The sequence below is a fragment of the Homalodisca vitripennis genome, unplaced genomic scaffold (genome assembly GCF_021130785.1).
Source record: "Homalodisca vitripennis isolate AUS2020 unplaced genomic scaffold, UT_GWSS_2.1 ScUCBcl_1973;HRSCAF=6263, whole genome shotgun sequence".
NCBI lineage: Eukaryota > Metazoa > Arthropoda > Insecta > Hemiptera > Cicadellidae > Homalodisca > Homalodisca vitripennis.
The window spans coordinates 36,009-104,708 of record NW_025778105.1 but is presented as its reverse complement, the minus strand read 5'-3'; the positions used below and the strand labels follow the sequence as shown (position 1 = coordinate 104,708).

The 68,700-nt window shown below is 34.8% G+C and overlaps 1 protein-coding gene across 1 annotated transcript; it reads left to right on the top strand.

The window, feature by feature from the left end:
• Positions 1 to 7,991: 7,991 nt before the first annotated feature.
• On the top strand, positions 7,992 to 51,225 carry LOC124371780 (protein shuttle craft-like; the record flags this gene model as incomplete). The annotated part of the gene is given in 14 exon segments (XM_046830123.1): positions 7,992 to 8,076; positions 15,420 to 15,585; positions 15,878 to 16,186; positions 17,273 to 17,401; positions 17,403 to 17,438; positions 18,063 to 18,191; positions 18,193 to 18,217; positions 23,434 to 23,633; positions 23,746 to 23,970; positions 26,168 to 26,343; positions 27,392 to 27,590; positions 35,924 to 36,076; positions 49,435 to 49,544; positions 50,181 to 51,225. Coding segments are annotated over 14 exon segments (2,051 nt in total), but the record flags the coding sequence as incomplete, so codon positions are not given.
• Positions 51,226 to 68,700: the final 17,475 nt, after the last annotated feature.

The following is a 68,700-nucleotide window of genomic DNA, read 5'->3' as shown; positions in this document are numbered from 1 at the left end:
AAAAATACAACTTACTCTTTTAATGAGAAAAGATATTATTTCTCTGGGGGGGCAGTTTCTTTTCTTTTTTTTTCTTTTGATAACAAGTAAGGAAACACCAACCAATCCAGCCTAACTACCGGGGCCGATATCACTGATATAAACTTTGTTCTAAAGTTATGGAAAAAAATTATTTTTGAGCAGATTCCTACAACACTTGTTCAAACAGCAAACTCCTTACATCTCAGCAACACAGATTTCAGATTTGGGGGGAGATCGGACAAACAACAAGCTCACTTATTAGCTTGTTGAATATTCCTAATTGACCAACACTGTGAAAGAAGGCAAGACAGTTACTGCTATCATGCTTGGAACTACATTCTTAAGGCCTGATCGACTGTCTTAGCACCCACATATACTTTTAGACATAATTTGACTAATCTTTGAGGTAAAAGAATTGCCATTGACTGGATAAAATATTTACCTATACAGAACGAAGAACCAAATTGTTGGAAATAAACCACACCAGCAACGTACTAACACAACAGATAAAGTCACTAGCCACAGGACCATTTATCACAATGTACCACACAAGATGTGTTATAGAGCCCATTTTTGTTTATTCTTATATACAAATGGACTTCTTTAGACTACATGCAAAAATACAGCCCATACACTGCATGTATGCTTGGACGATATGGTTCATCCTTCTGGGTTCAAATAAGAAACACTTCCAAACATGGCTAATAGAGTACAAGCCAAGGTAAAATGATCTTGTTGTAAATGAGAATTTAAAACGACTTGTTCAGCTTGTTCTACGAAGGCACATAGAGAAACAAGAGGATAGGACTACCAAGTCTGGAGGAAACTATCACTTCAAATGTGCCTGGGTATATGTAACGTGTCTATAGTAGGGTTATCTTCTATAAAACCAATTACCAAAACTATTTTTGTTTTAGTTATAAAAGCGATCAATTGTGTTCTGAGAACTAATAACAACCTTTATTTTAAAGAATGCACACGTTCCAATGGAATTCAATTAATTAAACTCAGTATGAATATTATAGTAATTCTTAATAAAAATTTAAAATCAATAATACAGCAACGCCAAGCTAAATGTTTTTTTTTACTTTTTAATTTATATCTCAATTCTTTCATATTTTTTAACCCATCAAATGTTCACAAGTTCCAGTCTTTAAAAACTAAACAAATCAATCAATCATTCAAATAATTGTGTCCTTCAAGTTCTCAGTGGCTAATGTTTCAACCACAAAAATCTCAAATAAAAAACAAATTTTTTAAAAATCTTCATTAAATCTTCTAAAATTAAAATAATCTTCTTCTAATATAAAATAAAAACAAATAATAAAACTGACTTCTTCTCAAAATAAAATAATCTAACCAAACTAATAAAGGTTATATTAATAATTTATATTTATGAACAAACACAATGTCCAACACAGTTAAACTCAATAAATCTGGTAATCAATTTCAAACTACTTATTTTTCTGTAAATTTCTCCAATTTTCAAAATTATTGGAAATTCAATCTAGGAATTATTACGCTTGGCTTTGGAATGTTTTAAATTTAGGGAACATTTGTGTTAAAAATATTTTTTGAATCTCAGGAAGGATTAAAAATAAAATTTTCCTTTTTTTCAGTAGAGCTAATTCATGATTATAACCAAATTTGTACAGGAAAATGATCATCACAAGTAATTTTCATATTTCAATATTAAAATTCTAACCTTCACAGTAGCCTAGCACTTCTTCCATGGAAGACTTCACACAAGTAACCAAAATGACCTAATTATATATTATCCTTAATTTGGAAACACAACTTCTAATTCTTGAATAGAATTTTTAAAATCTTACTAAAACTCAACCCTCTCTTGACGAAAATTCAATACGGCAAGAGTGAGGGTCTATCACTTAAACACGAACTACACTCTCTGAGCCACACAGCAAAAGAATTCCCCTGAAAACGCTGGTTGATTTAAGCCACCAGGAAGGATCTAGGAAGTCCCTCCCACCATCTAATCAAGCTAAATTGGCCCAATCAAAATTGAGCAACACAATGTCTGAGTTGAATGGGTACCTATCCAACCCAGAACCTGGTAACCTAGTGCACTCAATAAACCTACCATACAAAAAGGAAGCTTCTAGCATTCCTCGAACCCGAAATGACAAGAAAAATTCTAGCATCTGCACTGGAAGGCTCACAAATCTTTACAATTTCTATTACTATATTAATTCACAATTCTTTTAATAAAATATATAAAGATTCCTATAAAGATGATTAAAATAATATAGGAATGGCGATCCTATTAGTATAATAATTGATAACGTCTTGCCATGGAACTAGCCAGATTGGATTGTTTGTTTAAAAATATTTGTTTATTGGCACGATGGAAAGATTTGAAAGGATAAACAGGATTTTGGACATTTTGCTGTTCCTTATAGGTTTATAAAAGGGTTATAAGCACACAAAAGGGTTGTACCCTTTTAAAACCTTATAACGGAAAACCATATAGATTGCCTTTGTGAAACATAAGCTACAGCACCAGCATTTGTACTGTAATTTCCGCAGAATTAAAAAGTAATTAGTGATACAGAAATGGCAAAAGAGTTCGCTTACTACACTCCTCTCTTGAATCTAACCTTCAGGTATGGGATGTATGGTATGGGGGGCACTACAGCAGGCACATTTGCAGTAGCTCTTTTATAACCACCAGAAAAGGAGCAATCCAGGGTGTCTAAGGAGTCTCCAGCCTAAAGAATCTTGTTGTCAACTCTTCTTACCAGAGTTGGAAAGAATACTCACTGCTAGTGGAATCTTCAACATCCTGGAATCCTGGAAAGCAGTCTTCTTTCTCACATATCTCAAGTCCAACCTCGAAGGCAAGGCCATAGTAACTGGCTGTTACATTTTGTTCACACTGTAGTTTGCATATAGACATCATTAGTGTAATACTTCAAAAACTTGTGTTTTTTGTTACTCAATACCAGTTTGTCTCTTCTATACTAATAACAGTTTAACAAACAGATGGCACTTAGAAATTTACTTTACAAATTACCTTTGGTAAGTAATTTTATTAATTCTGAAAAAGAAGGCAAAGATAATAGAAAATTTGATTCTTACTATTTATAAATCAAGTTTCATACAGAAACCTTCAAGTACATTAAAGTTCAGTTTATTCTTGAGGATTAACGCCACTGGAGTGATAGGTCTCTTACGTAATGCTCATGCACAAAATCCTCTGGAAGAAGGGACGATGGGACAATTCATCGCAAACTTGATTTTGCCAATCTTGTAAGAATGAAAGTTCTAGAAGCTAAATTTTTTTTTTCAAATAGTTTCTGTTTTTTTTCACACCCTTTGGTTTTTTTTCAATTTCATTATTGTTGAGATCTTCGTATATGGAAAAAAAAGGCCAGACGAAGAGAAGTCATTTTATTTCAGCCTCCTGATTTGATTAACACTTAGCTAACACTCAGCCAACAAAATATATTACTATACAAAATTTTTGATGAATTGCCCCATTTTGTTAAACACTATATAATGTACTAATATTTTTTTGTACAGTTTTAATAACATTGAGTTATAAAACTCAAGTAGAATAGTAGAACAAAGTATAAAGTACTGACCACACCATGTCACGTAAAACATTCTTCTACTGAAATTTCATGCAAAATATTAAGTCTAATGTTTTTCTCGAATATATCTTATTGTGTGCAGTGTGGGTTCGGTTGATGCTTAGTTCCAATCCCAGGGGAGGGAAGGGACATTACACAACCTTCACAACCTTATTTCATTGTCCCATGTAGAATAAGCTTCATTAATAAATAAGCTATAAGATTTTTAAGTTTATGAATTTCAAATTTGTTTTTGAGATATAGGCCTTAATGGAAAATAAAAGACAGTAGAGTTTATACTCAGCCCTTGAATTGTATAGCAAAGTTTAAAACATATTTCAAGTCTATAACTCAATTACTTTCTCAACTTGTCTTGATGCAATGTGTTAAGTTTTTGCTAGGATGCTCAGCCAATGTGGCACAATTAATTGCTTTCTTAATACTGTGCAAAATAATAAGTCAGAAGAATGTTTCGTTTAGTGATCTGAAGATATTAATTTGTACATAAGTACTGATCTTAGCACCTCACATTTTGCCCAATACATGTCATGATGTGATTATGTGCTTACCACAGGTTATTGCATTATCATATGCAAGGATAACATCACAGCCCAAGGATGAAAAAGACAAATTATTTTCATTTTTTAGAGAAATATTGTATCGTTTTAGTATTAGAAAAACATAACTTTTAAATATTTATTGCACTCTAAACATAGGTATGACAGTAATTATGGTTTATTGTAAGGAGTAAACTAGAATAATATACAGCAACCTGCTAACTTGTCTGTTGATAAATATAATCACGATAATATAATAACTAATATTAGATTTCGATATATATAACTGCCATATTAATAAGGGTGATTTTGTATATATATGGTTTCACACCATTATAAACTGTGTCGAAGCTTGTTTATTAATACGTTTCAGCAGTGCAGCTTCTACGTCCCAGGAATCATTTCAAGAGTGGCGGCCAAGGGCTCCTCCAGACAAAAATCTCGTCTCGAAGTTCGGGATAGTAAAAGTTTTTCTCTCGTGCCTCACCAAATCGTTAAGTCCTTATATCTAACAAAGCTTACTATTTTCCTAAAAATTCAAGGCCTTCTTTTTCTTTCTTTTTATATATAATTAATGTATATATGTGGATATATTTATATATATTATATCTATTATATATATAATATATACATGTTATATGACATTTGATTTCAATTTATTCTGATTTCTTACACTACTACACATTTTGTTTAATAACAAGAAATAGTATTTTTAACTTGATTTTATAATTATATAATGTTTTGCATTCTATAGTTAGTCAGCAAACTTAGTCTGCTGGAGAAATAAATGCTTCTCGGTATTGAATTCCTTTTTTTTGGGACTAATGACAAGTTATATAGGGTCCAGGGTAAGGGGAAGGTAAGGGGAATGATGAAAACAATTGCCTTCTTTAGCAATTTAAGATATAGACTTAACAACATGTTCATTTAAAGCTTCAACATCCCATATTAAAATATTTACATGTTATCTTTAGGCACACAAATGTATCATTTACCACTCGAACCAGCGGTACCTGTCCCCTTAAGATCTCCACAGCTCAAGGTTTGTACTATCCCCCGTAGGAGAACGATTCTCAAGTCCAAAGGAGAGGTAAGATACCAAAGCTTCATTTATATTTTAATTTCTGTGTTGTTATTAATAATGTTATTCCCTGTTATTTATTTAAATAGATGTGTAACATTAGTATTAACCCTTTAAGCAGTTCATGAAAAAATATAGGACCTTGATCTTTTAGAATAAAAGTTACAATTTTTTTAAATTTTCCATCGTGTGGTAAAGTTTATAATTGTATTTTCATTTCTGTATGTACAAAAATAGGAAGTTATTTTACGGTTTAAATAATAATTCGTTTTTTTAGCCTTTTTTTTGGTATTTCCTAGGATAATTTTATACTTTTGAGGGAATTATATCTTAGAATAGCAGTGTAGTTCGTCCACTAATATTTTTATAATTTATTCAGGTATGTATGGGGAATTGAAACCACTCGGTTTTATAGATAACACGGATTTACTTGTATTACAAAACTCAATAAATAAAATTAGAAAAAAATACAAAAGTAGACAAAGAGTGTTTTTTATTTAGTGGTCGGGCTGGCTTGTGTGTCCACAACTGACATTCCACCAGCGTTCTCCCGCAAGCCACTGTTTATTCGCACCGTGGTGGACTATTGAACATTACTTATCGCTCTGGCAATAGTGTAGGGACAGCCTTGCAGGGTCTTGGAGAATTATGTTTTCTTGCTTTGTGAATAAACATCACTATATGGACCGTAGTAACTAAAGTATTAAAAAGTTTGGGGTTTGACCAAGTTAATTGATCAGGAAGAATTACCAAATCTTTCAAATTCCGATATCGTTTGTATAGGCCAATTTCAACATCGAATAATGGTAAAAAAACACTTAATAAATACTGGAAAATGCTGTATTTAATATATCGAATAATTTACTTTTAATAAAGGATAAGGACACAACAGAAACAAATTAGACGGGGAATAAACCGACAAAATACATATGCGTTGTACCGGTCGGGACTTACTCACTAAACAACTGGCTCTTAGATGACCTTTGACGGGAGCAGGAAGAGCTCCCGTCAATTGACTTTGTGAGGAATGGCGCGGGGCCACGCCCCGCTAGGACAGTGATTTGGCCAATTGTTTAGAAGCAAAACTGCCACTCCACATTGTAACAGAATTCGCGGGGCAGAGGCAAATACCCGTCTGTATGTCCGCCTGTCGACTAGGACCATATATCAGAAAATATATTTCAAATACAATAGCAGTAGTCAAGAAAATAAAGAATGCCAAAAACGCCGGATCCCACGGCAAATAACGTTTTGAGCTATGTAGTGGGCCTCCGCGGTCGATCCGCGTCAAATAAGCGCTGGAAAGGTTAAAAAAAATGTCACCTGAAACAATGTTGAATGTTTTTTAGGCACAAAATTTATTTTACATTTGTTATTAAACTTGTTAATGTGAGAAAAAATAAAGTTTTTGGTACTAATATTGTATAATATTCCACAAAAGTCATCAATAAATATTCATTTATATGTTGAAAACGATATATTGTAGTTTCTTTGGAAATTTAAGAAATTTGATGATGTTTTTTAATTTAATTTTTGATCTTTGCTATTTTTATGTTAATAATACATAAACAAAGCTCCTGACCTTAAGTGTTAGTAACATTTTAAATAACATTTTCCTTAGTTAGTTTATCAAGTGGCCCAAGAAATAAAGTTGATCATGTGTTTAAAATTCACTTAATAATAGAAATCTTAAATTTCTATGTATACAAAAATAATTTGCAGAAGCTATTTCGTTGAGAACATAAAATGCACAAATTGTTCATATACCATACAAGGTATACCATTACAAGGTATCATCCAAAATAATATATTGCTGTTTTATTTGTTTAAAGAAAAAATAATGGTGATTTGTATAAAAAACATTTGATTTCCAAAGAGTTGCTCATTAAACTAATTTTCTACGGAGGGGTGACATGCTTAATTTATTTGGATTATAAAGAAAAAGAATATCGGATATAAAACAAGCAGAGAATTATAGTAATAAATTAACAGATTTACAGATATAAAAAGGAATTTATTTTTGTTACACATATTTGTTAAAAGAAAGCTCAGTTTTCTTATTTTGGTATTATAGATAGTATTTAAATTTATAAAATTATAGAAGAGTTCTTGTTAAGTTTAAAAAAAAGTCAATTAGTATTGTATTATTTTGTTTAGTTTTGGTGGTATATTTGCTTCTGGAAAGTACGATGATGCAAGGACATTTTAAAGGCCATCTATTTCTGATGGTTTTAGTCTTTTAAAAAATTAGAAACTTCCTTCACTCTCTGTAAAAACTCATTTCTGGACAAAAAATGAAGATAGTATGTGCAAGGAAGAAAAATAAACTCATATTCTGCTTAAAGATCAATGTATTATTTTCTACTAAACATAAGGATTCAATTGTTTTCCAGTAATTTTGAAAAATTAGGGCGCTGGCGTGGTACCACCTTCATTTTTATTTCTCATTATAAAAAGAATCAGTTAAAGAGCTCCTACTCTTGCGAGGGTTAACGAGGGTTAAAAGAATCTCTGATGACCTGTCTGATGAGAGATCCCTAATGAGGCTTAACAGGGAGCTTACAAGGATAGAATGAAGCACTGGAAGTTCGCAATCATGGTGGGAGGGAGTACTTTAATGGATTAGAGTTAGAGATTGTAAGATACACGTGAATTAAATTATATTTTTAAGAAACAATTACGACCTGTTCTTGCTGGAGAAAGCTTGTAAATGTATCTGTTGTGGTTATGTTGTTGTAGTGGATGATGCAGCATCGCCAGCCGAGATAGCGAAGGGAGATAGACAGACACTGCTGAAGAATAGAGGCACAACTGGAGTGTCTTTGTATGTTGTGAGACTTGTGAGCTATGTACGTCAGTCTGATCAAACCTGGTGTTGTCCTCAACTGCTATCATGTACTACTTCACTTACGTTGTATCATTAAATGGGCCACAATACTTCTAAGAGCTGGTAATGTTTCTTATTTTGTAATTGTTTTTTAGTTCATGAATTAAATAATTTTTTCCTACCCTCAATAATAATAGGACTATATTAAACTGGTTTCATGCAGTGTAGAACTAGATGTTAGGACTAAAAGGGTCTGTGTTTAAAACAAAATCTCAGGTTCAAAACATAAGACGAGGTTTTTCATATTTTCTTAAATTAAATGAGTTAGCCAATGGCACAGTGTAGCCGTTATTGCAAGATAATCAAATCAAGCAAAGTTGAACGTGAACTACTGCTTGGAAGGGGTGACCTGCTGAGTGATCTGCTGCCCTTGCAAGGCAGCTCGGTTAGCCCGCCTGCAACAACAATTGGTGGGTGGTTCGGATGTCAACTTTTAAAACCATTGGTCCCCAGATTAAAGGGTTAGAGAGGGCTTATTAATCCTCTCCTCACCTGGTAAAGTAAGACATTCTTTGGCTTTTTTAGTTAATTTGAATTGAGTTGTTTTAACTGGAAACTCAGGAAATTATATTCATTCAGTATGAGCTGACACGTGATAAAAACATGAAAGTTAGCAAATCAAAGTTGTAACATTTGGTGGCAACCTTATTAAGTTAGTTTTTGTCAAGTTAAATTTCAATGTTGCATCCAGTTCTCACAGGATTTTTATATACTCTACAGTATATTGATACTATGGAAAATCAAGGGTTTTAAAAGGTAACTATTTTTGTTTTATCATCCAACTGTAGATTGTTTCTTGGAAGAGGTTATACAACTGAATTATTAAAAAATGAATATTTTCATGACGTGGAATATATATTCACTATAATGTAAGAGGAATATTTAGTTCAAATTGTTTATAGTTTTCCATAGACATTGAAGTACTTAACTAACTCAGTGTGAGTATAGTTTTATTTGTATTATTACTAAGTAAAAAAGCTAGGTATTTTTTTATTTATCACAACAATAAAAACTGAAAAAAATATTTGCTGATTACGTATTTAAAAAAAAACAATTTGATAAAATTTTTTTGGTACTATATTAGTTATTTTGTGACCTATTAGAGACTGTTAGTTAGTAGCATTATTCTTTATCTGTAAATGTGATGTGCTAAACTTGTAGAGAACGGATGGCGATGATTGGCGATGCCGCTGCTTGCCAGGAATGTGACAGTGTCCATCCCTAAGGGACTACTATTGCTTCTGTGCAGTGGCAAGATGATGAATCCAGAGTAGGAGTCGTCGTACAGACACCACAGCACATTCGTTGTGGCGAAGTATGCAATAGGTCTAAGGTGTTTGGCTAGTGAATACTACAGTTGTGTCCACCGCCTTTGTACTTTGCTGTGTCACCCGGGCCCCCTGCCCTCCCTGCGTCGCCCTTGTCCACATAGGTAAGAATGTGATTGAAACAAGTGCACTAAAAAATCACTAGTGACAACAACCCTCCACCTCTACCCTATGATTAGCTTCGTTAATTCTTCAGTTTAGTATTGTGGTGATACTTATTTTATCATATTTTAGCTTTGAGTAAGGATTTGCCATAGAATTTTTATAGAGATTACTGGGTTTTAAGGGCAACAAAGGGAAATTTTTGCAAAAAACTTAAAATTTTAATTTTTAATATTAATCCTACAATAATGCGTTATATCATGTACATTTTTTGTTGAAATCATACTTAAGAACAAAAAAACTGTCTTATGTTAGTAACTTATATTCACTCACCATGTAATAAATTGCCAATTCTAAAACTCACTCTCTCTCTGTAAACTTTTTCTATTATTATTAAGTGGGTTTCTCCCTGCGGGGAAACTTTATAAACTTCCAGGAATACTTATATATTCACTATATATATATTATATCTTATTATATTTAGTATATATATATTATATATATTAATAATACTGGCAAATTACTGGCTGAGAATAACTAAAATTTTATGGCGTCCCAGCAGAAGTGATTACTGGTGAACCTGATCGAAGGAATTGAATGTATCAAGGCAAAACATTTTTGTAACTTGCTCTGTAATCTGTATTTTTAAAAGGCTCTTACGTCTCAAATTGTTTATATCAGCAATTTAGCTTATGTTGTAAGGCTTAATGTTTAATTGAATGAATTAATTTTGACTGTTATAGAAAACAAGATAAATGCCAAATTAATGAATGTGAGAAATTATTCAGCATTCAGCTGTCTCTTTTTAATTAGTTCTTGAGGAACATTTCCTTAATTTACATCTTTAGGAGGGTTTTCTCTTGTTTTCTTGTTTTCTTAATTTAGGAAAAAAAAGAAAATTAGACTGACAATAGAGCCAATTACAAGGATTTTAGTTTGTCAAATATATTAATATTCAAAGTATATTTTGTCAAGTGTGCTAGAAATGTCTTTTTACCAAATAAAATCAATTGATAAATAAAAGAGGGTTCGTAATACACTTGAATCTATGAGTTACAATCATCTAGTAGCTCTATCCCCACCAATTGACTGATGTGTGCTTTCAGATGAAAGTGATGAATGGGACTAAGTTAGTTATTCTTAAATAGTCTTGAACGTTTAATTAATGACCAATAACCTAAATCCATATAATGTTAGTTGAGTTGATTAGGAAAATTTATTAATATAGGTTTATGTTGATGGTTAATTTTACTAATACCAAAATATTGAGTATTATGGCTGCTAGCTGATAAGGTAGGTAATTAAAAATAGCTTATTAACCCTTTCAGGTCGCAAATTTTTTTATCCTTGATTTCAGCCAGGTCGCGACTCTGTTTTTAGTGATTTTAGCATGCATACATTTCTAGTTGTTTAAACAACTGTAGATGTTTAATTTGCCAAACAAAAATATATTCTTTTTGTTAGGACTGTTAAAATTATTAAAATATAAAATGAAATACAGTTTTTTATCACAAACTGGTAATTTTTTTATTGTTAAAAAATATATATCTAAAATTCAAATATGTATATACAAAATTTTTACATAACTTGATATTAGTTTATCAATTACCTTCTCTAAAAAATTAAAACAATATAACCTATTTATAAACTTTTTATGAATGTTTTATGATAGTTTCTCTTACCTTTTATGAAGATCTTTTGAAGGTTGAATACATACGCATTTGTATAATAAAAAACTATTTATAACACTAAATATGTCACTTTATCGAATTCATTTGGCAAGAACACACAACCAAAAAATTTTTTTGGTACTAAATAATTTACACTATGGAAACAATTAGATTACATATTTACAATAAAAGGCTATTAAGTTTCTAAACTGTGAAAAATCAAATTTTCTATAATTATTTATATGTTTTGAGAGTGTGATACTTCTCAAAACCACTCTGTAGGACACAAACTTGGTTTCTGGGGTGCAGGTGGGCGCAATAAAACATTGTCTCTTTCCTCTTAATTTTTCTGTTTGCTGCTGCACACTTTACAGTCTCTTTTTTCTTATTTTCAAAGCTTCTTAGGAAGTGCTGTTTTACCATCAAGACGTTCAGGGTTGTCGGTGGTGGACTTGCGCTTGCGATGTTGCTGAGCTCCGAACACGTTTCCAACAAGCTCAGTTACTAACAAACTCCCTAAACTTTCGGTGTTCATAATTTTGTTTGGAAGATTTTATTCAACTGTTCCATAGTATATAGAAGGTAACTGTTAACAACTGAGAACCTCTAGAAGCCAGAAAAATAATTTTCTCCACCACTTTACGTTTTTTCTCATAAATTTGTATGATGAAAGGTAGTGGTCAATGAGATCAACACCTCCCATGAATTTATTATATTTCACAAATAACTGTTGGCTTCTCAATGTCTGTTGTAGCACCATTTTTTCCTTTTCCTTTTGACAATTGTTTTATCATTGTTATATAAAGTACTAAGCATTAAGGACATCACGTTTATCACGCCAAGCGGAAAAGTAAAACATCTTTATTGTGTCGAAATGCTTTTGTTTTGTGTTTGTTGCAATTTTTAAATTTTTTTTTCTTTATACCATCAGGTAACCCTTTTCTGTTTTGGTTAATTGTGCCAGTCAGATGTATATTTAGATTTTTTAATTCTAAAGCCAATTCTAAGCCAGTGTAATACCGATCTGTTAAACAAATGAAAGCCACAACCAAACCAGGATGGTTTTCACTCAACTTTGTAGCAAGGTGTACCACAATTCTGGCAGTAAATTGGTAAATCAGGTGTCGAATGAGAGATTCTGTGTGGTTGTTTTCCAAAAATAAGGTTCAAAGTTATACACATTAACCAGATCTAGGATTCGCTCAAAAACAAACACTTTGAGCCCCCATTTGTTAGGCTTGAGCGCATTATATGTTTTTAAAATTTACTCGACCTCTTTGAAGGCAACAGTACTTTCGTCAATACTATTTTCAAAAAGTGGTACAAAAATATTCCATAAATTTTGTTTGTAATTAATTTACAACAGATTTGATTTGGTCACTTCTTGACCTAACATTTGGATTGGTCACTGGAGCAGGTAAGTGTAAACACCAAAAATATTTGGGAAAAAATCTAGTGCGGAGAAAAAACAGAATGGAAAAATGATTGCTCAAAAAGCCAATTTGTTTGAGAAGTAGTCTTTTAGTTGAAGGTTTTGGAGAGAGGAGCCATAGCCAGAATTACACCAATAAAAGCTTTTAGTTCTTCCAAAGTAACATCATCAATCCATGAGTGCCAAGATTGACCTAGGCTTTAGAGGTTGGGCTAAATGAATTTTTTCTGATGCAAATCGGTTGGTCTCTTTGACTATATTTGACAGTAGCTCTGATGTAAAAAAACAATTGGAAAAAACTGTAAAACACTTACAGGTTTGTTTGTAGATGGTGGTTTGTAGCCCCCACTTGCATTTGTGTATGAATATTGAAACAATAGTCTGGCCCGTTGTAAGCACACCAATCAGTAGAGGGCCTATTAGATTGAGAAGGTCCTTGTCCTAAATTGCCTTCATCACTGTCTTCACTATCTCATCAGATAAATTTCATCAAATTTTTTAAAACGTTGGTAAAATCACTTCTTCATCACTGTCACTACTGAAATCCTGATAGTGTTCTTCATCTAGGCCTAGTTCCTAGTTTCATCTGCAATTGCAGTGTCACTAAGAGCACTTGTAGAAGGCCTTGGGTTATCCATTTTATTATTATAATCACTGGATAAATGTCATAAAATATAATGTTGTTCATTGAAAAACTAAAAGATAATATTGTTTAGTCTCTGTAACTAAATAAAAAACTAATTTTCAGCTGAGGCTAGTAGCTCAAAACTTACAACTATACATTTGTCTTCAAACTCCATTATTGCACACGAATAAATTTAATTTATTTACATAAAAAAGAACACATTCCTGAACACATTATTACTTATTACTACTTCTAACAACACCTACTCATTTATAAAAACAAATTATCTAAAAAATTACGTTAACCTCAACAACACTCACGATCGAACTCAGTGTGAGAAGTAAACAACTGGCTAGCATTCGCAATAGCAACAGACGCACGTGGCCGTGAGTCACGCCGGAAACAGCTGTCAACAGAAAAAGAAAAACTCTCTAGAAGTTCGAAAATCGGCCACTAGAGCGCAACAGTTCACGGGCTTGCATAATGGCGCTCGGGTACCGCGCCATACGCGCGATGTTGAAATATTTTTTATTGGCGCACGTACTGCGCCATACGACCGGGAAAGGGTTAAAAATTAGTTTTTGAATTTGACAGTTTCTGTTTATTTCTTCACTTGCTGTTTACAAGGAAAGTAAGTTAATTAGTAAATAGTCGATGTTGATTGTTCTTAAATTTGTACTTCAATAAGAACTATTTGTAAAAAGCATAGTTTATTTTGGCCAATAGTTTCTGCTGTTTATATAATTAAAACTACTAAGACAAATATATTGTTTTATAAATTTTAATATTTACTCTCTTTATATTCTTTTTGGTGTATGATATACGGTATTTAAATATATAAACAAATTATAAAAACAATCCCTTACAAAACATTTGGGAAATATGAGCTAATGATTTGATTCTACAATTTATTTTTGTATTAAAATCCATTAAAATCATTTGACTGAAATGTAAAGATAGATAAATTTCCAAGAGTGTCAGAATATTTTTGTAAATGAATTTAGATTGCTTTTCAAAATAGAGTTTGTTAGATAATTAAACATTTTATTAAAGGTTAAAATAATGCCCAAATAGATAGTATGCTGGGTAATATTAACATATTAAAAAACATCTGGTCAGCTTTATAAAAATTTGAAATTGAATGATCATGCAGAACAGTTCTGGTTGAATTCTTTACCATTTAATATATTCATCATGATGACGACTTATTTTTTGGACTTTTTTTATTTGCCGTTGATTTATCGTCAACAATAATGGCATATTATAATATATCTTTTTTTTTAAGTTAAACGTCTAAGTATAATCGAGATATGTATGTAGGCTTCCCAATTTTGCACAAAAAAACTTATTTCAATATGTTTTTTCAATTTTTTCATGTAAGTCCCAAGTGGTACCTGAAAAAATTGATTTACCTTAAAAATTAAGCAATTGTGCGTTCCAATGGGGCAACTATAGTCTAAGGTATTTATTGATAGTGCGGGATCACCTTTAACAAACCACAAAAGCAGGCAAACAATAAAAATTCAATAATGAAATTCATAGCAACATGTATCCCATCTGGCTAACAACGTGCCCGGTGTGTGTACCTGACCCGGTACAAAGACAACAGTTGTTGTGAAAGTTCGTGTTTACCTAATAGGGTTACACATTCATCGTGAACGTGTTAAGATACCTACATTGATCTCCAGTTCCAAAACTATATTTCTTATTACGTGTAAAACAAATTTGTTACTTTAAGTATAGTTGTTCTTCTTTAGTGCAAAAAGCTGGAGAATCCAAGTAGTAATTTTTCGATAGAATATATTCAGGATGAGAAGGGGGAATTTGTAGGAATTCCTGATAATCACACAATTAAAAAATTGCCATATTGTTAGTTATTTTTTTAAAGAAAAAAAACATATACTATTCTAAAAATGAAAAATCTTTTTTTATGTTGTAATTTTATTGTAACTAATATTAAATAATATAAAAAATGTTACTGTTATAACATTTAATATGGTTAAATTGTTTGACTATTTTATTAAACTTTTTAATTTGTTATTGGTATGTTATGGTACAATTATGTTATACAAAATATCTACCCTAATCCAGTATAAAATTAAATATATATTTTGTATGTGTAGGGAGTGTGGGTGTGGATTGAGCACTCAGACAGTTCAGTGTGGTCAGCTACAACCCCTAATATGTAGTTCCACATGTGGCAAGAGTCTGTCTTGTGGCGTACACAAACTGCTCAAACAAGTGCCACCTGGGTCCGTGCCAGCCGTGCGAGGTGATCATCAAAACAAGGTAATTTAGTTACTGGACTTTGTACCGATTACAATTTGTAACGTTAATTTATTAATTGTTTACAGTACAGTATTTTAGTGCACAGGATAAAAATAAAACCAAAACCTCATTCAGAATAAATTGGTCCATTAAAAGAATATTTAGAGGTTGATAACGAAAGTCTTGTTGAATAGATAATTTTGAATTAAGAGTTGTTTGAAGTTGAAAATGTGATAGTGAATATGAAGATTTGTTATTTGTTATGAAGTGTCATGGTAAGTTTTCAATAGTAACATGTTAATTGTGATTTCAGTTTGTTATTGTGGGAAGGAGACCAAAGAGCTGGATTGTGACGGGAAGAATTGTGAGGGTGAAACGTTTAGTTGTGGGTCACCCTGTGAAGCCAAGTTGTCATGTGGACAGCATGTGTGTGAGGAGATCTGCTGCCACGCAGAGCCGTGTGGCTCCTGTCCTCGAAGACCCCAGCCAGGTCACTCACTGTCCCTGTGGCCAGACACTCAGTCCCACCCAGCTCCGCAGCTCCGCAGCTCCTGCTTGGACCCTATCCCCACCTGCGGTCAAATCTGCTCTCGCCAAACTCTCCTGTGGTCAACCCAACCTAGTTAGTACCCAATTTTATGCTAACATAGATTTAATTTCTACAAATTTAATGTACAAATAACATTTTTGTGAAAAAGTTTCTTATTAAGAGTGTAATTTTTCTTCATTTTTTCTAATGTTTGTTTTGTTTCATATTTTGAGTAGTAAACTGAATTTGTTACGACAAAAATCACATACTTCTACTCAGTGTTTACTAACCAGCAGCAAAACTACTGTGCAAATTATGTTAGCTTCTTTTAAGATTTTTTTTCTCTTATAACAAGAAGTTGAGAGAAATTGCACTTAGTACTAAAAAGAACCTTTGTTGTGCTGCTTTCGGAGTTACTGCTATACTTGAATTTTTATATAATAATGAAATATAGTTTACAATACCTCATGGTACTCTGAAGATACTCCTACGCGAAATCAAAACTTTATTATTTATAATATAATAACATATTAACACGTAGTTAGAATCATAAAATGTAATTAAGTGGTATTTCTTAAATTCAGTAAATGTGTAGCAGTAACATATAGAATAAAGAAACTGCTTAGCATAATCAGGAACAACCGCCTAGTGAATCCATTAATCATTGACTGTATTTAGAGATAATACTGTGTGTGTTACCTTTTACAACAAATTGGGGATATGTCACAGGGGTATAACTTTACCTAAAGATATCCTCCCTCTCTGGAGTATTGTAAATAATAGACATTCCTTACTTGTTGTCTTTAGAAGACCTGACTGGGTGAAAAAAATAAAGAATATTTTTAACAATATATTTATTGATTGATTTCAAAATTTTTTGGGTTTTCATTCTGCTGGTTTAATTTAGGAAATTATGATTCTTACCTATAAACTCATAAATCATTCTAAAATGGCTCATTTTAACAGTAATGTAAAATGTGAATGCTAATTGGTCTTTTCAAGACCTAAGTTAGTACAAAAATACAAAAAATATTTGTTATTCTGAAATGCTGGAGTGTTATAAATTTGTTATGTAAATTTCATGATAGCTGACTAAAAACACTTCTTAGAGATGCAAGGAAATATAAAAAGATAACTAAAAGTACAAAACGATCATCAGAAAGTGAAATGTGTGTTCAGGTAAACCCTCACCAATGCAAGGCGCTGTGCCATGAGGGACCGTGCCCACCTTGTGACCAGTCCACTCTTGTACGCTGTCGCTGTGGCTACATGGACCAGGAGATTCCCTGTACTGAACTTTACTACAAAAGGTGATGATGCTCGGTGTCAAAAAAAATGTACCAAGGTAAGTGTAATATGTCCTTGGAATATTTGCAAAGAATTAAGAAATTCACAGCTTGTTGGTTTAATCTTGTATCACTTGCAATTCAATATTTGCAAATAAATTGTATTAAATCAATTTTTTCACGTAAATACAGGTTTTATTTTATTTTGTGCTTCTAATAATATATAAAAAACAATTTACTACCCAAAAATTACCTGAATTATACAATTACAAATTTGCAATAAAATATATGTGTTAAATTTTCATCAATTTTACTTGTCAGTGTTATGAGCATCCACCAAAATCACTCAGAATACATGTGTCAAGCTTTTAAAAGCAAATTAAATTTATTATTGTTATTAAAAAACTATTTTTTAAGTTTACTTTGGAAACTTTTGCTCTGAAATGAGGAATTTTTACTCATTATACACAATTCAACTCAATGTTTATTAAAATGGTTATTGCAAAATGCGCACAATGGTTTTCTAAAAAGAGCTACCACATTTTTAAATCCAAGTTATAAGGCGTTCCCAAAAATTTTTTTTATTAACTTTATAAACACTTTGACTCTATCATGTTTAATCTATATTATTATTAAACAAAAAAATGGAACTGTTTGATGGAGAGAGTACATCTGTGTTACAGAAACGTACATGTGGAAAACACAAGTGTAACCAGATGTGCTGTATAGATGTGGATCACTTGTGTCCATTGCCATGTAACCACATGCTGAGTTGTGGTCAACATCGCTGTGACCAGCTGTGCCATCGAGGACCACTGCCAACCCTGCTTGAGATCCAGTGAGTGAATAATAAGGACTACCATCTCATTTTCTTTCTTTGAAGTTTGTATTGTTAGTGGAAGGATTGTGAAGGAAACAGGATTTTTCCGGACATTTTGTCCTCGTTCAGTGATACAACAAAATCAGTAACACTACATTTCAAAATCTGCAATCTGATCTCTTCTTCAGGTGAATAACCTAACAAATTACTGTAATCTAAGTTAAAATAAACAAATGATATTGCAGCCTTTGTGACGTGTATTAGTCAGGAATCACAACAAACAAAATCAGTAACACTACATTTCAAAAATCTGCAATCTGATCTCTTCTTCAGGTGAATAACCTAACCAAATTACTGTAATCTAAGTTAAAATAAACAAATGATATTGCAGCCTTGTGACGTGTATTAGTCAGGAATCACAACAACCAATTTGACAGACCAACCCATCAGTTGAAATTAGACCACTTTGGTTGCCAATTCTGGGAAAATGAACTATCAAGGAAACCTAAAGTATCAAACATATTATAGATTTATAATAAACCAATGCGGACTCTCACAGTATGGTTTTTTTAAGAAGTTCTCTCCCATTCGCTTCCTTTTTTGCCGCCATCTTGTTTCTGCTGTGATGTATCATCATATTATTGGTCTCTGCTGGTCGGAGAGTGCAGATCTATTGTGATGTGTATTATGTAGTTCAGTTTTAATAATTAGTGTTGTGTTTTTTTTTTTTGTAAGTGCATGTTTTAGAGTTAATGTGCATGAAGGTGACATACTACATGGTTTGTTGTGATGCCTGACTTATGCGTGTCACAACACTCTGGTATGATTTGTGTATTTTAACCTAGATTGTTATGTGTTAGGTTAGTTATTAACCTGAGGAACAGATCATATTGTAGATCTCGAAACGTTTGTGTTAATTTTTTTTGTATCACTGAACAATGGCAAACGAGCTAAAGTTTTTCTTTACATCTATCTTAGTGTCATGAGTGTGGTGATTTTTATGAAAATCACAAATCACAGGTGCATCAGTTGCACAGCATTCATCATCAACAAGGTAATTTAAAAATGCAATATAAACTCAACAGGCATCAAATATATTGTGGCACTTTTTTAGTTTTATTTGTCACAGATATTAAGTTCCAACATTTTATTCTAAATTGAGGTGAACACCTTGACAGAAATATATTTTTTAATTCTATATATTTCTGTCAAAGTGTTCACTGAATTCTGAACAAAATATTGGAACTCAACATCTGTGACAAATCAAACTGGAATTCTAAGTTGAAGGTAGGCATTTCTAATACCTTTAACCGTGGTTAAAATGTTTTAAAAAATGTTTTGTAAATGTCAAGTGATAGGTAAAGGAATTGTCAAAAAAATGAGTTTTTCTTTCACCATCTTATTATCTTGAAACTATGACATTTGGAAAATCGTTTAAATTAAAAAAAAAATGTTTGTGTTTTCTACTGACTTTTAATTTTATGACCAGCAAGGTATTTGTTGAAGGTTGACAATATTGACTTAGAAATGTATATGTCTAATGTTTATAAAACTTTTAAATGTAAGAAATTGTAAGAAAAGTTTATACAATTTACAAAGGAGATAGATACGGATAACTCAGTAATGTATAGATGTGGATACTTGTGTCCATTGCCATGTTACCCATGGATGCGTTGTGGCAGATCTATTGTGACAGCTGTGCCATCGAGGTTACTGCCAACCCTGCTTGAGATCCAAGTGAATAGTGAATAATAAGGACTAACCATTTTTTCTTTCTTTGAAGTGCATGTTGTATTGTTAATGTGCATGAAGGGTTTCGTGACATACTTTTTCCGGACATTGGTCCTCGTTGTGCTGCCGTGATTACAAACAAAATGCAGTCAACAACTACATTTCAAAATCTGGTTATGAATTTCTACTTCTTCAGGTGAATAACTAACAAATTGATTGTTAAAATAAACAAATGTGTTGGTTATGTGATATTAGTCAGGAACACAAACAACAAAATCAGTAACTATACATTTCGAAAGTTGTGCAACTCTGATCTCTTGTATCACCTGAACAATGGCCCTAACGAAATTAAGTTTTCTATGTTAAATTTAAACAAAAATCTTAGTTGCAGCCTCATGAGTTGTGGTGTTTTTCAGTTCCGGAATCACACACAGGTTTGACTGACCAAAAACCCATCAGTTGAACAGCATTCCACTTTGGTTGCAACAAGTCATGGAAACTTGCAATATAAATCAACAGGCATTCAAACCTAAAGTATCTTTTATAAGTTTTATTAAACCAATGCGGGATCACCAGTAGGTTTATTATAGAAGTTCCTCATTCGGCTTCCTATTTGCCGTGACCCTCTTGTTTCTGCTGTGATGATCATCATATTATTAAATCTGCTGGTCGGAGAGTGAAGATCTATTGTGATGTGTATCACTGTAGTTCAGTTTTAACATAATTAGTGTTGTGTTTTTTTTTTTCTGTAAGTGCAAACTGTTTTAGAGTTGAATGTGCATGAAGATGTGACATAAATACATGGTTGTTGTGAGCCCCAGCCTCTGACTTAAAATGCGTGTTACCAACAACCATATGGTATGATTTGTGTATTTAATGCTAGATTGTTATGTGTTAGGTTAGTTATTTTAACCTGAGGAACAGAAATCTTATTGTAGATCTCGAAAGTACACGTGGTATTTATTTTTTTGTATCACTGAACAATGGCATACGTCCTAAAGTTTTCTTTATAAACATCTATCGCTTAGTGTCATGGAGTGTTTTTGGGGGGGTTGAATTTTTTATGGAAATTCACAAATCACAGGTGCATCAGTTGCACAGCATACATCATTACAAGGGTTGATTTAAAATGCAATATAAACTCAACAGGCATCAAAATATATTGTGGCCACTTTCTAGTTAGTTTATTTGTTCAAGATATTAAGTTCCAAACATTTTATTCTAATTTGTATTTCAGCCGTGATACAACCTTGACAGAAGGAAATTATATTTTTGTTAATTCTATATTATTTTCTGTCAAAGTGTTCCACTGAATCCTGAACAAAATATTGGAACTAATCATACATATGGATGACCAAAATCAAATGGAATTCTAAGTTGAAGGGTAGGAATTTTCTAATACCTTTAAATCCGTGGTTATGATATGTTTTGAAAAAATGTTTTGTAAATGTATCAAGTGATAGGTAAAGATGATTGTCAACATTTTTTAATATCATGAGTTTTTCTTTCACCATGTTAGTATTCTTCGAAACTATGAAATTTGGAAATTCGTTAAATTAAAAAAAAAATGTTTGTGTTTTGCTACTGACTTTTAATTTATTTGACTGCACAAGGTATTTGTTGAAGGTTGACAATAGTGAATTTAGTAATGTTTAAATATGTCTAATGTTTATAAAACTTTTAAATGTAAGAAAATTGTAAGAACAAGTTTATAAATATTTACAAAGAGAGATAGTTTTTTAACAATAAATCAGTTATGAAATGCATAAATGTTAAACAGTTCCTTATTTTATAAAATTTTTTAATTATAAAATTATGAGTGTAATATAAAAATATTACAGAACTACATATAAACCAATAGGTTGATTCCAACACTTGATTCCTTAATTACTCAATAACCCCCATTCTTAGTTGTATTAAGAATGTATGATTCTCAATACCACAGCTATTTTCACATGATTCCAAAGCCAGGTTTTAACATGAGAATTTATATGATAGAAAATAGCAGGCTTATCTTTACTGGGCTCGGAAAAGATAATTTACATCATTTTCTTTGTAGATTCTATTCTATTAATGTCTCTAATCATATGACAAAGAAATGAAATATTCTTCCAGTCTGGTCAATAGTCTCGCTCTTTCTATCCTATCTAAATTCTTTAAGCTACCAGTTAATAATTATTTATTGATTATGTATGAAATACATTAATAACATACCAAAGTTAAAACATAACAATAAGTCTTAGGAGCAGAGTGCTAATTTGTATAAGCACACAACCCATTTTTGTTATCCCAAAATCGATAGAGGAATTCCTTTTAAGCAAAAATATATATTGTGAGCCAAATTTTATTTTGTTCATTTAGGATAAGTGTAACAGAGGAAATCTGCTTAGTTATTTGTACTGAAATCTGTATCGAATTCATAACCGGGAATACAAATTTTTCGTAGGGTTTCAGCATATAATATAGATTGTTTTGTATTGGCTCATTCCTAATTAAAATTTAATACAATTTTGTTGGAATTGGCCTATCTTCTTACTTTTTAGTAACAAATAACACCAATAAAATCGAATTCAGAACTAAGATTAAGACAACAATTTTTGGAATCAGAATTACACTTTTTTGTAATAGGTCCATTATTAGATATATATATATATATATATATATATATATATATATATATATATATATATTAGTATGTGCGTATATTTCAGTAAAACATCAGTGGAATGATCCTAATTATCGATGTTGGTTGGTGGGAATGTTTAGCTAACGAGGTGAGTAGAGTAGATAGATCTGTGGGTCCTGTCAGTTAGCAACTGTTTGATTATAACTTTGCTTGTAAGAAGTCTGGAAAATTTTATAATAAAAGGGCACAAAAATTAAAATTTATTTAGGTTATCTGCAATTATTGTTTCTAATGGTTTTGAGCTGTACCTAGAACTGACAATAGAATGTGATTTCTACAACCACTATTCTAAAATATTAAAACAAACCATATTATTTTGTAATGTTTTATAACTACTTATTTTTCTTTATGGTAAATAAATGCAAGGACTTCCTAATAATGACACTCAAATGCTCAGGGAATTGTAAGGTAACTCAGAATGGCACAACAATAGTTCCACAATTATATGTGTCAACTTTAGCAATTTTGAAAATTAAATTTGGTAGCTGATAATGCTTGATTATATCTGGGTTTCCATTTGGTTTGGATTTTGGAAAACCAGGTTTTGTGCTTATACAACACAAATTAGCTCTCAGCTCCTAGCTTTGTTGTGTATGTTAACTTTGATATGTTATTAATATATTTCATGAATATTTCAAGAAAGATTTATCTTATCTATATGTAGTAAACAGTCCTTAAGTTTTCTATGTTTTGTTTATTTGTATCTCTCACAGTAGTTAATTCAAAATAGCAATTTTAAAGTTGTTTTATTGTAATGTAAATTTATTAATGAATGAAATAAAAACAAGAAAATGACCAACAAAGTGTGATTGTACAGGTTTTGAGGAGTTGTTTTGTGAGTGTGGCAGCAGTGTTGTGCTCCCTCCAGTCCCATGTGGCACCAAGCCGCCGCCCTGCAACGAGCCATGTTCTCGTACACATGAATGTGATCATGAGGTACTGCACATGTGCCACAGCTTTGCAGAATGCCCTCCTTGTGGTGTTCTTACTTCTAAATACTGTTATGGTAAACACGAGGTAAGTAAACATTGCGTAAGAATTTTTAGTATGTATATTTTTACACTACTATGTATGTATACTTACTATATGTTATTGAATAGGCTTTTCTTTACAATGATGTTTGTTTCAGCTACGAAAAGCAGTGCCATGTTTTATGAAGGAGTTCTCGTGTGGACGTCCATGTGGTCGTTCCTTGTCATGTGGTCGACACTCCTGTATCCAGTCGTCGTGCCATGGTGGAGCTTGTGTGACCACTTGCAAGCAGCCCTGCACCAAACCTCGAGATTTTTGTGGCCATCCTTGCAACGCGCCCTGTCATGAAGGCGACTGTATTGATGCCCCATGCAAAGAAAATGTAATCCAGTTATTATTTATTTCAGTTACTAGTTATAAATCTGTTCCATATTGGTTTCGTACACACCGCATATTTCTTGGAACTCTATCAAAACAAAACTACTTTCCAGTGTAATGTATGGTATATCTGGTTAAATTGTTTGATTTTCATAAAATTCTGTAGGACATAAAACATGATATTGAATAATAACAACACTATCAATATTAAACTCAAATCGATGTATTTCATAACCACAAGACTTAACCCTTTGAGTGCCACGGGTATTTTCCGAAGGCATATGCATAAAGTGCCACGCTGTTTTTCGCACATTTGTAAGCTTTTGGGAAAAAAGCTGTTGTAAAATAACTACCAAACAGATTTCCATAATTTTGTTGTTGTTTTTTTTTCTTATTAAATGCAGAATATGATACATATCGTTACAAATAAAATTTGATTTATAAAAAATATAAAAAATTTCAGTATGTATAAAAAAAAGTTTTTTTACTTTTGTATAAAAAGTTAAGTTTCGACCTAATTTGTGTGTGTACGGTATTTTTAAGATTTTTTTTTTATGCCATGATAAAGGCCATATGATTCTAAATAAAACCCATGTGTAATATCTTATTCTAGAATTTTAAAAACATGGCATTATATGTATTAACAAAATGCTGCCCTGGTACCGACATTTTATAAACTGTACTTCATCTGTCAGAGTTTAGAAATGACTTAGTAATGATGTAGTTTTCCCAATAAATCTAATAAAACATTAATACAACACAAATAAATATGATTAGTAAATTTAGAAACAAATACTTGCTAACATATTTACATAAAAGTTTACATTTACTAAATAATAACCCTAATAATATTGACACTGAAAATTCACGTTTTTCGCTTGAACACAACTCAAATCATACATTACTTTTGTAAAGAAATACAGTAAAAATACTGTATAAGTTACTATTTTATTTTGTATTTACTCAAATGCTTGGTTATCGGCTCATAAACAACAAGAAAGGCCGTTACGCAACACGGTACTCGTCCGCTACGTCGCGTGACTGGAAGACAGAATCATCGTACAGGTACTTATAACAGCCCACTATTTTTGGACGAGTTTTCCTTATCAGAGATCAAAATAAACTTCATTAACAGCCCACTATTTTTGGACGAGTTTTCCTTATCAGAGATCAAAATAAACTTCATTATACGTTCCTTCTTCCATAGCGAATCAAATAATACTCGATGAGTCATACTTCCTATCTCCAAATAGACACACGAATGACCTGACATTTTCGAATAATGAAACGTTGTTCTTATAGTTTTTGATTTAATTGATTGTCGTAATAACTTTTAAATTCCAAAATAGGTTAAATAAAGTCATTTGTTTTTAATACTGTAATTTATTTTGTCCACGATAAGGAAAACTCGTCCAAAAATAGTGGCTTCTTGATAAGTACCCAAACAACATAAGTTTCACAGATAAAATAGTAGAGAAACAACATAAAACTCGTATTTATTGATAGTTTGGAACCTATTGAATACATCCGTCTGATTATTTGGCCAAAATAATCTTGTACTATATAAAATATTATCGAAATACGAAACGTCAAAATTGGCGACGCTGGCACTTTATGCACTTTTCGTACCGTCAAAATTAGCGACGCTGTGGCACTCAAAGGGTTAATATTGCTTTTGCCAATAATGCAAGACGGTTGCCAATGTTGCTATTTGTAAGTCAGCTGGTGGTAATATTCACTAATTAAATGTTCGACTGGTCATTTTCTTAAAATAAACTCTGTCTGTCTGCCCGTCTGTGTGAAGTCTTTAAGAAAGGTCCTAGAGAATTTTAACTTTTCAAAGAGTCCTCCTGGTCCGATGGAGAAACCATTGATTTTGGGATCAAAAGATCAAATAGCAGCAAAGTCGCAATAATACTAGAAAAGTTATAGTAAGTTTTGGTAAAGACTTTCATTACATTCTGTGAGGTCCTTTAAAACTCCATTGTATAGTTTAATTGTTTACCCAGATTGAAAATACTTGTAAACTGTAAATTCATACCCTAATCCAGCCTGAATTGGCAAATTAATTTGTGTTAGGTAAGTGAAACAACGCTATGCGTTTAAAAATTAAATTGAGTTTATGAAAAGAAAGGCACGTTGCTAAAATGCATAAATGCTAAAATCTAGGAGAAGGAAATTCAATAATGTTCCGTTTATAGGTTGTGGTGACGTGTGAGTGTGGCCATCGAAGTATGTCTCGACCCTGCTATGAGAACAACAGTGAGTACCAACGTATCGCTACGTCATTATTGGCTTCCAAGATGGCCGATGTACAGCTTGGACGTTCAGTTAACTTAGATGACATGCAGGGTCCTCGCAAATTCACCATTAAATCGTAAGTTTAATGAACGTTAATAATTGAGTTTTTTAAATTGTGTTTTTAAGTATAAATAAAAATTTCTTTCTTGGATAGTCTGTGAATTTCCAGAACTTGTCAGAGTAAATCTACTAGTCTATTACTGCCTTTCCAGTTTGTTTAAACATTCATGACCGATTCTCTAAAATGTATTACAAATCTTATATGCTATAACACTTTACAAGTCTAACTTATACAGTTTTCAGAATAATATAGTGATTTTTAACTTTTGTTTTTCAACATTTGAATTTAAAAATTGATGAAAGCTATTTGATGACTTTAAAATAGGTGTAGTAGTACGTAATTTAGTCAGTATAAATTACAATTTTCTCCTTCAAGTAGCTTAAAATTGAGTTAACAACATTTTTTTAAACAGTATGTGGTTCTAATATCATAATAACATGCAGCAGCAACTGGCAAATATATGAAATATTAACTGTTTCATGAGGATTAAAATGCTTGAAATGCATTTGTATAATAGAACTATAGGAAAAATGCTAATCAATATAAGCAGTTTGGACAATATTGGTTGTAAACTATCATTAAATTAACACAATAACAGCTAAACGTCATTTAGCCGTATGCAGTGTATAAAAAACTATCAGCTAGCTAAATGACAGAGCACATGGCTATTTATCAGCCGATTTTGTAACTAAAACTACAACCTCTATAATTGATTATTATAGTTGATTTAGACAATGAGTTAAAGAATTGATTTACACAGGTTTCACCAAAAATATGTTAAATAAGAATGCTATCTAATGAATTGTGTCTTAAATTAAGACAATACAACAGTTAAGAGAAACATAAATAAATAGTAAGTAATATACAGCTTATATGAGTTACAGAGTCAAAAATTAATTACAACTTGAACAAATAATGTTGTATAGATTCAGTATATTATAAAACATACCAAGGCCTTATGGCCAAACGATCTTGAGTTAAAACAAATTCACTAAGTAGTATTTTTTATGTAGATTTTTATGAGAGCTGTAACATTATAATTATTATGAAATGTATTTTACAGATTAGAGTGTTCAGAAGAATGCCGGGTTGTTGAAAGGAATCGACGTCTGGCAATTGGTCTTCAAATTCGTAACCCAGACCTGAGTGCCAAGCTGACTCCTAGATATTCAGACTTAATGCGAGGTTGGGCAAAGAAAGACCAGCGCTTTTGCCAATATGTGCATGAAAAACTTACAGAGCTTGTTAAACTAGCCAAAGAGGTAATTTTAACTACACTAAGTTAACATAAAAAATACAAATGTGGAAAATCAAAATGTTGAGTCAAATCAAGGTCACTAATATTCATCCATTTATTTACGTTGACACTTAAAAATCTAGTTTCTTCATAGCAATGTGGTATGTCAGGAAAGAGCAGCCAGAGGATGTGACCAGTTGGTTGCAATAAAAAGTTAAAATTGAGCACTTAAAGCATTGCACTCCTATGTGTATGTTCAGATGAAAACTTGTCTGGGATTGTTATCAGTTTGTTTCCTCTCTTGATAGGTTCAACAACATTTATGTCTGTTGGATTCTAGACCATGAGGGAATTGTGGAAAATGAAAAGACTGACGCTTTGTTAACCTTGGGCTCAGCATTAAACAAGACAGTACTGTAAGAGTTCTGTGGAATCCACATGTGTAATATTTACACACCAAAAGATAAGTAGATGTATACCAAACAAACAAGAAAATGGAGAGTGTTGCAAAGCTTAAAGATATTTAATCTTCTTTGTTCACCTTTTCACAATATGTAGAAATAGAAGAAACCATTTTTACAATAAAAGTCAGTATATAAGGGCTCATAGATCACAGTTGCAAACACTGCGGCTCGGTGTGTCCCAAGGTCTATTCTGGGACCTTTATTGTTTTTATCTTATATAGGAGGTTTGCCGTGGATAATGAAGGGGTTGAATGGTGCCTTATGTCTGTATGGGGATGATTCAAATGCTTTGTTTCCTGGTCAGAAGCTTGAGAATATTAAAATTTTCATCATATATTGGTCTAAGTAGGATTAAACATTTTTCGACAAAAATAATCTTTTACTAAATTCAGAAAAATTGAAGTATATTTCTTTTTCTTCAAAGCAATCCAGATCAAACTTCAACTGTGACATATTCCTACACAATGACAGGCTTATCAAATAGACCACACAAAGTTTCAGGGACTTGTAATAGATCAAAATTTAGCCTGGGATAAACATGTCGATCATGTTATTAATAAGATGTCTACTGGTCTATATGTGGTCAATTATTAGCAACAAATGGAAAAAATTAGTATTTTAAATACACTTAAATTAATATATTTTATTGATCCACTCACATTTACCTTACGGAATAAGCATTTATGAAGCAACAATGATAAACAATTTAGATAGGCTATTGGTCCTTACAAAAAAATCTTTGTGAGAGTCGTGAAACATTTCAGATTCTGTTAAACACATTTTTTCTTAACTTGGAATTCTGACAGTATATGGTTTACACATTTTGAATCAATAATTTATATAAAACAATTTTTTACTCCTATACTAAAACTAATAAACACACACACACATATATATACAGGGTGTACATAAAGTCCTGCACGGGTATAATATTTTCTGAACGATAACAGATAAATCAACAAGATTTGGTACATCAATACTACACCTAAAAATCTACTTTTTGAAGGAACTATCAGTTTTCTGTAATATCATGGGGACGTCCCGCAAAGAGTCGGAAGGAAATCTTAAATAGGAGCATAGGTCAATATGCACATCATTTTAAAGGGCTTATCTAGCAGAGTTTAATGCCGCAAACCGCACTCAAAAAGATTGATCCAGTACAAAATGGCGGCTGTTCAAAGGTTTTACTTGGTTACATTTTATTAGTAGCCATAACCCCAGTACAACAAAACTGCAACCAAACGAATACTGCAGCTAACTACTACATTATGCTTGTCAGTTGTACAGAAGTGAATTATGACGTTAGTTGTCCTCAAGGGTTACAAATTTGGTCCTAATATATTGATAACGGGGAAAACCTGATAACAGTAACAAATAGAAATCTGTTATCTTTGGGTCGCAGTTAGGACTTTCCTATTAGCCAGTCTATTCCTGGTAGGCTATTCTAGTTTTCTTGTTTTAGTAGTGCTGTCCATCCCGCATAGGTCAATATGGACATCATTCCAAGGGCTTATCTAGCAGAGTTTAATGCCGCAAACCGCACTCAAAAAGATTGATCCAGTACGAAATGGCGGCTGTTCAAATGTTTTATTTAAAAAATATGTTTACTTACCGAATGTTTTCAGAGTAAATGTTCGAATTGTGAATGTTCGGCTGCCTCTCGTGAAAGTAGTCAGTAAATAAATGGCATGCTTCCTCGTGTGATCGTCTGTTATTTCCCCAACCAACCATCATAAGAAGTGTTATACGTTCACGTTCGTCAAGCGACATAGTGTAGTTGAAGAACTACAAGCAATACGACAAACTCTTTTGTACTAAAGCGCACTGATAGAAAGGATGGACAGCACTACTAAAACAAGAAAACTAGAATAGCCTACTATGAGTAGACTGGCTAATAGGAAAGTCCTAACTGCGACCCAAAGATAACAGATTTCTAATTCTTACTGTTATCAGGTTTTCCCCGTTATCAATATATTAGGACCAAATTTGTAACCCTTGAAGATAACTAACGTCATAATTCACTTCTGTACAACTGACAAGCATAATGTAGTAGTTAGCTGCAGTATTCGTTTGGTTGCAGTTTTGTTTTACTGGGGTTATGGCTACTAATAAAATGTAACCAAGTAAAACCTTTGAACAGCCGCCATTTTGTACTGGATCAATCTTTTTGAGTGCGGTTTGCGGCATTAAACTCTGATACATAAGTCCTTTAAAATGATGTGCATATTGACCTATGCTCCTATTTAAGATTTCCTTCCGACTCCTTGCGGGACGTCCCCATGATATTACAGAAAACTCATAGTTCCTTCAAAAAGTAGATTTTTAAGTGTAGTATTGATGTACCAAATCTTGTTGATTTATCTGTTATCGTTCAGAAAATATTATACCCGTGCAGGACTTTATGTACACCCTGTATATATATAATACTCGTTTTAATCGATATATCGATCAACACAATCTTGAATTTTGCAAAAAGAAAACATATTACAGAGATGTGAGATATTTACATAATTTACCAAACAAAATTTAAAAGGGAAACAGGTATGTTAAAATTTTAAAAATAAGTTATGGATTATTTACCTAATTTGTATCTATATTCTTTTAAGGAATATTTCAATATAAAAACCGGTTAATTCATTTAAAGAAGAATTGAAGATAAATTGTTAAGATTTAATTTATCATTTGAATGAACTAATGCTACCATTTTTGATTTATACTGTTAAATTATTATTACCACTTCGTTTTATTTGAGTGACGCTATTCTTTGTACGTTGTACGTACGGGGTGTAGCCCTTGTACATTGGGCTGGCTATGCATTTTCAGATTTTATTTTTATTTTTAAGCTAAAAATGAAGAATAACTTTTTCCAGTTTTCACTTCTTTTAGCCACCAGCTGCTATTTTAGTTTTTATTAACAAATTATCTCTAAAATTAGTAAAGCTTAAGAAACCAAATTTGGCTCAAGATTTGAATACGTAAGAGGAAAATAATACATAATAATGGTGTTATTTTCTTTAACCCTTTTAACCCGGCCATTAAATCAAGTGATGTGCCAGAAATCCCAAGCCATTTTCAGACAAAATGTAAGGGTTTTGTAAAAAAATTCATAACTTAGTTATTTTTTAAGATATTTAGGTAATTATTTTTTTGTTTTACTTCTTTATACATGTAGCTTACAGAAATATACAAATAAAATTATTATTTTGAAAGTATTTTTTTTTAAATGCATATACATATATAAAAAATAAATAAAAATGAAAAAATTTCAAGTTTGAACATGGAAACCATATAGATAAAAAAATATTTGACACAAAAATACCCATTTAATTTATGATATATTTAATCCTTAATAAAAGGAAACAAAAATTATAGGCCTATCTTATTTACAAGTGGAGTAACATCAATTTTTGTAAAGCCGTGTAAATTTTTCTTTTTGCCATTTCTGGGCAAGGCAATGTAACAAGACCTTTGAAATTCACAGTACTTAAAATAAACATAAAACCAAAGTTATTTCTGACAAAATAACTAATACTGTTCATAATCTAAATTTTAAAAAAGTTTTAAAACAATATTTACATCACTACAAAATGTAAATTTTCAAGATATCCATCACTCAAATCGTCGTAACTAATCACATCCACACCATTTGCAACTAGGTTACTAATTATTGTATTTTCACTTACGGGAGACTTTGAACGATGTCTTTTACTCATTTTGAAATAAAACAAATAATAAACTAAACTTTAACTGCCGTACTTTGTACTGCTTTAACCTAAAACTGTGAAGAAAACGGAATATTCACAACCACGTGATATACAGCTGTCTGCAACAAGCGTGAGCAGTCAGTCGAGACGAACTGCAATTGCTGTCACAGACTGACAAAATACGAAGTCAAACCATTACAAACTAATATATTTCGATGCAAAATATCTTTGTGCACAAGTCTGTGAAATTTCAAAGCATTTGGTGAAATAGGTGGCCAGTAAAGTAATAAAAAGTGCACGTCCGCACTATACGGACGTCGGGAGTTGACGCCATTTTTACGACGTCCGTATAGTACGGACGTCGGGGTTAAAAGGGTTAATATTAATGAAATGGCGTTTCTTGAAAATGTTAAAAGTTAAATGAAAAAACCCTGTATAGTTATAAAAAATGTACCTGAAACCAACTATTTGGAGAATTTTATTGCAATTCCAACGGTACTAGTTTCAATGAAATCCGTCAAGGCATAAGCAAGCACAACCACTGTAAAGGTACGCTTGCACAAGCCAGAAGCAGCAATCATTTTGTCTTCTGATAGGGGTCAGTTGTAACAAATTTATAAGGTATCACCTAATTGGACAATGTTATTACAATCCCAACGGTATAGGTATAATGTCTTGAATTTTTGTTTTTTTTTTTGTAGATAAATATATTGTTTTTGTACATATAATACATTGATCACTTATTTAACGTTTTTATACAAATAAAAAAAATTATCAACAAAAATTTTATGAGCAAAAACATTTTGTTTTTTATTTTGACACAACTTAGTGTTATTGAAATATTTTATTTTTTCACTTTTTAGTTATTCTATCTTAAACTCCATTTAATTCTTTACAAAAAGACATATAAAAATTTTATATTTTTAAATAAAGTTTGGAAAATAAATATGAACCACTACAAAACTAGAAATTTTCTAACCTAACCTAACACTCTGTGTATTGTCTACACTGCTAATGCTGAAATCTAATGCCTGCAATACTTGATCTTCATTGTCAGCAATGTTTTTACGACTCATTGTTTATAAATATCACTGAACAAACACAAAAAACGAAATAATTTGACGATACTAACACTACAAACCCATTTACACTTTAAAACTTTCAATATCAATTTGTGAAATAAATAACAGTGCAAACAAAACACGTGACGGCTCGTCCGCGTAGCGGTCGATTCTAAACTTGACTGACGCGCTCACTTTACAACCACCGTAAAAATCAGAATCTAACCAGAATGCAACAAAAACCTACATCAAAAGTTACGTTGAAGCCTTTGGAATGCGTATGTATATTCATTGAGCCAATTTAGATAAATACTATAATAAAATATAAGCATTACTGCAGAAGTCGCTAACAGCAATTCTGGCATTTCTTGGATATATTGCGGGATCGCTGACAGCGATGCTCTGGCACTCAAAGGGTTAAAGATACTCTTGTAAAAGCCAGGAACAACAAACAACTGATAACTCTCAACTATGACATGTTTGGCAAGTTTATCTTTAAAGTGGTCATGTGTGCTAATGCGTTGATGGATTTCAATGAAAAAAGTAATGTTGGAATTGTTATAAAAATTTCAAATCAGTTGGTATCTTTTAAAAATTGTATAACTTATGTGAAACAGCTGATACCTATCAAAAGACAAAATGTTTGTAGCTCACGGCTTGTGCAAGCGTACCTTTAAAGTGGCCGTGCTCACTTATTTCTTGACAAATTCCTCTGAAAGTACCGTTAGAGTTGTTATACATTTTTCAATATACTTGGTGTCTAGTACACTTTTTATAACTATACTGGTATTTTGTTATTTGACTTTAAAAATGTTCAACAGAGACCATTTTGTTAATACTGTATTAAAGAAAATAACACATTTATTTTTTTCCTATTACTATTCAAATCTATATGCCAAATTTGGTTTCTTTAGCTTTACTAGTTTTAGAGATAATTATTTGTTAATCAAAACTAAAATAGCAGCTAGCGGCTAAAAATTAATCAAAAATACAAAATGGTGGCTAGCAGCTAAAAGTTATTCTTCATTTTTAGCTTAGAATGACACACAGAATTTGAAAATACATAGCCAGCCAACCTTTTTGTTACACCCTGTATTATAGAATAAAGTGGTTTGACTATGACATATGAATCTGCATCTGATCTCTCCATAGGCAGATATTTATCTTGTTGGATATTGGTCTAATCACAGGAAAGGGATATTAATGAAATATTTTAACAGAAATCTCGTTAGAGAAAGATAGAATTCATGTGAAACTTTACCTTACATAAAATAGTGGTTACTGTGCAATTTTAGCACAAATATTGAGTTCCCTGATTGTGTTCCAAAGTATTTCCTTACCAAAATATCCAAAAGATGCAGAATTCACACAATAAAAAGTATGAAACACTATGTAAAAATATGTAACATTTGCAAGTTATTTTGTCATATACAAAATGTAGCAAATTGACAAAATTACACTATGTGTTATATCATAGTAATCACAAAATTGTGTTTTACTCGATAAACAACAATTTATATGTCATACAAAAAACTTAACACAACATGTATATCATTTACTATACAGGGTGAGGCAGACCACCCGACCGCGATGTATAGCTGCTAAACCAAGCTTCGTCACTCTTTTAAATGTGTAAGTTTTTTGTGTTTATACTCTGGCTTTATCTTTGATGATTGAGAAATGGTGCCAAAAATACTAATTTTCACGACATTTAGTATGCCGTTATGTTCTTCTACCTATGCTTTAAGGTATTCAAAAGTGTCTACCCACTTATTTAAAGCACTTGCCATATAATGAGGGGTAATGAAAAAAGAGTGAATTTTTATGAAATTTAAACGTTGATTACAATTTATTTATTTATTAGTGACCTTTGATGGATTTGTTTGATAACAAACCAAATGACAATACCAGCTATTTTTAATTAATCTAAACATAAGTTTGTACTTACTTTTTACCCTTATAGAAAAGCTTATCTTCACAAATTACTGAACATTCGTGAACAAGTTTGGGACAAATGATAATCATTAATATCTTATCAGATTTTTTTTAGTTAGTCAGTTTGAGCAACCAATTTTTAAACATATAATGAAAACCTTTAAATTTGTAATGAAAACTGCTTATTTTGGATAGAAAGAGCTGCTCTTTTCAGTAATGCCAGTTCTATGCTCACAAAATAAAAATTTCCTTTGCTATAATACTAGTGAATGTAGGTAATTGTTTACCTTTTCACAAATTCACAGCTGGCACTAATTCTCCAATTACTTTGTGGGTTTCTAAAGTCAAATGATAAGGTTATTGGAAATTTCAATATCTATTTGGAATAGCTTAGTTCATTGGGAGCAGTTAGATATCATATTTGTCAGGGTTAAAGTCTTGTTTGATGGTTTAAGTACACCATAGAAGCGAAGATTACTCAGCAATGAGATATGAGTCACTGGCCACTGCAAAGTGAACCTACAGGAACGCAACTGGTCAGTACAAGGGTTGATAGAAAGATAATTTACAAGATGTTGGCTAAGAAAAGTAGCTGTTGAGAGAATGACTGGATGACTCCACTGAATGCAGCAGTAGTGGGTGGGCATTACTGACTACTGTTCTGCAGTCTTTATTTTGTTTATATATTATTACTAAAGGGGTTTTTTTAATACTAAGAATTTCAGAACCTGAACTGTTGAAAATTGGAAAACTATTTGTTAATTATAAAATCTGATTTCTGAGTTAAACTCAATTTTGTTTCTTTATATTCACTAATTTTCTGTAGAATAGCTTAACAAATTCTCTGGAGTTATCATGGTATTCATTACAAAGTCTTGTATTTATGATTCTACATTTTGGATTACAGGTTTAAGTTAAGTTTGTTATTGTTACATAAATTAATACCTACTGTCCATTATATAAATTATATTTAATTTGGTTTGAACATTATATCATTCATAGAAAGAATCTGTAGTTAAATTTGTATTTTTCCAGTTCATATCAAGTTATTATTAATTTCTAACCCTATCATAAGTTAGCTCTAATCAATAGTTTTTAACTGAGAACACTCTAGGACAATTAAACTTTTATATTATTTGTATTCAGACTCTTAGAATTGTAATACTATCTGAATAAAATATGTTATTTTTACAGTCCAAGCAGAAGAGTAGAAGCTTTTCGTTTGAAGTTATGAACAGAGATAAGCGGCAGTTTGTTCATGAGTATTGTACCCACTTTGGTTGTGAATCAGTGGCGTATGATGCTGAGCCAAAACGCAATGTTGTAGCCACTGCACAGCGAGATAAGGTATATTACTTGATATTACCAATTTTCTGTTAAGAACCCATAACATAATATCCTGAACTCTTCATATCTTCATCAATTTTAGCCTTAAACCAAACCTCTTTTGTAAACATAATACAGAGTGAGTTTTATGTCCTGGCACACCTGGATATAATTTAAACGGTCCGAGATATCTATGTGAAACCTTGACCCCACCTATTTATAACATATTTTTTCAAGTTGTTGAAAATTTTGCCCCCCCTTTTCTAAAGGGGGGGAACAAAATTTTCAAATACAAACCCCTATCATGTGACCCCTCATTTTAAAGGGAATAAAAAAATAAATCCAATAATGCAAACTAGAGGTCTTTACGTTTATTTTAACAGATTTTATGACAAATTTACAATTGAGTAAAGGGAGGCAACTAAACATTTTCAAATACAAATCCCTATCATGTCTCAAGTTTTTACACACGTCTAGCACACTGTCAAACAGCCGAAGGTGAACAGTTTGAACACCTGCTACATTAACCCGTTTCTTCCCACTGTCGACATTTGTCGACACGCAACTTAATATTTTTTTGTGGGAAATTTTGATTGTCTAGGACTCTTACGATAATATCCCGCTGTTATGTTTGGTATCTCTGAACTAGCAGTTGATGCGCCGCGGCAGTGGCTAGTTTGGTGCTTTTGTGTCAACAACTCTACTGATTGACTCTCAGCCTCACTATGTCACTGATAGACAGGTAAGTGTATTACAACCTTGTAAATAATAATATTATTTTACCGTACGCTATTTATAGTGATATAAGATATGTGTATGACGTATGATTACTGTGTTGAACGTGTAAAATATTGTTTTAGGGGTATCGATTTTACAATCATAAATATTGATGTCGACAAATGTCGACAGTGGGCACCAGCGGTAGGGGTCGATGTCCATTACAACAAATTGTTTTTTTTAGGTTGACGGTAGCTGACATCGCTAATATATTGGAAGAGAGTGAAAATATTATAGATCCAACATTTTTTATTGAGCCACCAGATAATCCAGCCCTCAGTGACTGTGATTCCCGATGACGATGATAGTGGCAACATAAATCATTTATCTGGCAACCAACTCAGAGCTGGTGGTGAGCTGATAGGAAGAAAATTAACTGAAGATGGGTTAGTTACAATAAGAATTGGTGGAATACCTGAAGAAAAAAAGTGACCAAGAAGAAGTGGAACAAGTAGAAGAAGATAAGAAATTTGAGGAACCTGTGGACGAAGATGACAGTGTAGTAAGCGTAGATGTTGTTTTTGAAGAAGAAAACCCAAGGAAAAGTTAGCAATTTCACGTAATCGTTTTCAGGATATCTTGAAAAACATTCACTTCTGTGAAAATGATAAATTAGACAAAGATGACAAGTTTGCCAAAGGTTCGCTCTGTTATGTGCATGCTGGAACGAGCGATGGCTTCGTTACTTCCCAGGTGACATTTACTTATCCATTGATGAATCCATGGTACCTTATTTTGGAAGGCACGGGTTGAAACAACATATCCATGGGAAGCCTATCCGATTCGGATATAAAGTTTGGGATATTAGCTACAAGGTTAGGCTACGCTATTCAAGCGGAACCGTATCAGGGCAAAGCGGACTGGAGCAACTATTCCTGAGCTCGGTGTGTGGGAGGCTCAGTTGTCATTGATCTTATATCTGAACTCCCACAGGACAGAAAAATATAGTTTGTTTTTCGACAACTTCTTTACATCTTTAAAACTGCTTGAAGCGTTAAAAAACAGGGGATATCATGGTACAGGGACCATAAGGGTAGACAGAGTTGAGGATGCCCCTCTTCGTAAACCTCAAGATCTCAAGAAAGAACCAAGAGGTACTTTCCATCAAATAACTGACACAGACACCAACATAACACTTGTAAGATACATGGACAACAGTGTTTTTTACTTATAGCGTCGACAGCAACAGGCGTTCATCCTGAGGGGAGGAAAGCAAAGCGTTGGTCCTCTAGCAATATAAAAAACACATCGTTGTGCCACAGCCAAACTGTGTCAATTGGTACAATATGAATATGGGTGGGGTGGGATAGGCTAGATGGAAAATGTATTCTACCTACCGTATTCATATTCGCAACAAAAAAGTGGTATTGGCCAATGGTTGCATACATGCTGAATGTGAGTATGAATAATGCTTGGATTTTATACAGAATGACGCCAAAAGGAGCTGAAGAACAATTAGATCTTCTTGGATTCACCCGCTACATTGTCCGTACGTACATGCGGAACATGCACAAGCCATCGATCCTCTGCAGGACGGCCAAGCCAGACAGTATCCAGTAGGGTGTTGCCTGAAATCCGATTCCAGTGGAAAAGATCATCATTTAGAAAACAGTTCAAAAGCAAATTCGCTGCGCACTGTGTTCCAAAGCAACAAGGAAACGGTGCAAGACTTGTCAAGTTGGATGCCATGTGCTTTGTGCGGAGGCTTTTCCATACTTCCTGAGGAAGTAATCTCTTATACAATCCTTTCTGATATGTAATCTATTCATAAATACTGTAATGGAACAATAAAAGCATCATTATTTCATTTTTTAACTTATTTTAAAACCACCCCCTTTCATTCCCACTGTCGACAAATGTCTACATTAGCCTCTATTCTCTAACTGCACCCGTTTCATGCCCACTGTCGACATGCTATAATTTATTGTTATTATTAAATTTTACATATTTCATACTAAAAACTATAGTAAATAACTGATAATAAAGCAAATAACCAAAGGCCACCAAAAAATCTGACAAAAAATAATTTGGGCAGAAACGGGTTAAAACAGGTAACTGTTTTTAGAATTTGCGTTAGTGTTGACTCATGTTACGATAAACAGGACAAGACAGTTACTGATTTTATTATTGTAAATTTGTCATAAAATCTGTTAAAATAAACGTAGAGACCTCTAGTTTAGATTATTGGATTTCTTTTTTTATTCCCTTTAAAATGAGGGGTCACATGATAGGGGTTTGTATTTGAAAATGTTTAGTTGCCCCCCTTTACCCCTTTAGAAAAGGGTGGCAAAATTTTCAACAACTTGAAAAATTGAAAAAATATGTTATAATAGGTAGGGTCAAGGTTTCACATAGATATCTCGGACCGTTTAAATTATATCCAGGTGTGCCAGGACATAAAACTCACTCTGTATATGGGTTTATACAGTATAACATTGGCTTGTGAATACGATAACTACTGTGTTTTATTACTGATTCATACCAAAAACTTGGTGTAGGATAGTACTTACACTTATAATATGTTGGATAATTTCATTAACTAGCCATATTTAAAATAATTTTAAAGATGCAGCTCACATTTTTACATTTTTATTTCAGCTTTTACACAATACAGGCCAAATGTTAGATATTTTTGTACAAACTTAAAATAAGATAGTGCTTCTGGACAAAAACATGGCTAAACATAGGGTTATTTTTATGCCTTTGTTCAAATTCAAGCCATACACAGGAAAGTACTATGTTAATGTTTGGTAAAATAAAAAATTCTGGGTATTTATGAATGTTAAACTTTCTGTTGAGTTGGTTACAAAAGCCATTTTATCGATGCTATCAATGGTTTCATGAACAATTTATACATTCAGTTAAACACCCAGATGAAGAGAAGTTAAATTTAAAACACAGTTTTGTTCATGTGATGTTTGTTCCTCCCATTGCAACACTTTCTTGCAGTCTATGGAACAGAATTTAATTCAAGCAATTAACATGCAGTACAAAAAGATACTTAGTTTTTTCTAAAATATTGTGATTAAATTCTTAAAAGAATAAATAACACAGAACACTATGAATAATTATTTGTGTAGAGTAAATACATGGTGTACTCACTTACCAATGTTTGAGTAAACTTCAAAGAAAAAGCTATTATTTGTCTGTAGAAAAATTGGTAGCATATCCTGGATTGGAACAGTAAAAATACATTATGCCAAATGAAATAACTACTGTTGATTAAAGTGACAAATCAGCTGTGAGATGTGGTCAATCAAACGCTTATTGATACACATTACAACGCCCTAACAGCAGATAATGTAACCAAGTAGCTGTCTGATGACAAAGAGGAAAACAACTAGTTTCAGACAGATGATGCCTTAATAGAAGACCTGTACGGGGCAGAAGTTAAAAATTAATAATCGGAGGACCAATTATGAAAATAAAAATAAAACAATGTGCAGAATGGCGGGAAAGTGGGCAGGTAACAAGAGGTGAGAGGAGAATACAACACAAGTGATGGAGTTTTAACAGTACCTTGGAAAACTCGCTGTGTGTAGAGATCCACAGGGGGAAGCAGCAACGACAGGAGTGCTTAGGCGCGACGTAATTGGCGCGTAGCGAACGGGCGTCACCGCTGGCGGCCGCGGTAGAACGACGAATAATCCGCACTGGACACTGTCTTCTCCACTAATACCCTGAAAATTACCTCCAAAGGAGTGTGGGAGGAGGATGGTAATGCACATTAAAGAAAAACACTTGAAAACAAAGTCAATACGAAAGGGTCGAGCACAAAGAGTGACCCACGAACTGTAGAGCTACATGGTCTCCGGCCGATGATTCCACTCAGAATGCCGGGAAGCGGCTCGCTCCAGGGGACGCTATCGCCCTGGTTGGTTAGAGGGGTATCTGCTATTCGCCGAACGGGCAGCAGTCGCAAAGCGGAAGAGCGCCCAGAATACTTCAAGTTCAGGACCCTTTAAGATATCAGGGGGTGTGGCGCTGATTGGAACAGCGGACGACTGATTTGGGACCACGCTCCCTCTCTCTCTTATACCTAAATGCGTCTGGGCTAGATTATGCTTATCTATATTAAATTAAATATTGAACATACCGGCGGCTTTGAATCATCAGGATTCAACAAATCAAAGTGGCATGATCGAGAAAGAACATGAGAAATAAAGCTAAAGACTAACATCTTAAACTAGGTCTTAACTATCTATCCTAAAGTGTTGAGATAGACTTAAGCTATTGGTGACAAGAACGGCAGCAGGAACACTTTGACTGCCGGGCGTGTGAAGGTACCTTGGGGGGTCTTGAGTTCTACCACACGCACTACACTGTCACGTCCAGGGAAAAGCTTAGTTATTCTAGCGAGGGGCCAACACAGCGAGGGAGAGTCTTGTTGGACCAATACTAGATCGCCAACTTGTAAATTTCGGGAGGGCCGCTCCCACTTAAGTCTTTGCTGGAGGGAATGGAGGTACTCCCTGCTCCAGCGTTTCCACACTCGCTGGGAGCAAGCCTGCACTAGCTGCCAATGAGCCAGCCTGTTATCCGGCAAATCTGCAAGGTTGCGTTCGGGCACAGCCACTAGCGGCGCTCCAATCAGGAAGTGCCCCGGAGTGAGAGGTTGTAAATCGTTGGGGTCACTGGAGAGCGCAGTAAGCGGGCGGGAATTCAACATTGCTTCCACCTGGCAAGTGAGGGTGGTAAATTGGGCAAGAGTGGGAACATAGGTGCCCAGAACTCTTTTCAAGTGAAATTTGGCGCTCTTAATGGCGCTTTCCCAGAGGCCGCCATGGTGGGGAGCTGCAGGGGGGTTAAAATGAAAGTTAATTTTCTGGCCGAGGGAAAATTGGTGAATTTGGAGCTTGCCAGAGGAAGTGATTAGTTGCTGTAAAGAGTTTCTCGCACCAACAAAGTTTGTACCACAGTCACTATAGATGTCGGTACATAGGCCTCTACGTGAAACAAAACGTGTGAGTGCGGCTATAAATGCGTCCGTGGACAGATCAGTGGCGACTTCTATATGTACAGACTTAGTCACTAGGCACACAAAGAGACAGATGTAAGCTTTAGTGTGTCGGATAGAGCGGAGGTTGTGAATCTTGACGTTGAAGGGACCACCATAGTCAATGCCCGTCGACAAGAAAGGTCGAGCGGGAATTATGCGGGCTTTGGGTAGATCACCCATGAGAGGGAACAAAGGCTTGGGTCTTTGTTTAAAGCAAGGGAGGCATTGAAAAATGCGCGAGCGCACCACACTACGAGCAGAGAGAATCCAGACATGCTGGGCTAAAAGGGACATGGTTAATTGAACCCCTGAATGTAAGTTTTGTAGGTGAGTGTGGTCTATTAGTAAGTTAACAACATGGTGAGATTTAGGCAAAATACAGGGGTGGCGCACTTCTTCCGTCAAGTCAGCAAGCTTTAGTCGACCACCAACACGGAGGAGTCCTTCAGCATCAATGAAGGGAGCAAGGCGCTGTAGCTTGATGGAGCAGTTCTTGTTGTCTCGAAGGGCTGCCAGGTCATCAGGAAAAGATTCTCGTTGAACTAATTGGAAGAGGCGAAGTTGAGCAGCTCGCACCTCGACGACAGAAAGAGGACCCACATGTTGTTCTTGCCGGCGGCTATGAGAGACGAACCGGAGGAGATACGCCAACACATGGAGCAGCTTGGTCCAGGAGGAGAAACGAGTGAGTAGATCCCAAGGAGGCTGGGAGGCTGCAACGAAGACGGACAGCGGAACGGGCTTCAACTCGTCCAAGGAAGAATCATCGAGCGGAGAAAAACTGGAAGTGTGGGCCAATCTGGAGGAGGTAGTTGCAGCCACAAGGGTCCGTGCCACCAAAGAGTGTGATGAACAAGTTCCGAAGGGAGGATCCCACGAGAAGCACAGTCTGCAGGGTTGTCAGCACTAGACACATGACGCCAAGAAGAGGGAGGAATGAGCTCTTGGATTTGAGCTACACGATTCGCTACATACGTTTTGAGGCGGTAAGGGAGAGTATGTATCCAGGACAGAGTCACAGTCGAATCACACCACAAAGTTGTAGAGTCAATACTTAATACACTGGAATACTGAGACTGTACATAATGAACTAAATTAGCCAGGAGGTGAGCCGCGCACAACTCTAATCGCGGCAAAGTTACTCGTTTTAGCGGGGCAGCACGAGTTTTTGAAATTATTTGGGTCACACTCACTTCACTATCAGTGTTTATGCACCTTATATACACAACAGCGGCGTAACCGGTCTCGGATGCGTCCGAGAAACCATGTAGTTCACATGAGCTAGAGGGGGTGGCCATTATCGGCCGAGGGATCGACACTTCAACAATGTTTTTTAAGTCGATCACAAAGTCTCGCCATTTTAGCGCGAGGTCCGGAGACAAGGGTTCATCCCAAGATACACCGGAAGTCCACAACACTTGCATGAAGCGCTTTGCTATCATTATGCAAGGGGACAAAAAACCGCACGGGTCGTAAATCCGAGCGATCAGACTTAGCACTTTCCGCTTAGTCGGGGCATCACATGTGAAGTTGAGGTTATATTTAAAACAGTCTGTCACAGGTGACCAATGGATACCTAAGATGGAGAACAGAGGGTCCGACGAAGGTTGAAGAAACACAGGGGATTCTTGATGAGAGGCAGGCAATGGTTGAAGTAATTTTGGGCAATTAGAAACCCATTTCCTCAGTTCAAAGCCGCCTAAGCGGAGAAGCTCGATCAGCTGATGTTGAAGTTGGAGAGCTTCGTCTTCAGTGGACGCTCCGGCTATCAAATCGTCCACATAGCTATGGTGTTTCAGAATGTGAGCTGCCTGAGGGAAATTGGAACCTTCATCTTGTGTCAATTGTCGGAGAGTTTTTATGGCGAGGTAGGGTGAACAGTTCATACCATACGTCACCGTGGTCAGCTGGTAAGTAGAGAGCGGAAGGGAGGGGTTTTCACGCCAAAGGATGAGCTGAAACCTTTGGTCGTCTGGATGAATCTTAATTTGGCGGTACATCTGCCGGATGTCGCACGAAAAAACAAAATTTTTCAGCCGGAAGTGGAGAAGGATATCACAAATATTATTTTGTAACTTTGGACCGGTGAGAAGTACGTCGTTGAGGGATAGGCCTGAGCCGGTCTTGGCACTGGCGTCAAAAACAACACGAAGCTTGGTAGTGCTACTATACTCTTTCACTACCCCATGATGTGGGAGAAAATAATGCGGAGCAGATAAATCAGGATGGGGAAGACATTTCATGTGTCCGAGCGCCTCGTACTCGGTCATGAACTCGATATAGAGCGCCTTCAGGGGGGAGTTATTTCTGGCGTGGATCCGCCTCTCCATAGACTCCAGGCGATGAGCGGCGGTTGACCTTGACGTTCCCAATTTAGTGTGGGCGAGGTTGTCAACAAAGGGAAGCTTGACTACATAGCGACCTTCCGAGTCACGTGTATGCGATGTCTCAAACAGTTTATCACACGCGATTTCTTCTTCCGATTTTTTACTACAGATCGGAAGTTCTTCCTGTGTCCAAAATCGTTGAAGGGAGGAGTGGAGGTCAGTATCTGTGGTCGAGAGGAGAGAGATGGCGAGATTAGAGGTTCTTTGCGCGGTAGAGAGACACGGCGCACTTCCAACAATCACATATCCAAAAATAGTGCCAAGAGCAGAAGGCATATTCGCCCCGAGAGAGTGTCGCTCATTGGTAAGCAGTTGAGGGAAGAGAGAGTTGCCGATGAGGACATCGATTGGACCAGGCTTGCCAAAGGTCGGGTCCGCGAGAACAAAAGATTTTGTTCGCATGAGTACTTCCGGGTTAAGTTCTACCCGCGGAAGTTCGAGAGAGATTTTTTCCAGTACATGGAAGGAATGGTTTTGGGCAATTAAGTGTCCCGATAATGTTTCAAGATTGAGATCTAGTGACCCTCTGGTGTTAGTCATGTTTTGGGCTAACCCAATGACAGTGAGGTTAGAAGGCTGGTGACGTGAGCCTAACAGCTGAGCAGCACGCTCAGAAACAAAGTCGGACATACTGCCAGAATCCAATAAGGCGCGGAAAATATATGACTGGCCATTGTGGGCAGTGAGTTTGACCAGTGCTGTACAGAGCAGCACGGTGCTTGTTTCAGTGAGAGAGGTGGAGCGCGCGGCACAAGTCAGTGTTGTGTTGACAGCTAGCGGGGGGGGGGGGGTAGAGGCGCAGTGGCGGAAGAGCTAGGCCTATCGGCGCTGTTATTAAAGTGCAGAAGCGAATGGTGTTTCCTGTGGCAAGTCGAACATGTGTTCTTGGATCTGCACTCTTTAATCGGATGATTTCCCAAGCATGAAATGCACCGCTGGTTACCTTTAACGAGGTTGTACCGCTCATTAGGAGACTTGTCCTTAAACAGAGGACATTGGTAAATTTTGTGCCCAGATTTCCGGCAACAAAAAACAAAGAGCTTCGTAGTTTGAATTAATTTTAGCGTCAGTAGCTAACAAATTCATTTGCTTGGGGGAGGCGAACTGAACACGCTTTTCAACCCTCGGTCTGGAAGAGGTAGACAGTATTTTTCGTCTCAGAGTGGGTGTGAAGGCTAGCGTCTTCAATCTGGGAGCATTCCAGATTTAAAAATGTTATAATCTCCGTGACCTTGGGGAGGGAATGCGGAGCGGCGCCAGGCTCTCTTTGGGACTCACGATACTGTTCCAATTTCTGGACAGTTTTGCTGTCAAGTTTGCGCAACAAGTGAGCTGACAATAGAGGATTATCAGAGGCGATATCACAGTCCAGGGCTTTCAAGGACTCTGAATGTTCATAAAATGTTGTTATGAACGCTCTAAGTTGTTTAGCATTGTTGCTAGCGACTGCGGGCATGTCAAGTATATAATTTAGATGGAGAGTAGTGAGGCGGCGTATGTTATGATATCTGTCCCGCAACAACTGATAAGCAATGAGGTAATTGGCGGGGGTGAGATTGAGCGACTTCACTAAGTTCAGAGGTTCGCCTTCCAATATGCTCAGTAAATACTGGAACTTAGCGACGTTAGAGAGTGAAGCACTGCGGTGTACTGTAGTGTCAAACAGGTTGATAAATGAAATCCATTTCATAGGAGAACCATCAAACGTCTGTAAGTTTAATTTAGGCAACTTGACTCCAGTTACCGTCGTGGGGAACAACGCGGGATGATCAGAATGTGATGAGGACGCGGGAGTTGTGGGTTCAGTGACAAGATGAACCTCGATCAAGCTAGAAATAGCGACATATAGGTCGTTAACCTCATCCTGATCTTTGGAAAGAGTATCTTGATCCGCTGCTTCACTGTCACCTTCGATGACACGTTGAAGGTTAAGTTCAAAGTCCGCGCGTTTCTTCTTTAGTTCCGCGAACACTGTGTTTAATTGTCTGATTTGAACTGGTGTCAAAGGTGGAGCGCTGGTAGTGATTTTCGTGACGGTTTCGTTAAGAGAAGCAAAACGAGATTTGATAAGATCTGTTGATTTACGATAAGTTTCGTATTTGAATTCCTTGGGAGCCATTGTGATATCGAAAGGGGCAAAGCAGTTTTACAAATGAGAATTACCAAAGGTTTCCCGATAGTGCCACAAAAACAATAAAATGAGACAATTAACAAAGATAATTTAAAAAACAATGGAGGGATACCGTAATGTAAACAAATCAATGTAAGCGAAAGGGGGGAACAAGTTAAGTTGAGATAAGACAAAATTAGATTACATTAAGTGCCGGTATGTCCACCTAAGCTACCTTAATAGCTAATCTAAGTACCAATGTTATGTAACCCTAAGGCGAGAAAATATTTTAAATGGAGCAATTATTAGTAAAAAATAATATAAGAGAGACAGTGATAATTGTTATTAAACAATTAAGTAACCCGTGAGAGATATCCTAAGTTAATCAGGTTGATAAAGAGACACAATGTAGAGAACGGTGAATGAACCTTTTAAAATAAAATTGACAAAAATACAATGGAGTGTAGAGAAATAAGTAGCTAATATGTAGGTTAGAGATAAGAAATGTTGCTTTCAATAATTTGGCAAGAGTACACCATAGAATTGACCTACAATCACCAATACTATCGATCAGAGAGTTAATCTAACACTTCTTAACATAATTTACGCTAGAACATGAAACAACAATGATATAATTGAAATGAAAAGGAGAGCAAATCAGTTCAAGTTAAATCTTAAATTGACATGAGAACTTAGAATGGCAATTAATTGGTTGCTTATTTAACAAGTAAATTACAATGGAACAAAGCGAAATGTTATTCAATAGCAAATTGAATAGTGAGCAATATATTGCTTTAGAAACAATTACAAGGAACAATTAAATTTCCACTAGCACAAAGTTACATTAATGGAATGGAGAATTATTGTGAGTTAATTAATACTATCAAAGAAAGAGTGGTCAATTAACTAAACCAGATATTGCCCTGTTGTTAACTAAATACATTACTAGTATATTACTAATGTGAGAGAGAGTATGGGTGGACTCGTGTCCGAGTCTCTATTCAGAGATATAAACAGAGTTCCGTTACGGCGAGAGAAATGCAGTATCAAAAACCGGTACAGCTGACTGCAGCGGAGGCCGTGCATTCAAGTATCGATCGGGCCATCAGCTGTTGAGGGGCGGTCGTAAAATTAGACTGCCTACGGACAATTACGTAATAGTTGTTGACGTCAACGATCCAGTTGCGCGAGAGAAGAAACAATGTTACCAGTACAACACGTTCGCAGCGCCACCATACAAGCCGGTAGCGTCGGTACGGCAGATTCAAAATGGCGTAACGACGCCTGTTACAATTAATTAATTACAACACAAATTACTGTAATCTACAGGACTGATTCACAATAATCCGGCCCGGAGGACCAAAAATGTACGGGGCAGAAGTTAAAAATTAATAATCGGAGGACCAATTATGAAAATAAAAATAAAACAATGTGCAGAATGGCGGGAAAGTGGGCAGGTAACAAGAGGTGAGAGGAGAATACAACACAAGTGATGGAGTTTTAACAGTACCTTGGAAAACTCGCTGTGTGTAGAGATCCACAGGGGGAAGCAGCAACGACAGGAGTGCTTAGGCGCGACGTAATTGGCGCGTAGAGAACGGGCGTCACCGCTGGCGGCCGCGGTAGAACGACGAATAATCCGCACTGGACACTGTCTTCTCCACTAATACCCTGAAATTACCTCCAAAGGAGTGTGGGAGGAGGATGGTAATGCACATTAAAGAAAAACACTTGAAAACAAAGTCAATACGAAAAGGGTCGAGCACAAAGAGTGACCCACGAACTGTAGAGCTACATGGTCTCCGGCCGATGATTCCACTCAGAATGCCGGGAAGCGGCTCGCTCCAGGGGACGCTATCGCCCTGGTTGGTTAGAGGGGTATCTGCTATTCGCCGAACGGGCAGCAGTCGCAAAGCGGAAGAGCGCCCAGAATACTTCAAGGACAGGACCCTTTAAGATATCAGGGGGTGTGGCGCTGATTGGAACAGCGGACGACTGATTTGGGACCACGCTCCCTCTCTCTCTTATACCTAAATGCGTCTGGGCTAGATTATGCTTATCTATATTAAATTAAATATTGAACAAGACCAGTAGAACAGGATAAAGAAGGGAAAGAAGTAATAACTGTTCAAACAGTATCGCACAACACAGCCATCGGTTTTTTTTCTACATCCATTCCTAGAAGAAAATTATTTCTCAGTGAGAGGCATTTTGGTATGGAAGAGACTTCAAGAACAAGTGTTAAAGTGTTATTTGAAGTGAAAAAACAAAATAAAATTTCCACTATATGAACGTATGTTATGTATTTTTACATTAAATATGTTAGTTTAAACATTAAGAATTCCAGATATCGATTTCCATAAATTGTTCTACAAGTATTACAGTGTTTTATTATTTCTGACAACTTTCTAAAATCAGCAGTTCTTATCAGATGACGTGGATTTCTGCATATTTCAGATGTTTCACATTGTTTTTAAGTGGAAGATTGCTATCAGTGCTTAATATAACAATAGGATACTATAAATATATAGTATAAAATGTTGGTTTTATAATTATTTTGTGGAGTTAAAATGATTTCATTAATCTCTATTTAAGACTCTGTGGATGATCTGTTAGCGGTCCCTTAATGTTTGATTTATCTAAGATCCATCAGCGAATTTCAAATGAGAAAAAGATTTTTAGGTAACTAGGAATTAGGAATCCATATTACACTGTATATGTAGTTTTGTATCTTACTATGTTTGTATCAGAGAGGATATTTGTATACTACTATTTTTATTGTCAGAGTAATTTAGGGTGTCCAACTTTAGGTTTGAGTTAGAGATAGTGCCGGTTCAAATTGTGTCTGCGACTATTGTAATTTTTACCAGTAATGTCGACCTTGTGTTATACCAACTGTTCTCTGTATTATATTTGATAAGATTCTGGCAACAAGCCAGTGGCCCATGAGGATGCACATAATAAGGTTAAAAAAGGTTATTTTATTTAAAGACAATTTACCATTTGCCCCATTGCTCCCTTCATGACCCAATTGTAATTGACAGTCTATCAAATATAACCATACCTTGTTTGTAGAAGAGAACTATTAAATTATGGTTTTTTTCAGGCTTGGCTTCCAAGTTATAGTCTACTAGAAGTAGTTCAACGAGAGATGGGATTACGAAAGGTGCCTCTTCCCATCCTAAACTCTTCCTGTCAGAAATCAGCTTCTCAGAGGTATAATATCTTGTCCTCAAAATAAAAATTCTAACTTTAAACTAAAATAATGTACCCACAAATATTTTTGTAATTTTCCAGTACTGTAAAAATGCAAAACAATCTATAAAAATATACTTTTTGAAAAAAAAAACTTATTTTTAGGGGAAAACAACAGAAATGTTACATTAATGCTGTCAATCAGAGCAGAGCATAACATTTGTTTTACAGATATTTTAAAACTATTTGAGAGAATAAAGTTGTGTTTAAGATATTTTAAGCTGCAATTATGTGGAAATTTTTATAGTAAGAAGATTGTAGAATTAATTAATTTTTAGCACAATACCATGTTAGATGGGAAAATAAAACTAATAACCCCCTCATACTTCATTTAAATATACTGATATACAGGGTGTACATAAAGTCCTGCACGGGTATAATATTTTCTGAACGATACCAGATAAATAAATAAGATTTGGTACATCAATACTACACCTAAAAATCTACTTTTTGAAGGAACTATCAGTTTTCTGTAATATTATCGTTCAGAAAAATATTATACCCGTGCAGGACTTTATGTACACCCTGTATATACTGAAATATGCAGTAAATAAAATTATTTGTTTTGTAACTTGTAAAGTGTTTATGTGTTGGCAGTGAGGTGTTGCCAGTGAGAGTGACACTCAACCAGGCAGCCAAGGGCCTGGGGACTGGTGGAGACACGGATACTCCTGCTGTTGACTACTTTGACTACAACAATAGCTAAAACCTCTACTCACTGTCATTTATACGGGTTCATCTCATTGTTAATATTGCTATTGTTTCATATTGAAAGTTATCTGTTTTCTGTAATCCAAAAGGACTCAGGATTTTGTAAGGATTATGTACCATAGGCAGGCATGTTACAATTTTGCTTTTGTTTTTTGTAATTTATATATAATATAACTTTTACATAATATAGGTTCCAGTTATTAATATAACTTCTATACATATTTTACACTTTTATCAATAGTTTTTTCTTTATGGACCTACAATTTTTAAATTGTATATTTCTGTGTGAATCTTCTGGAAGTAGTTCTACACTGTCTGTATTATTTAGTTTATATCTATGTACTTTGACATTTCTTTTCTTTCCAGCCTGATGTGATTAAAATGACAATAAAGGCAAAGGATCTTTGGTATTATTATATTCTGTTATGTTATTGTGTTTGTTTATTTAAGTGCTTGATAATCTAAAATAAACATTTCATTTTCACAATATGCGATATTTATTAATCCATTTAACTTTGCTGTTTCTGTTTAAGCTATAAATTGCATTCCTTTCAAATTAAATACCTTTGAGGCAGATTTTTTGTGTCATTGTTTGGATTAGATGTTTTCTATAATGCAGATTGTTAGTTTGTTATATATTTTAGGTAAAACCTGTAGTTTTTAGAATGATTTAAACTATGTAAATTTATATTACTTTTAAGTTTTATCTATTCACATGAGAATATTATATGAAAATAAGTTTGGTGGTCATTTTTAATCATGGGCATTCTGTTAAAAGTATTTTATGTTATACTGGTTTGGTTTTAAAATTATTTCAAATATATACATATATAAATATTTTAAAATTAATTTTGCTTGAAAGTAATTAGTATTATGATATTGCTTTAATTTATTGTACCAAACACAAAAAATTAAAATTGTGTCAAGATTATGATTCTGCATTATTTTCCTAAATCCTTTCACCCTGAACTCTTAAAAGAGTTCATACATTTTTACTTTTAAACAGTAAAACCATATTATTGGTTAATTAACAGAAGTTGTTTTTGAAAGTGATTGTTACAGTGGCAATCAAAAAATATTATTAATTGATGCACATGATCTTTTTATGAGTTTTATGTTAAAAATTGTCTAAATCAAAAACTATATTTCATTGGAGCTCTTCTTATTGGAAAAAACCATTTTATTACAACGAATACACAATTATTGTCCAATGATTTAAAATGTAATGTGCAAGGCCTTTTGTCATAAAATATGCCCTGTGAGTTTTGAATTCAAACAATTTGAAACATTATATTCTTATAGTTTAAAAACAATTATCAGCTAAATAAAACTTTATGAAATATGTACATCAATAAAAATGTAATATATATTATATATAAGTAAAAAAGAAATGGCTTACTTTGTTAAAAGGATAGGTGAATTTTGAATTGAAACAGATTTTATCGGATCCTAATGCATAGGCAATTAGCTTATTTTATAACATTTACATGTATTTAAAACATATGTCATGTTCTTTGTTTCTTTTTTAATAGGCCTTTTTATTTTGAGCAATGTAAATTTTGTTACAATTTCCCACAACATTTTTTAAATTCCACTTAATTTCATCTAAAAATTTTGTCTTTTAGATTTCCAAGTAAATTATATATGTTTCGTTCATGGAAAAAGTTATGCTCATTTCAATATTGTTTTCTATATACCTTTTTTATATTTATTTATAAAAGGGGAACATAACTCATGGACTGCCCAAATACGTTTTTCTTGTTTTTTATTGGATAAATGCTTTTTTTTAAGTTTACAGAAAGTTATAGTGTTCAACAATTTGATATTTAAATATTTGAAATGAAATAAAAATTGTGTTTTCTGAGTGGAGACTAATGTAATACAATATGAAATATGTATACAATACTTGTTTTTATACTTTTAAAACAAGCATTTGACTATCTTAAAATTAATTGACTGTTGTAGGCTATTATTTTGATGTAGTTGCTTTAGTATGCATGGTGATCTTTACAGCAAGACTTTTCTGAACAAAGCTAATGTAAAAAACAGAGTTTTGATAAATCCGTATTATCGTAGCTACGCTTTTGTTCACTCACGCCACCATAACTGCAATCAGCTAATAGAAACCTGTTAAATATTGCTAATATAAAGTCAAAGTCAAAATCTCTTATTTACAATTTTCGTAGAGAAATGTATTGGTGTCAAAATACACAATGTTAAAGTTGCACATTTACAGAATATAAGTTAGAGTCGAGCAGTCTTGATGTCTAAGATGGTCATGTTTCATGTAGATATTCTTCCAGCGTGTAGTACAGCCTGGTCACCAGTCATCTGTTCAGTGCCATCTTCAGGTTCTTCCCCATCTGAGTCTTTATCTTGGTTGGCAGCAGGTTGTAAAGCTTGCATCCCATGTATGACGGCTTCCTCCCATACAGTGAAAGATGGTGTGTTGGCAGGATGAAGTTGTCAGCATATTGAGTGTTGTACTGGTTACATCTGTTCCCAGAGGGAGTTCATTCATGTCGACAAAACATAATCACTTCCTGGATGTAGAGGGCCACAACTGTCAAGATACGAAGATCCTTGAAACCTTCACGACAGCTGTCCTTTGGTCCTAGGCCTTTAAGAGTTTCTTATTACTTTCTTCTGGATCAGAAGTCTTTGTAGGTTAGTGACTGTAGTGCCTACCCATATAGCAATGCTGTACCTCAGATGAGACTCAAAAAGGACATAATAAGTTGTCTTTGCAGTGTTTAAATCACTGATGTGGTGAATTCTTTTAATGACAAAGAGGCTGGTGTAAGTTTCTTGCAAAGGTTGTCAAGATGCTGAGTCCATGAAAGAGTTTTGTTAATTGTTACACACCAAAGAAATTTTGCCTTGGTTGCATGTCAACTTCTGGAAGAGCTGCAATTTCATCTCGTCTTCTACCAAATGCCAGTTGTTTGATCTTTGGTCATATTGACTACTAGGTCGTTGGAGTGGCAATACTGGTAAGCCATATTTAGTGCTGTATATGAATCAATTGCTAGTTCTTCTGTAGATTTCCCAGTGAGCAGAAGTCGTATCGTCGGCATACATTAAGGTAGAGCAGTAGGTATTTAGAAGATGAGGCATGTCATTGGTAAATAAAATAAAGAGTACAGGGCCCTAAGATTGATCCTTGTGGCACTCCTCGGCTTACAGGTAACGGTTTGGATCTGATGTTTTGTGTTGTTCCTTTGTTATGATATCTTATCTCCACCACTTGGGTGCGTTCTTCCAAAAAGCTTTTAAACCACCTGTAAGCAGATCACTAATACCCAGGCTTTGAAGCTTTTGTAGAATAAGGTTGTGCCCCAGACAATCAAAGGCTTTACTGAAGTCAAGCATTATGCCAGTTACAAACTTTCCCGCTTCCAGCTGATCGCAAACGATTTCTGCCAGCTCAGCAATTGCAGTTGTTGTGGATCTGCCTTTCAAAATCCCATGTTGACTATTAGTTAGCAAGTCTTGTTGTTTGAGGTAGTCCATCAGTCTCTTAGTACGACTTTTTCTATTACTTTGGAGAAAGTGGAGATTAGTGAAATAGGTCTATAGTTGCTAGGTGTCTTTTTGGCAGTTATTTTTATGCTTAGGATATATTTTTGCAATTTTCAAGGTGGATGGAAAGAGTCCCGATGATAGTGACTTATTTATGATGCCTGACCAGGGGGCGTGTAGGGGCTTCACTGCAATGTTTAAGTAACTTCGATGATACTTCATCAATCCTTGCTGAGGTTTTGGATTTCATGCTTTTAATCATAGCTTGTACTTCTTCAGTGGTGTTGTGAAGTTGAGTGAGCCTGCAATTTGCTACATGGGGTGTGAGTTGTCTTCCTTTTTGGTGCTTGCCATTGGTGGCCAGCATTGTGAAGAATTCATTGAAACTTTTCAGCGATTTCATTTGGATTAGTTTGTTTCCTCTCCATTTATCTTCATTTTCAGCTGTTATTTGCCTTGATCTGTACTCTTCCTTTCACTGTTTACTATTTGCCAGATTGCTTTTGATTTATTCTCAGCTCTGTTTATACAGTTAGATGATGCCTGGCGTTTTAGCATTTTCAGTCTAAAGGCTGTGTCGGTTTTATGCAGGTCACTTCCTGTGGTCTGGTAATTTCTAAGGCATTGAAGATAAGTTTCTTTCAGTCTAAGAGATTCACGGTCTTTGTAGTTGAAATTTGGATTCCTCTTATTTCTGGTTTTCTTTTTAGGGCAAGCTGCATCCATGTATATTACCAGAGTATTTAAGAAGGCATTGTATGCGTCTTCAGCATTTTCAGCTCTAAATACTCCAACCCAGTCCTCATTGTGCAATAAAGTCTTAAGATTGTTGATATTATCCTTTTTTCATTTGTTGTTGTATAAGGTTAGATTTTTCTGTGCTTCAAGAGATATGTGCACTCAATTGTGCTGTGTGGTCTGACAAGCCTGCATGTATTACTGTGGCATTGATTTTTGGATGCAAGTAGGTTTGAGCATATACAGTCTATGGAGAAGGTGGAATTCTGGTTGGTGGTAGAGGCAATCTGATCATGTTATGCCTGCCAGTATTTTCTTCAAGTTTTCGTGATTCATTATTTTGCACTAGGCTGTTTACGTTTATTTCAGCCTTAGTTTCTTCAATGATATTAGAAAGAACGTCTTAAGGCTTCATTCGCCTTTTCGCTTGGAGATCTATATATGCCAGTGATGTAAAGGTGTTGTTTTTCCGACCCCGCTTTTCTGAGCATAGCCACCTCACACACGAGTTCCTTGCAATTATGTGACATCTCCAGTGGGTCTGTTTTTTGTTGTAGTGAGTCTTTCACATATATGGCAACCCCTCCTTTTCTGGTTTCTTTCCTGCAAAAGTGTTCTTTGAGGAAGTATTCTGAGAGTTTAAGAGTTCAGACTTCAGACCATGCTCACTTCAAGATGACTATGTCAGGTTTGAATATCTTGAGGTAGATGAGATATTCTGTCTACTTTGTTTCTTGCCTCTTGCACATTTTGATGTAGTATTAGCAGTTTTCTTTTTAAATGACTTCTTCTTTGCTGGGTTGGGGGTCAAGTTCTCTGCTTTCTGTGGCTGTCATTCAATAAAAAAAGAAGAAGAGTTGTCATTGGAGTGGTTTATTACATACTTAGCTTTAAATTGCTCAATGTTTTTGTTGTAAAATTCTTCTATTGTTTTGGTCCCTAGTTTGGTTGCAGAGCAAGGTGGCCTTTTCTTCAAGGATGGTGTCTCTTTATTTAGGGGTAAGGGGTTATTTTCAACATTTTTTGGTTGTAGAATTTTTGTGTTTAGCTTAAGCGTGTCAAATGTCTGGGAGCTATTACAAGGAATGGGGTGGTTTTTTTATTTGGCTGGCAGCAAATTTTGTACTGTTGAAGTGAGACACTCATGTGTTCAATTTGATTATGTTGAATTTTTCTCGTACTTTGAAGTGAGCTTCTGTTGAAAAAAGTTTGTAGAGTGGATTTTGGGCATCTTGAGGTTGTCTGTGTTGGAGTTATTGCAGTTTGAGTGCTCTGTTCGTGAAGAATGGGTCTTTGTGAAACATTGGGCTGGGAGTTAAGCTGGTCATTAAGGTGTACAAGTGTGGTCTCCAAATTGTCTTGTCTGGATTTTATCTGGGCCAACTCCAACACAATGTTTGGTGGACTTTTAAGTTTTGTCCCCTTGTGATGCAAAAACACTGCGGTTTGAGTCCCATTTTCTACCTTACTTCTAGTTTTCCAGTTTACCACTATCTTTTAGCTGTGTTGCATTTGTGTTTTAGAAGAGAAATTTGTGTTTCAAGATTTTTATTTTAATAGATCGGTCCTTCAATGAGGTGTTCCTGGTTTTGATCATAGTCTTCAAAAATAATTTGAATTTCCAAGTTCTTTTTGCTTTTCTTTTTGAATTTTACTTTGTAGCACTTCTAGTTCTTGGGTTAAATATTCAATTCTTCAATTTTATTAAAATTATTTTAATTTAGACTGCTTTTCTAGTTCATATATAGAAGTATACAGGAGATCTAGACACTTGGGAGAGTATGGGAGTAATTAGTGTGGTTGACTCTGACTTTGTTTTACAATTGCTACATTTCCATATATTTATTTCGCTATCAGTCCATTGTTTTAGAACTTTTACAGGAATATTCTAGCAGCCAGCATGATGCCACATATTACAGGGGCCAGTGCATTTTAATCCCTGAATATTTCACTCCAATTGTGCAGGAGCCACAGGGTAATTTTTGGGGGCATTTTGATTTTGAAAGCATAATGGCCAAGTCAGTGCTGCTGAGGTTTGCAGGTGTATGTCACTAGCATCTGCTGTGACACATGAGCTGTCTATTTGTTTTAAATTTTTCTCTGGTAGTACTCAGTGCCACTGAAACACCTTGTCAAGTCATAAACTATATAAAATGATAAATATTTATTCAGGTTGGTGTTAGGTAAAAACAGAGTTTGTGAGAGGCAAATAATTTAACAGTGAGTCAGTCTCTTATATTATATCATATAAACAGAATCAGTTCTTCAAAATAGAAGTGTGTCAGAAGGAATGTATAATTTTATTTAATTGTCAGGTTTAATCAAGTACTGTGTCAAGTAGAATAATCTAGACAAGCAGTGAGAGTGAGATGGTAGTATACAGCAGTGTTGAATAGTGTGTGAGGTCAGTTTGTGGGGACTGAAGACTCAGCAGCAGCGGGTTACTGCTCCCAGTCCGAGTTGACACACTAGCAATTGTCACTGGTGCTGATGAGTTGGAGACTCTCAGCACTTGTGTGTTGGCCAATTCTTGTGACGTCACTTGTTGGTCATTTAGGTTAATTTGAATTATAAATTAGACGTCAGTTTTTTATTAACAACTCAGACTAAAAAGAACTTTTTTGATTGAGTTAATATTTTACTTAGTGAATTCTTGAGAAGTTCTTTATAAAAATGATAAAAACGTTATTAATATGCTGCCATTGTGAAGTAGGTCAGCTTTTTACTTTTCTTGAGTTTTTGTTGTAAATTTAAGTTCCTTGGTGGAGTTTAATTGGTGAGTAGACTTATGGTTATTCCAGTTAAGGTTTTGTGCACAAGTTAAGTAATGTTTGTTGAGTAATTACCACTTATAACACTACTTTCACTGGAGGTCACTATACTAAGACTGTAGCCCAGTCAGCCATGTTGTTTTGTATACAAGGTGAGGCAGTAAAACGGTAAGATTTTAAACAATCACCAATAATTTATTTTACAAATAAAGGATACCGGTAATTGTTTTATTACGAATCTCAAGTTCATGAGTGGAAATTAATGTTATACCTTTTAGAAGAAGGGGGAACCAGTCTCTCCAGTCAAAGCAGGCAGGTGGTGCCGCTCCCTTATGTTTAGGCTAGCTAGAACCTTTGACCTTTGACGGAACGAATCCCACCAACTGCAGTAGTCATCTCCCGCAGTAGATTAGACCTATCGAATTACCCTTGTACCCCAGAATCTCGACATTTGCAGTTAGTGATTGTATTGCCCAAATTAAAGTGACACATCGGTTTTTGCTGCGCTCAGTGTGAGGTCAACTGTAATGTATAAACCAGCCAGAAGTGAACCCTCCTGGGAAAATTTTATACCTCAAAAACAATTGTTTTTTTTTTAGTGTTAGTTGGAGTCTGGTTTTTTTCACACATTGTCAGTGTCTGAGTTGTAGTCCGCCCATGAATTTCATGGATTAGTGTAGTCGCTACACTAATCCCATACTAATCGCTTAGTTCATGATTAGTAAGCGATTAGTGTAGTCAGGACTTGTACTATTTTGTATTTTGTATGGATGAGATTGTGATGCCCTGGCCAACCAGGGCTCAGCAACAATTATGACGGGCCCTCAACCGTTCTGCAGTGCTCCAAGGTGTGAATTCTCTAGGGTTGTCTCAAAATGGATTCCTGCGGAGCAATGAGAGAAGGTGGAGGTTGCATCCAGGTTTGAGAATGAGTAGAATGGTATTACAGTTCACGTTCCTCCAGGGTGGCTTCGGACCATCTCTCATTAAACAGATCAATGTCTTCTAAGGTTATTGGTTTCATTACGGGGCATGGTCACCTGAGGAAGCATCTTCACAGAGTCGGCATCCTTCAGGAGGATCCGCTCTGTAGAAGGTGTAATGAGCAGGAGGAGACTGCTGAGCACCTGCTCTTTGATTGCCCCGCAATAGCAAGAGAGCGGTACGCCATCTTTGGTAGTTTGGACAGGGGTGGTGAATTTTCCCAGGAGGACTTGATAGGTTGTTTTCGGTGGTTTGTGGAACTGCTGATATTGTAGACTGGTGGGCCTCATGGTGTGTTTCCGGGGTGCGCAAAAAGCCCTTGAGGCTTAAGTGCATGGCAGTAGGCCGCCCCAAGGGAAAAAAAAGTCATCCTTCTCACTGATCGACTGCTGAGACCAAGTTCTGCGCTGTGCCAACTCACTGATTTTCGCGGACTTCGTCCTGATGCTTAGTGCACACGATCAATGTTCTCTGAGATCCGGTTAGTTTTTTTCACTACCACCTCTTTTCTTTGTTGTGCTAGTATTGGCTTCAAAGTTATTTTATTTTGTTTATTTTTTATTTTATTTATTTCCACGGCAATCGCCACTTTTACAATACCATTACATACATGTACATGAAATAATCAATAAAACTATAAAAATACAACAACAATATCGAACAATTTCAATGCAAAGACTATAATATATAACAAAGTACTACTAAAAAAAGGCGAGTAAAAACAGAAAAAAAGGTATAGTTGAAACAGAATTATAGAGTGCCATATACTAATTTGATGATTTCTTCTCGAAATCTAGCAGGGCTGGTGGAGAAGAAGTCAACAAGATGTCCCATCTCATTTCCGCTGCGTAGAAGTCGAGGTATCGTACTCTGTTGTTGGTAGGTCGTTGAGTAGTACAGTCTTGCAAAGGTGTCTCGCAGTCTCGTATGCCCAGGAACATGGAAGTAGATTTTGTTGAGTAGTTGCGGGCAATCAATGCTTCCGATGATGATCTTGTGGAGAAAGATAAGATCATGTATCTTTCTTTCTACGAGCCTCAAGAGGAGCAAGGCCATGCTGTAGTTGATAACCAGCAATTGGAACATTCATGTAGTGGTGGCCATCTCTGAACCCAGCTGTTCTGACAAGACAATGCTGAACTCTTTCAAGTTGTGTTTTGAGTCCTTCTTGGGAAGGTGACCAGATGGAAGAGTTGTATTCCAGGAGAGGACGAACAAGTGCTTTGTAGAGGATCAGCAGGGCGTCTACTGAAAGATTACGAGTAGAGCGGAAGATAAATCCAAGAGTTGAGTTTGCTCTATTACAGATGTATTGGATGTGCTCAGCAGGGTGAAGAGTTGGTGTTGTGATGACGCCTTTATTTTATCTACTCGATGAAGAACGGTGTTGTAAAGAGAGTAGTTGAAGAGACAGGGTGTAAAGATCTTGAAAAGGTCATCACAGCGCATTTAGATATATTAAGGTCCATAGAGTTATTCGCTCAAAGGAGGACAGCTTTCCTTGATGGTACGGGTGCCTGTGGCGATAGTTTAAATTCACAACAGAAAGCGCACTGAGCAGTAATCACACTATCCGCGTTTTTGTAATACGTCTTCACAGCAAACACATGTTGTGTACTCGTCCAACGCTCCATGGCTACTGAAAAAGCACCATGGAAGGCTGGTGTGACATTGTTGTCCACTTGCCTAGACGCTCAAGAACATTTACCTAACTCTTTTAACTCCCCATCAAGTCCGTCAGCCGGAGTCGAAATTGTGCCGTTTCACTGCCTTGTCCTCTACAACAAAATAAAAGACCCACTATAAAGTTAAGAAAATATAAATGTATTTTCACACCGTTATTAATACAGGTGTCTTGGTAATTGAATAAAATATTCTTGAAACTAAATCATTCGTGGAAGTTGTAATATCTCTCAGAAGTTGCAAGGTGGATATAATGAGAGACAAGATTTTCATTTTGAACACAAAATAAAATGGACTATGAATGAGACATATTATGTGAATGGTGCTTATCGACATAGGTTATTGCCAAGGCATCTGACTATCAAGAGGGTGGAAAGTACCGACATGATCTGGGTGGCGCTGTGTTGCTACACCAGTGAGCATCTGGTTAAGTCACAATGTAGTTCACTGTGCTATTCTAAGCACTTGTATACTCTCTTCAAAATGACCATTGCAATTAACTCTCTGCCAACTATGAAGTTTGTAACCTCATTAGATTTCCTTAGAAACAACCATTGGAAATTTATTACTATGTTCTGTGATTGGAAAACATTATGAGCTTTATTGCAGTTAAAAAATGTTGCCAGTTGTTTCGTAAAGGACAAACTAATTTCAACACAACAAGCGAAGTGGTCTACCATCTGTGGTTAACGATGCCCTCGTTGAACAAACCAATCATAAGGTTAGGGAAAATCTAAAATACACAGACACAAAATAGATCAAAGATCACAAAATATTTCTTAGCATTTTCCACAGATATAAAGAACTCTAGTGTCTGAAATTGTAGCTGAGAAATTTGGATATCATACATTTTATGTCCAAATAGAGCCTAAACTTTTGATTAATGAATTCAAAACAAAAATTATATGGTCAGATCTAAAGCTGTTTACCTGGTACTATGTAGAAGGTGACATAGTTTTTAAACATAGTGAGTAATGAAAATTCGGTTATTTATGCCAATGTTGAAGAAAAAAGACAATCAATGGATTTGAGTCATAGTGAGTTACATGCTCAGGCAGCAGATTTTTTATTAAGTGGTTGTTGAAAAGCTTGTACATTTATATTTATTAAAGCACCTTGCTTCCCAAACTACTTTGTATTTAAGTGAACATAAAGTAAGTATGGAAATACTCATATGGGTAGTTGAGTTTGGGAATATTAATAAATGGGATTTACATATTTTCAAACGAATTATTTAAACAAATTGGCAATAAAATATTTATAAAAGGAACAATAATAGGCATTAGTTTAACTTGAATCAGGCATAGGGAAAAGAAAGAGAGGTGTGGGACAGGTTGTGTTGTGGTGGAACACTTATTCACAACCTGTCACAGTTCTTTTGGGTTTAACACTGAGTTTCTATGGAAAGTTGTTTGGTGATTCCCTTTTCTCCCTCTGACATGTTCTTTGTTTGCTGCTGGTTACTCTTTTCAGTTGTCACAGATGCTAAAGGAACTCTACTTTTCAATGAACCAATACTGTTGTCTCTTAACCAGTGGCTAGACCTGTGAGAGCCCCTGTGCAAAATAAGCAAATGCGGCTCCAGGAATATGAAAAAGTACCTCTTCCCCACCCCAAAAACCAAATACATTAATATATATGTGTGTTTGTATATTTAGATTTTCCAAATGATAAAAAAATTAATTTGGAATTAATATAATAGTTTTTTTTATAGTAACATTGAACAATGAACTTGTGATAAAAGAACGATAAATTCCTCTTTTTAAGGATTGCTCGAGTTTATTCATTATTAGCCTAATTCAAAGGTAAATGAAAAAATACAACAGTAGTTTCAAAACACTACGACACTTCTCTATTGAATTTTTGAGTTTTTTGAACTCCTCTATTAGCTTGTGCGGCTCATGTTTTTTGTTTTGTTTTTTTGTTCTCTTAGGACAAGAAGCTTATAAATTGTACTTAGTCCTATAAGAACCTTTGCGCTGCTTCCGGAGTGATAGAATATTCAGGATGGGTAAGGTTGGAAGAAGGGGCCGCCTCCTATCGAGATCCATGAGGAAGAATTAGGGCACTACATCTCAAAGTCATCCCGGAAGAGGGGGAGGCCAGCTCTGAACCAGCCTCTCCAGTCAAAGTAGGCAGGGCGTGGCACACCCTTGTTGAGGTTAACAAGAACCTCTGAGGTAAGGGAACAAACCCCACCAACTCCAACAGTCATCTTCCACAGTAGACTAGACCTATCGAATTGCCCATGAACCCCAGAATCTCAACATTTGCAGTTAGTGATGTGCTGCTGCTACTGGACATCCATAAGGTTGCCCAGATTGAAGTGGCACATCGGTTTTTGCTGTGCCCAGTGGTGGGTTCAACTGGTAGGTATAAACCAGCCAGAAGTGATCCCTGCTGGGTTTGCAGCTCATGTTGAAGCATTCTCTGTTGAATACCACTTATTACACTTGCTCCGCCAAACCCTTCACCTCTACATTTAAAGATGTCTAGCCCTTTTTCCTCTCTGGATTGTAGAATGGTATTCTCTATTCCTGAGGCAGTTTGATCTCTGATATTATAAAATTGGTGAATGATTCACAGATTTGTATCTCTTTGGGTTTTCCATTGTCACCTTTGATAATTATAACATACTAAAAACTTCGCTAAGTTGATCACTCTGGGTTATTATAAACTTCATCACTTATTAATGAAATCGTTCCATTTTGTAGTTGAAAATGCAACAAGCAAGTTTTTCTCAATTTAAAGAAAGTATATTATTTTTAAAGACTACAAAAATACCAAATATGTTGTACTTCCTTCTTGTGTTTCATAAAAATTCTTAAAAACCAATTTTTTTGTAGTTAGCTGAAGGAAATTTTCATCCTACTATGTTGGTAAACCTGATTGATATTTCACTGTACATCTAATTGGAATCAGCTGTTTAGTGAAACAGAAGTATCTGACACGTCAGCCTAAAAATGACTGTTACTGATATTTTTGAGACTGTGCACAATAGCATGTTAGTTTCCAATTGTAATACATTTTATAATTTTTATAAAAAATATCAAATAAAAATTCGTTAAATGACACAGTAAAAATCAAATAAAATCCTGTATTTATTTCCTCAAAAATATAATTGAACATTCAGAAGTAAATATCTTATATTAAAGAAGAAATGGAGCAATTGGAGAAAATCAGTGTATAATAGTTCTGAAAACTTCTTATATTACAAAACTAATAAATATATACATCACAATCAACAGAGACAATTCAAATAAAAAAACAGCATTTACCTTCAGATTTAATTTGCTGCCTAAATATTGTAGGATTAAGAAAATTAAAAGAAGCCTAGAGTATGTGTAGATCTTATAAATAAATATTTTGAGTTGAAAATTATATATTTATTATTTTTTATCTCGAACAATGTATGGATTAATTTTATAAAATTTTAATTAGAAAAAACATATGGTAAACATAGAGTAGATTATCGTTATGATTTAATAGTCTGATAATTAATAATAGTGTATAGAACAGAAAAAATGCAAAGAAAAGTCATAATAAAAATAGGATAATTGCTTAGTGAAAATGGATTCTTCTATGTATAGTTTGGAGAGGAGGGAAGACTGTCTCATCAGTCTATGTCCTTCTGTAGTCTACAGAGATAAGGGACTTGGCCTCCTCACTGCTAATAATTAACACCTCCTGGATTTTTCTGGAAATTTCTAAAACAAGTAGAATAATTGCAATATACAATATGTTTCAAATTAAAACTGTTTGTTGTCACAAATGGTTTTAGGGTGAATAGTGTTAAATCTGGAACGGAAAATTTGCATATTGTGTGTTATGAATATGTGGGGGGTTATTGAAAAAATTGAATCAAAATGTTTATAAATATGTAGAAATAAGATTGTAATAGAAGAAATTTTAATAGGCAGAAAGTTAGTTTTTGAAACAATAAATCAGAGTGGTGCCTCCTAAACCTCTCAAAACCAGCTTTCAGGATAGATTTCTGAACCATAGCTAAACTACTGAGGTGTGGGAAAGCACCCCAAGCCTGAGGCCCATAAGATATAGGTATTGAATATAAGCATAATACATGGCTTTACTACAAATCAATTTGATCTATCCATTTCATTCGGGCATCAAACACAACGCCCAAATATTGATATGATGACACTTTCTCAATTCTATTACAGGTACAGGCACTGCTATAGTGATTACTACAATTATGAATAGTTAAATTGTGTAAGTTGTTATCTGAATTTGATGTAAGAGAAGTAGGAATAAATTTAATTTTTGAAACGTTAAGTGATAAAACATTGTGGTACATCCATTTTTTAATTGTCACGAGGTGAATCAAATTTTGTTGAACGTCCTACTAAGATTTACCTTTGGTAATAGTTATTGTCATAAGCAAAACTGCAAAAATAAGTAGTTTACCACAAATCTGCAGTTTTAAAATGTTATTAATATTGTCAAAAGTAATATAGGACCCAAAGTACTTGAACTACTCCATACTCTTCAGGAAGCTCTTCCCCATTCACACTACAGATAGACACAATATGCTGTATGTCTGTATAGTAACCCATGAACCATGCAAGATCATTCCGTTACACCAATAGCTGATACTTTTAATTTACTGTATTTCCATCTATGTACACTATCAAACGTTTTCTTAAGGTCAAGGTTTTTTGTTTACATACAAAAGAACGTCTGAAATATTTGTGTCAATCCTAAACCCGTATTGACAATCCGCTAAAGTAAGACTGTATTGAAGGCAATTATGTAACAAGCTGTTTTTGATGATTTCTTCCACCACCTTAGAGAACACGCTTAATAGTGAAATGAGACGTTGGTTATTTGTGCAGTAAATGTGTTAGCTTTGTGAAGTGGGAATACTTAGCTAACAAAACTATCAGTGAATATTCCATACTCCAAGCTAAGGTTTATAATATATAGAAAATGTTTGGAGAAAAAATTAATATTGTCTCTAAGTGTAGAAGCCGGGACACCGTCATAACCAGGTTCACTTACAGTCCGATGTGTGAATAGCGAGTCCCGCCCGTAATCTGCATCATCGATAATCAATGTACCCCCGGTGTTATGTAACCTCACCAAGTTATGTCCAACATTAGCGAAAAACATGTTAGAATCGTTGGCGACCTTTTAACATACACAATGAGTAACTAACTGGGTACATTTGGCAGATAACTTTCTACTGGAAATGAACCATTGTAATTATTTTTACCTGGCAATTAATTAATTACAACCCAAAAATTGTAAGATTATTTTGATATTTATTTAATTTAGACCTGTAGCATACACGCTTGGAAGTTTTGGTAGAATTAGTTGTATAGCCTATTGCCTTAAAGTGCAATAATTATTTTAAGAATTACTTTAAAAGGCCGTTTTTCTCTAGCGCGAATTAGTTTAATCTGATTGATAGTAACCCTAAATGATTTGATAATATTGTTTTCCTAGATTTGTCAATATCATCACCTACCATAGTAAAAGAGTCATATGCAAAGCCGTTTGCACTTTAGTTCTGAAAAAACCTCATTCCAGTCGAAATGAGCAAGATGACAGGACGAGTGCAGAGTCTATATTATAATCATCTGTGAAACTGAATTTATCGTAACCGCTGGTGCTGTAACGTGAAAAGTAATAGCGAGACCAATGCTGTAGTGATCAGTTATCTCAATCTGTAACACATATGTCTATACGTTGTTCATGTAGTTATATCGTAAAAAATTATCCAAGAATAAATTTCTAGTTTTTGTTATTGACGTGACAACGTCTTAAATTAGGTTGCGGCTCGGAGTCACTCATGAAAAAGTGTAACGCCCGGTAACGTTACGATGCCCGTCCAGTGGGTCCGCCGCACGGGATCCGCACGGGATAAAGCAGATAACTGTGGGTCCGCCGCACGGGATAAAGCAGATAACTGTGGGTCCGCCGCACGGGATAAAGCAGATAACTATGTTTATTCGTGAAAATGTGGAGTGCTTAGATTCGTCATTTACAACAACTACAACAATAAAGGTAAATAATTGTACACTGATATTTCATTATCGTAAACTATGATTGATTGATTAATTGTTAGATTGACACAAAAGTTGAGAAACTGAGTTTATAGGTTATGTCATACTATTGACAAATGTTGATAGTGTTAAGTAAATTATTAGTTTAAATCACTCTGCAATCAATCGTAATTCAGTCGATTGAGAAGAAACGGCGCGTATTGCTAGTCAAACATTTAAAATAACAAATTATAACCTCTAACCTGTCATAACAGTGCGACCAAACAAACGAACTAAACCGACCAATCACCACGCGCGGAGTTAGAATTTAACTGTGTTTAGCAAGAATTTCAAATTCCAATTTTAGTAAATGTTTTATTCAACTTTACCATTTACAATAACAAATTTTAATTAATTTCAAATTATGTACAATGTTTTAGTAAACAAAATATATTTCTATAGTTAAAATTTGTGCAATTCTTATTTTCATTCAATTCCTTGTTCCTATTGTGCAATTTAATAATATTCATATCAATAAATATTCTACCGAGAAAAAGACGTTGTCACGTAAAATCTTCGCCCGTAAAACCGACTTTACAGGCAACCATAATGTTTTTTTTTTTGTTGGGTATTCTATACACAGAATGAGACTAAGGCTAAGTTTACAATTCAAATATCTGTCAGTGTTAGGGGAGTTCGTTTCTAACAAGTCAAAGTTAAAATCTACAGCCAAAATAACTATTTTGTCTTTATTCAAATTATTGTAAGGTAATTTTCAAATGAAACTGAATGTATAACGTTCAGATAATATTAAAGTAGAGTTTTATGCCAAAAGTGTCACTCAAAGAAATGTGTGACTTACCTAATAACTGGCAACTGGTAATTACAACACTGCCGGGTTTATTACGCTGCTTATCAGTAACTATAAAGTAAAACCTGTCAATGGCCTACCCCTCCTCAACCTACAGTACACTCTGTCAATATTATTATACCCAGAAAGGGAACATCATTGTGTCAGTAAACATATCAAAATTTCAACAAAGTTTGAACTTTGGAATACGTTATAAGTTTCAGTTTATAATAATCGAATGAAATGTTTAAGTTTTTCTACTACTAAGGGGTTACTAACATGGAAAATCTCTTCGAATTTAATATATGATTTTAGTTATAATAATCGTTGTAGAACAACAAAGTTGTCACCGTTCTCATTCATTTATTCCCAAATCACCCACCGGCTGAATCTTTACTTGTAATAAGAAAAATATATTATTCAGCTATATAAACATACAATCACAGTTGAGTACAACCATTTAATTACGCTTGAACATTACCATCATAACGGATTGCTTCCTCTTATTTCAGTAAGATGCATATATCTCATACTACTTAGTAAAATATCTTCAGGTACAAATTTCACTGTTCATGGTTAAGAGTATCAGAGCTTAGCCTGACTTTTATATCATGTTTTGCAGGTATAAGAGCATTTCCGGTTCGAATTAAGTATATTTCCAACGCCACGGCTAGGCTGCCTGCCTTGTTGCCTCAATTAAAAATACTAATACATAGGTCTCGGAAATGTACTTCGGTCAATAAGCGTTCACTTCTAGCCCTTGTCACGCAATTCTGGTCTAAGATATTTCCAGTGCCATCGTAGTGTTGCCTTGTCCTGACGAAGAAAAAATCATGGTTAAGCATAGGATTAACCAAAGGGTATTTGTGTGTTGCAACACCCCCTCTCCCATTGATTCAAATATTCAACGTATATTTTAACTTATGTTAAACTCGTACAAACGTACTCGAACTATGTATCATAGTTCAATTTGTTGTATTTGTTTTGATACTTTAACTGTAACAGTTTTAGTAAAACCCAGTCGTGCTCAGTAATTGTCCGGAATGACGACTATTTCTGCAATCCTTAGTTGACAAATTAATGTGTTACTGCCACTGACGCTTCAACACTTGGGGCGAGAGAGACAGCGAGTAACGGCCATGAACCTCAACTGGTCACCTTTTTGAACGGCTACAGGTATTTGTACACAGTGGGTGAGTGGCAAACTCGATGGGAGACGGAGAGTCGAGGACGTTGATCTTTTAGGCTCATAGGTGATCTGAGGGGATGGGCCGAAAGAGAGCATGGAGAGGTAGACTTCTACCTTACCCAGATTCTCACTGGGCACGGTTGTTTCGGCTTCTACCTTAACAGAATGGGGAAGATCCCGAGTCCGGAATGCCAGTACGGGGATTTGGATTCGGACGATGCCCTGCACACCTTCTTCAAATGTAGAAGGTGGGAAACGGAGAGAAGGGAGCTGGAGGCGGCTATCGGGCGTGTTTCGCCGGAGACCCTTATAGAAGAGATGTTGTCCAGTCCCGAATCGTGGAGCGCTGTCGCTGCGTTCTGCAAGAGGGTGCTAAGGCAAAAAAGATGAGAGCAGCTATAAAGCACCAGAATAGCTCATGTCGGTGGATTTTAGAATGAAGTAATGCCCATTGGGCTAACGATGGCACCCTCTTGAAGTAGTTGCAGAGATGCGTTCCCGGGAGGGGTTCCAATGCCTGGACCGGTAGGTTTTTAGTGGGTGAGAGTCCCACACACCAGGGCGAACATCTGTCCCTGACGGTGCATAATGCATTTTCATATCGTAAAAAAAAAAAAAAAAAAATAGGCCTAGTCGTAACACAGGTTTAATCGCTTCCGTTGTT